Source organism: Dermacentor albipictus, unplaced genomic scaffold (genome assembly GCF_038994185.2).
Source record: "Dermacentor albipictus isolate Rhodes 1998 colony unplaced genomic scaffold, USDA_Dalb.pri_finalv2 scaffold_25, whole genome shotgun sequence".
Lineage (NCBI taxonomy): Eukaryota > Metazoa > Arthropoda > Arachnida > Ixodida > Ixodidae > Dermacentor > Dermacentor albipictus.
This window is the reverse complement of record NW_027225579.1, coordinates 4,456,651-4,528,739: the sequence shown is the minus strand read 5'-3', so window position 1 is coordinate 4,528,739 and position 72,089 is coordinate 4,456,651. Positions and strand designations below refer to the sequence as shown.

At 47.2% G+C, this 72,089-nt stretch overlaps 1 protein-coding gene and 1 pseudogene across 1 annotated transcript; both read left to right on the top strand.

Annotated features, from left to right (window-relative positions):
- The first annotated feature begins 39,194 nt into the window (after positions 1 to 39,194).
- LOC139052499 (uncharacterized) lies at positions 39,195 to 49,005 on the top strand (annotated as a pseudogene).
- Positions 49,006 to 49,772: 767 nt separating this feature from the next.
- LOC135908434 (uncharacterized) lies at positions 49,773 to 54,150 on the top strand. Its single transcript, XM_065440213.1, has 2 exons — positions 49,773 to 49,921; positions 51,439 to 54,150. The coding sequence occupies exon 2, from the start codon at positions 51,520 to 51,522 to the stop codon at positions 52,981 to 52,983; it is 1,464 nt and encodes a 487-aa protein (XP_065296285.1). The 5' UTR covers positions 49,773 to 49,921; positions 51,439 to 51,519; the 3' UTR covers positions 52,984 to 54,150.
- The last annotated feature ends 17,939 nt before the right edge of the window (positions 54,151 to 72,089 follow it).

The window sequence follows — 72,089 nt, the reverse complement described above, 5'->3', positions numbered from 1 at the left end:
TTACAGGGTGAAATAATGTCCAGGAGGAAGCCACAGGCAAGGCCCAGCCGGCACAGAGTACCACCGACATAACGCGCGCGCCCTCTACTTATGTGTCTGCTTCAGTCGGGCAGTGCTGCGACATTTTCCCCGGGGGAAGAGGAAGCTCCCTGAGAGAGCTAAAGGGACCTGTGATGGTACTGCATAAGTCTGGCCAAGTGAACAAGTTGCGTCGCGCGTGAACGCCGATTACTTGCCGTCACCTTGGCGACGACATAGTTCACATCACTCAAGCGACTGAGTGTAACGAATGGTCGCGTGTAAGTGGCGAGAAACTCGCAGTACAATCCTTCTTTTGGAACAGGTGTCCACAACCTAACATAGCCACCGGGAGTAAAGCTGACGCGGATATACCGCACGTCATAGCGAATCTTGCTGTTGCCTTGTGAGGACAAAGTCCTAAGATGCGCCTGGCGACATGCTTCTTTATCACGACACAGAGTTTGGGCGATGGAACAATCTTGACATGATAAAGGTAGAATAGTGTCCAGAAAGCTCTGGGGAGCGCGTGCGTACAGGGAAAGGAACGGCGCATATCCAGTAACTTCGTGCTTGGCACTATTGTAAGCGTACGTTACAAAAGGTAACACGGGGTCTCAACTTTTGTGGTCAGCAGCACATACATTGGTAACAAATTCGTAAGGGTTCAATTCGTCGGCTCCCGTGAGGCCATTGGTTTGAGGGTGGTAACGAGTGGAATGACGATATGCAGAACCACAAAGCCGTAAATGTTCTTCAAAGACGTTGGCGGTGAATAGCTGTCTACGGTCAGTGATGATGACCCGTGGAGCGCCGTGATGGAGTATGACGTGATGCAGGATAAATGAAGAGACATCTGCTGCAGTGGCAGATGGAAGTGCCGCCGTTTTCGTGTAGCGAGTACGGTAATCTACGCATACTGTAATCTAGCGGTAGCCAGCTGACGTCATTGGGAGTGGGCCGAGCAAGTCGATGCCGGCTTTTTCGAACGATAAGGTCGATGGTCTAACTTGTTGCAAATAGCTGCTGGAGCCGTCGTCGTTTGCTTGTGGTGCTGGCGAACACTACACCTTGTGACATACCGTTCCGTTGTTTTCCAGAGCCTGGGCCAGAAAAATCTCTGGCAAAGTCGGTGTAGTGTGCGTGCGAAGCCAAGGTGCCGGGACATGATATTGTCATGCAGGAACGAAGGACAACAGGGCGCAGGTTTTCGGGCACAACTAGAAGCAATGGAGGACCATCAGCCGAGTAATTTTTTCGTACAGCAAACCATTACGAAAAGTAAACGGCCTTGTTTGTAAACCGTACCTTGAAATCCCTATGTGATTTCAATGTAGGTTCGCAACGTTACTCGCTCTCGAAGGTACTCAGGTCTGAAAAGTCGGAAGAGATAGGAACTATGTAGTCATTGAAGTCATCATCGTTTGCTTTAGTGTGCGGTGAAGGGAGACGGGATAGGCAATCGGTATCCATGTGTCATCGTCCGCTCTTGTAGTTAACGCAAAAGCTGTATTCTTGAAGGCGCAAAGCCCAGCGGGCCCACTGGCCAGACGGGTTACGCAGCCCAACTAGCCAACAAAGTAAATGATTGTCAGCTACTGTCGTGAATGTGCGGCCGTGTAGATACAGACGGAACTTTTGAATGGCGAAGACGACTGCTAGGCACTCAAGTTCAGTAACGTAGTAGTTTCTTTCCGCTTTGTAAGCGTCCGACTAGGATAAGCAACGACATGCTGACGGCCACTGCAGATGTGAACACACACACCGCTGGCGTGAGTATGCAGCTCAGTTGACGCCACCGGATCAAAATGCCGCAGAACCGGTCCAGAAGTCACCAACATTTCAGCTGTTGAAACGCCGACTCGCAGTCAGCAGTCCACAAGTATGGGGTGTCTTTGTGAAGGAGAGACGTGAGGGGAGAGGCAAGCTGTGCAAAATTCTTAATAAAGTGCCAGAAAATGCTTCGCAGATTTTTCACCGTGTGTAGCTGTAGGAAGTCGCGAACCGCTGCTATCTTGCCATGGTCTGGCCTTATGCCATCTTTGTCAGCCTGAAAGCCTAGTACGAAGGCTTGACGCTCACTGAAATGATATTTCTTCGAGCTTAAAATAAGGCCAGCTTGCTGGATACAGTCAAGAACGACCGAAAGGCGCTGATTGTGCTGGTGAAATAGTCGACAGTAGATAATGACGTTGTCTAAATAGCACATGCAAGTTTACCATTCCGTGGAGCACGGTATCCATAAATCGCGCGAATGTGTATGGAGCGCTGCATAAGCCAAAGGGCATAACGTTGAACTCAAAGAGACCGTCAGGTGTCACGAAGGCCATCTTCTCCTTGTCTGAGGAGTTCATAGGAATTAGCCAATATCCTGACCGTAAATCAACAGAAGAGAAATACGACGCGGAGTGAAGGCAGTCGACGGTGTCGTCTATGAGTGGTAGGGGGTAGCGAAAGGTAGCGTTCTGATCCCAAGAAAACATACCTTTTTTTCCCAAGACGATTTTAAAACGACAAGCTTACAGCAGAAACTGCAGCCCCGGTATCAACTAAGGCAAAATAACTCACATTGGCAACTGAAACATACTTTGTTTTCAAACAATTTTGCCAAAGGAGGTCATGATGAAGATGAATATATTGCGGCCTCACCCCCGTTGGTCGAAACTGCTAGTTTCCCACCGGGGGTGGTGACGAGAGACGACGAGGTAACGCAGACCGCCATTGTCGGGTCGGTGGTGGTGTACGGCTGTGCTCAGAAACGGGGGAGTCTCTGCGGTTCGCGCATCCCTGCTGCAGCAGTTAGAAAGAACTGGGATAAGGCCAGGGCTCGTAAGCGGGCACGCGGGTTTATAGGAATTAAACAGTGGAGCACGCTGATGGTGGTCGTGGCAATGCCTGACAATGTGTCCCGGTACACCGCACCTATAGCAAATGCGGGAGTCGCTGCTTCTCGCTGGTGGCACCGATGACATGGGTGTCACCGGTAGAAACGAACTTTTAGGCTGCTTGTAGGAGGGACGAGACCGCGGAACAAATCGTTGGGGTACACCTTGATGGCGTCCCGGACTTGTCGGTTGCGGTGGCAAGTTGCTGCTCAACGGACCACCAGCATAGGTCCTACGAGGCTCTCGGTAACTCTGACGTGCCCACGTGACCGGTGGCACAGGATAGAGATCGTCAAATGCACACTGATGGCATGCATGAGTGTCGTCAACAAGTTTAGGGCGTTAAAGCTGTTCTTTCGTTCGCCGAGGAGATGGCGTCAAGGGTTTGGACGGAAACACCTGCAATAGCAATGTCATTGTCGAAGCAACCGAACTTTGGGCCAATGCTTGTCATTTTCAGCGCATCAAACGCCCGGCAGTGTTTCTTCAAATCAAACTGAGTAGTACTAAGATTTTCCTTCGTTAAAAGATAATCATAAACATCTTCAACGATTTCTTTCAGCAAATGTACTACTTTGTTTTCATCTTTCATGGTGGCGCTGACGATTCCGCATAATTTCAAAACAGTCTCTATGTACGTTGTACAAGTTTCGCCAGGTAACTGAGCTCGTCGGGAAAGCGTCTGGTCAGCCTTCTTTTTCTTGGAGATGGGGCCCCCGAAGCGCTTGGTGAATTCTAAAAAAATATTCCAGCTTGTCAGAACGTTCTAGTAGTTTTCAAACCTGTGTTGCGCGGTTCCAACGAGAACAAGACCAACGTTATCGCGCTGCTTCGTAGTGCTCCAGTAATTCTGGTGACGTACTCTGTTGTGCTTCCGCCAGTCGCCGACGTCTTCGTTCGCCTTCCCCGAAAAGGTGGGTGGCTCTCGTAGCGGTGTCCTGTAGCCAGCCTGCCTTGCATGGTTGCTGTCTGGCTCCCCGCAGATGGGGTCGTCTTTGCATTCTTTGGAATCGGCCATGTACGCTGCTTGTGGTCGTAAACCGGCCAAGCGTCTAATCCGTCGTCCAGCATTATCCAGGATTTGTCCCACACGTTCACTTAAGGTGTCACGAAAGATGTGTATTTGCAAGGTGAAACGATGTCCAGGAGGAAGCCGCAGGCACGGCCCAGCCGGCGCTAAATACCCCGAATAACGCGCGCGCACTCCACTTCTGTCTGCGCATCAGTCGCGCAGCGCTACAACAATAAATTAACGCGATGACGTTATGGGCCGCATGTCATAGATTTTGCGGCGTGGGCGTGCGCCATCAGACGTCGTCACGGCAAAACTATTTTCGAAGCACCCATAACCAGGCCCTCCATTTGGAGCAAGCAAGTTACAGAACTAATTGATTCTCTCAAGGTAAAATACGCAGACAAATTGTAAAGTACGTCTTACACATAACCTACAGACATGATAACGTCGGACCGTAATTTCAATATACGGGAGACATAATTTTGTTGTGCGAAATCTCAAAGAAACCTTTGTTCCAACGTTTCTACGAAACAGAGAAGGACCACGGAGTCCGCCATTTGCGGGTGCCGCAGCGCGACTATCTTGGAGGCCACGGAGTCGCGTGCCCACTTTCGTGCAATACCTCCAGATGGCGCTCGCCTCCACCGCATCGCGACCCACGCAAGTTACCGCTTTTCTACGAGAAAGCCCGCTTTCATGCGTAGCGTTCGCGGCCAGTGTTTCCCTGTGAACATTATGGTTACATAGGCTGCAGTTGCCGGGAAGCGCGAAAAGCAGACATGGAACTTGGAATCCTATTGCGTTGCAGTCTTAAAGGGGACGCTCAAGAATGCGCCACATTTTTCTCGCTTCTAACTGTTCCGTCAAACAGCCAAACGCGCGCGGCACGCCGACGCCAGCCACAAGCGATACGGCGCTGCGTAAGTTTGCCGATCAAAACAATGAATTTAGCGCACAAGCGGCAAACCGCAGGAGCGAATCTATGTCTATAATGATGATTCTGCAAACTTAACTGCGCGCACTCCTGTTCCCATTCCATGTGACGCCGACAGCGCTTGTGGTTTCGGCGGACTGTGCGAAAATAGAGGTTATAGCATAAGACACCTATATAAACTTGGAACAGGGAAACTGTACCTTTCGCAGTGCAACGGAAGTAAGAGCAGCGGTGGCGTTGTGAGCTAAAGTATGCGAAAGAGAGATGGCGCTAGCCATATCAAAACCAACATCATTATGACGTAAGGAGCAATATTGTCCTCGAGCTCCACCACTGGAAAAGCTGGCGCCACCATCGGCGTGACGTGTAATTAGGGATCACGTGGACATAGCGGCCGCGTCGGCTGCTTCGGGAGTGCCGAAGCGAGCTCAAAACGAGAGCTCAAATTCCCTCGTACGCTGCGATCCTCATTTAGTGGCGAGATTTTCCCGCTTCGAGTGTCTCCTTACAACGATTGAAAGCACTACAACAGGTAGTGGCTGCCTTAGAAGGCGCGCAACATGGTAGGGTACTGCTCGGTGCCGCAGTGCCGGACGTACGCAACGGAGCCCGGTGTCAGCCTTATTTACACGTAGCCGCAAGACAAGCTGCGTGAAGCTTGGCTCGCGAAACATAAAACCGGCAAACAGTCATCGGCTACAACTCGGGTATGCAGCAAGCACGGACGCGAGGAAGATTTCTGTTATTACGCCGGGTCTGCAATGTTCGGAAAACGCGCACTGAGACGCTCGCCTGAGTCCACTGCCCGACTAATGTCATGACGGTTTGGTCTATGAACTTGTCGATGCTATTGATACTGGCAAGTTCACTGGAGTGGAAAGGGAGCGGTAAGAAGCACATTAAAGAAAGCATGGCATATGGTCATGTTCGTGTTATGAATTAATGCACTGGATTACAATAAACATAAGCAGCGGGAAATCGCACACTGAGAACACCGATAAACACACAGCGCGACGCAACTCGAGGAATAATATTGAAACGTCTAAAAATTTAGAAGACAAAAAAGATTGAATCGTCGTGACGGCACATCACAGTCCCCGTAGGCGTCGAAGTCCCTACAATGAAATTATTTTTGAACAGCTCTGTTAGCGCCCACGCAACAATGGTTGCTTGTACACTGTCAAATGCTCATATTCTGCGGCCTAAAGCTCATGGCACGGTGCGAAAACGCGCACGCGGCGAAAGCGAAACAGTGCGCGGACAAGCATGCAGAATCGCAGTCCGTCGCTGCGAATCTGTGCGATCGCTGCATTGAGGCTTCGGTATATTACGCTCCATGTAGTTATACAAACACTATAAGAACATATTTCACATAGTTTGCTCTCAGCGTTTACCTACCTTTCACGCAAGAAGCCAGTTCGGGAGACTCTATCGCGGCGACCGCGCGCAGTAGCGTTCACTGTACGTATTCGGTAAAGAGATAGCGTCTGTAAAAGATTCTGTGCTTTCAGTTTGCCCAAGATTATTATTTTGACAGTAAAAAAAAACTTCTCGTTTCGAAAGTACTGACAGAAATGTCTGGGAGAGCTCGCGCGTGGTGTTTTTAGTGAGCGTCGACAGCAAAACCTATGAGGAGCGCGCCGCGTGATCCCTCATACTACGCCAGTGAGTCGCTTCCGATAGATGGCGACTCCGTAACCCCTCGCCGCCAATAGCCGCTAAAGTAGCGGCTGGTGGGGGTCATTGCGCTGCTCGCTCGCTGGTTTTGGGCGCTTTGATACCGCCTTTGGGGCAGTGTTCGTGTGTGCGGTACTGTAACATAACTACAAATATATTTATTATGTCGCCAAGTCACCAAGAGGCCTCAACTGGCAAAAAACGCTTCAAGGAAGCAAGCGTACGTTGTTTATCGTCTATGGTGAATGAAGCAATACATGCCACAGCTTTCGTACAAGTCAGGTAGAGTTAATGCTGTAAGTCACTGAGTTTACAATATAGAGAAACACAGATAGCCATCTATTTAATGAAATTGAAAGCAGAAATTCAGTTTTCGCATCGTGTTCCGCCAAAGTAGGTTGAATTTATGCTCGGCGGCCCTCGTACTTGTATTGCGTACGCTGCTGCTTGTTGTGTTTTATAGTATATTGTCTGCACTCAAAGATTTTAGCTACATTAAAAAAGAAACATATAAAGTGTTCGGCAAAGATGTTCTGTCGGCAAGATAAGCTCGAGCTGCAATGCTCCACTGTTTTCATGACACATTGGCGAGAGGCACGAAGTGTCGGCGGGAAAAAAAAAAAAACGTTATGCTACATTTTACATCACACATTGGCTGCTTTTGATATTTCTGCGTCACGTTTAATGTTCAGGTGAGGCTGTAAAGGCTTCGACACAAGTGGGTTACTCGTAGAAAAGCGAGAAACGTTGTGAAAACAAGAGTGCTTACAAGGAGCTCTCCAAATATTGTGTGAATAAACAAGGACATCATATAAACATATAAATAAGGCCAATTGTTGCTCACGGATCCATGGAAAACGCAATTTACGGCAGTTTCATGATGAAAGGACATCTCTGTGTATTCAAACAAGTCAATAAAGTTGCAAGGAGATGAACATTTCAATGGAGTAACAGAGGTCAGCAAGGGAAGACTCAGCCTGCTAACCTCTGTTGCTCAATTGCTACTCTATTGTTACTCAATACTCAACCTAGAGAAAATTAGACGCGTTTCGGCAACTGTGGAGTGTGGGCGCCTTGTTTCTCTGCTCCTTCGACTACGGGGCGTACCGCCGCACCCACTTACCTGCGATATTACAAATCACCGCGTTCCTTCCAAGCTGACACCAACCTTGTATGTCGTGAGTTTACTTTTTGCGCTCCCCGCGTCTCTACAGTTCTGAAGCAGTTCCAACACGGCTGCCCCTGCCGGGGCAGTAGCTGCCTTGGCGTGTTTTCTACATCATGAACCAAGCGCGCTAAGCAACGAGGCTCTTCCGAGGCCCATGTTCTAAACGGGCGTGCAAAGGACCTTCGGCCTATTCACCGCTCTGTTTCCGTGGAGCATTTATCTACCGCAACGTCATTTTCCAATGAGCAGGAGGCGCAATCGGCGATGGAAAACGCCGCCGCGCGTTCTTCGGCCACAACGAAGACGCCCGAGGGGGATACCACGGGACTGGCCGCCAATCCCCTCGTCGCCGTTTTTTTTCTCCCAACCACGAGAGGCGGACACTCCGACCGGGGAAAGGATGGAGGAAGATGCTGCCCTGAACATTTACGACGACAAAACTGACGACGACTCAGGTGGCTGTTGGAAGACAATCATACATAGGTGGCGCGCCCGTCAAACGCACGCCAAGACGCAACCCTCCCAGAACATCTTGGGCATTACGGACGCCTCTCAGCTTACCGTATGCAAGCGCAGTCAGAATCAGAACCTGCCTCGACTTCCTTTGCACGATGAAAAGATAATTCTGCGCCCTCACGGAGGACTTATGTCTCGATAAGTGGACACCCCCGGTACTCGCCAGTGCTCTAGGAGTGCAGTCGGCTTGAACACCGAGGATCGTCAGGACATCGTTTTCCGATTGCGACTTCAGCAGAACTTGCCAATCATCAGCACACCCCAATCACACTTGGCCGACGCATTGTACAAGGTGAGGGAGCTGAGCCCTGATCAGCGGGTCCGTCCCATTACAAAATATTTTGCGGCAACAGACAACTTATGCAAGGGAGTTATTCCTGGTCTTTTGCCCGGTACACCGTCTTCCAAGCTAGTGGATGAACTTTTGGCTCCTGGAATTCAAATACTTCAAGCACGAATGATGGGTTAAACCAACGTTGCTTTGGTAACATTTGAAGGACTTAAATTGCCTCACTACGTGCGTTTCTATGGTGCAGAACTCCGCTGTTGCCCCCATCGCCCCTGCCAACTTCTTTGCAAGATAAGTCACAAGCTCGGCCATTGGGCTGATTACAGTGACCTACGCCACACGCGGTCATTTGCGCGACATGCGGGACTGACAACCCCACCTCGTCGCATCCGTGCACCCCACACTGCAGATCTTGTGACGGGACCCACTTACAACGCGTCCAAACGGCCCGCGGCGTGATAGGCAGACACTGAACAAGATTTAGGTACGGAAAGCTCTCGAGAAAGAGCAGCGTAAACTCCAATCCTCCAGTCACCTGACCACAACCACAGATACGGCGGAGACCCGAACGTCACGCGCCCCAACGAAGGAGACCAGACAACTACGGTCGAAGACCCGTTCCAGATCCCGTCGCAAGTGCCGGACCCGCTCCAAGTCTCGGTCCCAATGCCACGAGGCACCGGCCCACCTCCCGGAGAAGCGCCCTCCTTCCCCATCTTGCCAACTACCTTAGAAGAAGGCCCTGCAGGCCAATGCCCCAACCAAGGTGACCCTGGCCTCCTCAGGGGTGCAAGGGACCCCGGAGAGCAAAGCAGAAACGGAAGCGCCTCGGGAGGTAGGTCGGACAGAGGGTCCCCCACAGCTCGCTCCGCCTCGGAAATCTCTCCCTACCCGTTCCCCTATTACGAATTGGTTATCATCTCCTGATTCTCTGACAGAAATAGCCCGTCTACGTCGTGACAGGGAGGTGCGCTGTGGGCGCCTGCAAAAATAAACGCGCTGGTGGCCAACATGGCACTAGTATGCAGGCGGCCCTGGACAGGATAGAACGCCAAATGGAGGCCCTTCGAACAGGGAATACGGAGCATGTCAAATCGTGTATAGAGTGCACTTTCGCGCGCATGCAAGTTCCTGAGCTTAGCGGTTACAACGAAAACGGGCTTTCCGACCAAGACTCTCGACCACAACCTTGAAATGTGGGCACCCGGCGCCCGCATACTTATGCACGACCACCTGCTTCCCTTTTCGGTGATGATGGCGCCGCATAACACGGAGCAACTGGTGGTGTGGCAGTGGAATTATATGGGATTCTGCCAAAAACGAGGCTCCCTACAGCAGTTTATTGCCACATCCACGAACCCTCCCGATGTCATCCTCTTACAGGAACTCAATTGCAACCCTTCTTTATCCGGCTACAGCACGCTCTCGGGTGTCTCTCCTCTTGTGGGAGCCTTAGTTTCTAAACATGTTACATGCCGCGTGCATACAACTAGCATCAACATCCCTCATGAAATAGTGGAAATAATTACGCAAGGTAAACGCAGCGAGAGTCTGTTTATACTCAATGTATACAGTCCCCCCCCCCTTTGTGTACGCACTGTTTTCAGCACCTACTAACATAATTTGGTAGCTTTGGACGCGTTTGTGGGGGGGCCGGTGGCTTTAACGCTCCGCATACTGCATGGGGTTACGTTAAATCGTAGGCTAAAGGGACCCGCTTATGGAATGCCATCTGTAACATGAAATACACACTGCTTACCAACCCAGAGCACCCAACTCGGATAGGCAACAGCGTATCTCGTGACACCTGCCCTGAACTTACATTCGTGCGCAATTCTGGCCCAGTCGTTGCGCACGGGCCTTTAGAGGACCACCTTGGTAGTGACCACTACATTGTGGCGACCACCTTGTCATTACGGTGTGCGCGCAGGCCCGAGCGAAATGTGCGTAAACGGATGGGGCGAAATTCAGGGTACGCCGCAAGGACCCACCTGAGGGCCAGGAGTACGAACGCTGGCTTGACTCTCTCACACAAGATTTAAAGATCACCACGTGCACATTGAGTACCACAACCGAGACACTAGACATAGACCCGCATTTACTTCATCTTTGGAAAGCCCGCAGAGGGTTGACACGACGATGGAAACTACAACGCCTCTACCGCAAAATTACGAAACGTATAGATCAAATTACATGGGAATCCCAGGAGTATGCAGTTACCATTACGAGGAATAACTGGCAAGGATTTTGCGATCGCCACTCAGGCACATTGTGCACAGCAAAAACGGGGTCGATTCTTCACTCACTCACAGACCCCACCACAACAAAGGGAAAAACATTTCAACAGCTGCGCATCTTTCTGCACGAGTACAGGGACGATGTGTCGACACTCGTCAGGGAGCTAGAGAAGCATTTCATCAGGCCCGCAGCCGCAGTACCCTGACTATACGAATGTAGGGGAGGCTAAGAAATTTCTGGATGCAGGCATCACATCTGAAGAGGTGCGGGTGGTCTTACAGAACCTACGCCGCAACACGGCACCGGGAGCCGACCACATCCGGTTCGCCACCCTTCGTAAGCTCAGTGACCCGGATAATAACCACCTCACCCAGATCTTCAATGATTGCTGGCGCAAGGGCACGCTTCCCCAATCATGGCAACACGTCAACATTACACTGATCTCCAAACCGGGCGTACCTGTAAAGGTTGAAAACTTACGGCCCATCTCCATAACATCCTGCATTGGCAAGCTCATGGAGAATGTACTCTTGCCGCGTCTGCAGCCCCTTCTTCGAAGAAAAATAATTGTTTTCTCACTTCCAATTCGGATATGGAGCTCATCTGTCTGCCAAAGATGTGCTTTTACAATTGCAGGATGAAGACATAGGACCTTCGTAGCGCGTCCAAACGAGAGCACTCATCGCCTTAGACATAAAGGGGCATTCGATAATGTTGAACATGACCTCATCCTTCGCAATGTTGCACATTCGCACGGTGGAAGTCGTATATACAACTATATCCGCGCATTTCTTCGAGATCACACACCCACCGTAGGAATGGGACTGCATCGATCTAGTACGATTCCCCTTGCAGGACATGGGACACCCCAGGGCTCAGTTCTTTTCCCTACTCTTTTCAATATTGCGCTCGCAGGGCTATTCTATAAGTCGCCCACGCTATTCGTGCGTACGACATTACTATCTGGTCGACACGGGCTTCCGATGGAGCCATCCAGAACCGACTACAGCAAGCAGTCGACACAGTCTCCGAGTACGCGAGAAAATGCGGTTTAAGATGTGGTGCGCAAAAGTCGGAGCTCATAATCATTCGCCCCCGTAGCCGTTTTTCTACTCTCCCTATCACAGTGCACCCGGATGGCATACGCATACCACAGGTTAATCGTGCTCGCCTCCTCGGTCTACACGACCAAGTGGATGGCAGGTCGAACTATACTGTTGCCCTTCTATCCAGACAGATTGAGCCAATTCTGGCCATGATTCAGAGGGTTTCTAACAGGTGTTCGAGCCTTCGAGAAAAGGACCTGCTGCGCTTGGTGGGGGCATGCGTGATCAGCCGGCTTACATACCATGACCCCTTTAGCCAGTTTACCCAAGCGCAAAAACTGTGCATAGACGCAATGATTCGCAAAGTGACGAAGCTGGCCCATGGCCTCCCGAACTATACTTCCACACACCATCTCCTTAATTTAGGGACATATGACACACTAGGCGAGCTGCTAGAGGCACATTGGGTCAGCCATCGCCAGGGCCTCCTACTCATCGCTACTGGTCGCAATCTTCTCAGATGGCTAGGATTCTCTATTCCACCCGTTGAGACTGAAACTGCTCCAACGACCTTGTCATACGTGATACGCCAAGCACTAAGTATTCATGCGTTGCCACGTAACATTCACCCTGAGCATGAAAAATTACGGCGCAAAACCAGTGTACGATACCTTGGCCGCATGGTTGCAAACGTCCCGGAAACACATACTTTATACACGGACACATCATGCAATCAAGAAGGCTGTACCTCGGTAGTTTTGTATGGCACCGAAATTCTCAATGACTCTGCTGCAATAAGCGGAACAAATACCGCTTATGGAGAAATTCTCGGCGTTGCTCTTGCGATTCGATACGCCGCCCGCGTTCCTGAGGAATTGTATATATTGACGGACTAGCAACGTATAGGCATGCGGGGTGTTCCTATCAGGACATGGCATCGCGAGAGCAGCACAATAAATTCTCAAACAGATGCCGCAAAATGCACGAACCCCACATGTCCGCATCCACTTACTCTGGACCCTTGATCTTACCTCGCTGCCGGTTAAAGAATGGCCACACGCGGTTGCCCGAGAAATTTCCCTACGGGTGCTTTGGCATGATGAGGTGACTAATTCATGGTGGGGGATCCCTTGCTCCGTTACAAAGATATCTTCCGTCATTATATATACATTCGTTGCACTCACGGCCCACCACCGCCGTGCCTCTTGCGAGAGGAAGTAGTGGCGTCACGCCAGTTACGAACCGCAGCTTTTCCATGTCTCGTCTCTCTCAATAAATTCTGGCCACACGGTTATGCAGACCGTTGGCCTGGCTGTGGCAGGGCAATGGTCTGCATAACAAGATAACATAACAGTCATAATAACGGTCTGCATAACAGGATTGAGTGCACAGCAAAGCTCTTTCCTCCCTTGCCAACTCTTCTTTACCCCTCCGCAACAAAGAACAGTGGGACGATGCCCTCCGCGATGGACCTGCCGAAGTCCTCCGAACTATGACACAACTGGCTGAAAACATCGCCTGAATCATCTTAGGGACCCTGGACTGAGGGTTGCTCCCATGCTTCGCTCTCTGTTCAAATATTAATAGTAAATATGTTTTACTCTATCTCAGCCTAAACCTAACGTTTCAACAAGCAAACATATTAGTGAGGGCCGCGGTGAAGAAAAGTTCTTACTCTGAAGCTTTCCTTGCTCGTCCACTGTTGATTGGCGTAATGATAAGCGAAAGTTACTCGGAGTGTATTTCAAGAAGTTTTTGCGGACGCATCACTCAGATTTGTCACCACCTGTTCCAAGAGAAAGAAAAATTGTGTTTAGCAATTTGCCATGATTGAGAAGTGTTGAGTAGGCCAGTTGTGTGGATTTGCCTTTTCTAGCTATGTCTAACGGTGCAGGGCTAGTCTGGTTATTGCTTTCATGCAAACTGTACACGTGCCTTTTGTAATTAACAAATGCAAAATATAGCGCGTATCCAGATCTAATACTAATCCTAGCGCTTACCATCTGAACGACGTTTTCTTAGATTTCATTATGTCATATAAATATATTGGTGCACACATTACAAATAACGTATATTGGACGATTAGTATAAAATACGTCATTAACAATGCTAATCACATGGTCGGGTACTTATGGGGCAATTTTTCTAAAGCACCATCTACTTCAAAACTACAGCTTTATAAGACTCTAATACGTTCGATACTTGAATATGCTGCTGCAATATGGGATCCTAGTAGCGTTGATCTTATTACTTCGCTCTATTCATTTCATTCTTTCTCATTATAACCGTGCCACGAGTACCTCAATGAAAACTAACTTAGCACTTATTCCACTAGCTAACCGCCGCAAGGTCGCCAGTCCCCCCCTCTCCAATTCGCGATTTCATAAATGTTTCCATCACCCCACACCTCACGACAGCTTCATACTGCGGCCTCAGTGCATTTCAAAGCGCGTTGATCATAGAAGTAAGGTAGGAATTGATTCATGTAACACGAAGTATTTATTTCAATCTTTCATGCCCCGTACATCTCAAGAATGGAATCACCTTCCTTCTAGTATGGTAGCCATCACCAATAGCAAACTTTTGCAAAACATTAGCTAATATTGTATACACAGGAGAATCAATACATTACCAGAACTCACTGCACTTGCACGTGTGTTTCCTTTGCTCTACTACTTTGTAACCAGTCCCCTTTTTAATGCCATAAGGCTCTGAAGGTATATTAAATAAAAGATAGAATAATAAATTGAAGAGTGACTGCCAAGGTTTCAGTCAACATGTCTTATAATTTCCTCAAATTGCATTGAGCATTGTTTAAGATGTTAAAATTATTTGCATTTTCATGTACGAAATTAACGTTGTGAGGAAGAATGTGATACTTCGTCATAATGCCCGTCAGGCTAATTTGCAAAGAGCAGATGAAGTTGTTTGTGCATTAGCAAGTACGAGTTTGCTACATTGTTTCTCTTCTGGTCGTCATAGCTGTAACAGACTTGAAAGGAAACAAGTTGACACTCAACATGTTACTTGTGCGGTTGTCACAAAACGCTCTTAAACGCGAGTAAGCTTGTATATAACATTTTACCATTCCGCTTGGTACCATACAACCCTGTAGACTTCTACTTTCCTGATGCTCACATTCCTCTCCCTCAACAGAGAAATGATGAAGTCATGACAAAGATGCAAGCAAAAAAATGGTGAAACAAAAGTTATTAAAATAAATAAACAAATCGCGGTTCTAGGCGAAGTGTTGAGAAACATACCTTGCAATGACTCTGGCCCCGCGGTAATACGTTCGCTTTTGACTTGTACGTCCAGAGACAATGTAGTCCAATGGGCGAACAAATATGAGCAGCATCTTGGAGGCTGCAGTAGAAAGAAAAAAGAGCCTCAGTTATTGCGGAGGAAGTTTGGGTGATTTTGTGATTCATGTATGACAAAGAACATTGCAGAAAACACTCCATGACAGAAAAGCACACACACACACATGCACACACACGCACGCACGCACATACACACGCACACACACACAACACACACACACACACACGCAACTCTGTTTTGAATATGCATTTATTTCAATGGTGTCCTTGTGTGGGCTGTGCTTAGAGCAGCCTCGAATAGGTTATTTTTTTGCCAGAGAGTAGGTAATAAACACAGTAATTCTGGTACGTACCAATGCAACTATTCCAATTGTATCACCGGAAGTACATTTGCACTAATGTGCAGTGAATTTATCGCAGCGTATCATTTATGTAGAAACAGCCAAAACGATTTATTATTTATGCTGTACGCCATGTGGGGAGTTTTAGCAACGCGGCAAAATACCAGGAGCCTAGTTTGAATTCCCCTTGAAGAGGAACAACTTCATAATTACTATTTTCCACTTTTAAGAAATGAGTATAGCGGCATCGGTTTTATCCGCAGTGAAGAAATTCTTAAAGTGAAGAACTTTGGAAGCAATTCAAAGTTGAAAAAGGGAAGCAGTGCTTTTTTACTCACAGTGCCCACACCCAGAGGCGGCAACGGTTAATCCGTTTTCGTAGGTAGCTGCCAAACGGACTGCGCTCGGTTCCAGCGGCGAAGTTTCACGCTAGCTAGCACATTTTTTTAAAGCAACACGTCATTACGCAGCCAGACGCAGCAGATCACTAACGACAGAAGCCGTGCATGCAACTGTTATGCCAGTGAAACGGCGCATCAGATTGAATTCATTTTCTTTAAACCAACTTTGTTTTTTGGTGGCTATCGAATGTTGGATGCATAAACTCACTGAGATATTATTGTTATCTAATTAAAACGAACCTGCGTGATGCTGCTCAACGAACATTACCGCCATAAAATTTGATTCTGTAAGCGGCCCGTACTGCAATCGATATCAGTGGGCTACGGCATATTACACATCGATGTGGGCGCAAAACCTTTATTCAAGTAATAAAACAGACTTTAGTAACAGAAGTTAAGTAAGAAATATTGTCTACATATTTTGCAACAAAATGACATGTTAACTGTGTTTGTCGGTTACTTTATGTACATTTATAGCTGAAATATTCAGCCGCGTTGGACGCCCCTGGCAGAAACAATGTAACTAAAAGTATACGGCCACATTACACTAGCTCCACTTTCGGGCTTATTGCTGCAGCGCGCCGTGGCTGATTTTTCGCCCTCTGTGGCGATCGCTGGAACTCGACAAGCATGGCGGCTGCACGGCCACAATTATCCGCCACTTTGACTCTCTGATTGGCTGTCGAGAGGTTACGAGCCTTGAAATTTGTGTCCGGGAAGGGAGTTTTGCAAAATGCAAGTTTGCGCTTTGACCAAGGTGGTGAAACGTAACGAGGAGCTGCAAATTTTATCAACTAATACTTTTTTATGGTCCTTGGCAGCTATATTGCGAGGCTAACGCTTTAAAAGGAAGTGAGCGGTAGCGTGCAGAAGCCTTTGAAATGCATCTGAAATTTCGCGAATATGTGGTGGTGGTTCACGACAGCCGCCACATCAGCTTACTGATTGGCTGAAGGAATATCCCGTGAGGAGCGTCACAGGAAGGGCCGTTTCGTAAAGGTAAATTTGACGTTGCATGACGTTGCACTGGGCCAGCATTCCAGAGATTTTCCGCCATAATTTGGAATGAAATGAGCAGCGCGAATTATGCTAATGAGCGTCGTCATCCAATGGCCACTGAGGGGCATGCGTATCACATCACTTTCCCCGTCGTTTGGGACCATGAAAATCTTTTGTTCATAACGCATGCGCACAGCATTTACATCGCTCTCGGGTGGTGTTTGCATTTGCATTTTGGGCCATCATTCTTTAAAGGAACGCGTTTATTTGTAATAATATTGGTTGAACATTACAAATCTTCTGCGAGATTTTGCATTTTTCGCTGTTGTGTTTTTATTGTAGTCAAGATTAATGACTTTTCACATCATCAGAGGTTATGACAACAGCGGCTTTTCAATTTATAAAAAGAAATGTACGCAAGGCGGCGCCTTGAAGTTTCCTCACGTGGTGCGGGTAAACAGTGAAGTGAACAAGAGATGGCAGTGCCGGCGCAGGCGTCGCGCAAACGGATGCCTCTGGTGCGTGCAACGCTATCGGTGATATTCGGCCGTTTCTCAGCCAGCAGAGTCTGGCTGAGTCACTTGCGTTTCACGAGATTGCGATAACGCGGCCTAGAACGTGCGCCATCACCACTAGTAGGTCGGGTATGTTGCTTCAAGATAGAAAACTTGCATGTTGGTGCCAATATACGAGATGACTGATTCCGTTCCCCGGGTACACGCATCCTAGTTAATGAAGCAGACACGGCTTGTACGCAGCAGACGACGGAAGCGAGAAGCATTTTGGCCGGAGTAATCGTAGGCTTTGAGCTAGCTGCATTATTTCTTACTGAGGATGAAAAATGTTTCGCTTTGCCGAGAATTATCGGTTCGGTGCCTTCATTTTAGTTTCTTAGCCAAGACGTCAAGTTTGCGTCACGTTATGAAAGCAAAACGGGGCCATAAGCACCATGTTGTTCACGTCACGCCTACGTCACACATCCAAGAAAGTGGCGGAATGTCCAGAATAGAGCCTGCGCTCCGCTATTCACGTTCCATTGGACGCTGATATATTCGCTGACAACTTTTCTTGCTTTGAAGCGAAAGCTACGAGGGTGGGGCATCTGCACATGACCGCATTCCTACGGAATGGTCCGGGTGCGCTCGGCACTGGTTTCGGTCTCGCCAACCACGCACAATCTCTTTAATTTATTCAAGGTAGATAGAATTGTCTCTGCGTGAATCAATGTCTAGTCACATCCCATATGTACCAAGTTCAGAAAAGCGGGTATCGCAGCCTGCGTCAAAGTTCCGAAGCAGCCGTATGGCGCCGGCTCTACCAACGCTGGCACCAATTACTAATTATGCGGCGCGGAAGTCAGCTCGCTTACTCGTCTGTACATGCCGATGGCTGCGGTTTCCAGATGGGTTCGGTTGATTTCCACGGAGACGCTGGAAAAACTTTTTCTGTGTGCTTCAACAGTCTTTTGTTGCTAAAGTTGGTCAACAACCTCTTAGGGGAGTTGACTGGCGGGACGGCAAGCGATGAACATTCGCCAGAAGACACGGACGTCATATTGCGCTTGGTGAATCTGCAAAACGTGCGATGTTCTCGGGTGTGCGAAATCTCGAAAGAGTAAACCAAATATACAGTTGATACCAATACCCCACTGGTGAATGCTACATATTGTTTCAAATTTGGGTGCTGTAAAATACAAAAAATGTTGTTTTCTATTTCGCTCGTAAGAAAACACGAACAAATCTGCGGGACTACTTCCAGCAGCGGTGAAAGAGGCGCGCTTAGTATCCGTAAATTTAGCTTCATAGCCAAGAAAAGCTTTCCGCGAGTTTAGTACATGCAGCAGACCATGGAGAAAGGCCATACGGCAGTCAGAACCCGTAGCCATGGCCCGTAGCAACTGCCAGAGCATGTCAACCCAGTGCGTCTCCACCTGCCCTCCTCCTCTGCAACGCTTCGCTCAGCGCCGCCTAGACCTTCCTCTAGATGGCCTTGCTTTGCCATGCGTCCAGCGGGCTCCTACCAGGGTTGCGAGATCGGGCATTTAATAGCCAAGCTGGGCTACTCTTTATGCTTGTTGGCGTCCAAAATTCTGAGCTGGCTACATGGGTATATTTGGACTATTGTTGTCTTAAGGACTTCCGAGTCCCAAGGACACGTCAACACTGACAACATTCGGGAAGGCCGGTTTATGAAAACCAAAAGCTCATTGCTGCTACGAAAATACGTAGGCAATCTCGAAGGCTGTGTTTTTACGCAATGTCGGCGCTGGAAGGATGGCGTTAAGCCATGGCTGCCATGTTTACACCTATTCCAGCGCTAAGCTCCTTTCTTTCTGGTTTGGTTTCAGCGCCATCTGCTGCGGGTTCATGCGTAGTTCAGCAAGAAAAACGGTGGGGTTGACAGCTGTCGAGTACTTGTTCCGTGGCGGCTGCTATATAGCAAAATATTGTGGACTTATTCAACAGCTCAAGTATTCGCACGCATGTCGTGGTGAGTCACTTTCGCCCGTCGTCCTTCAATGTTTATGAACGGTTCCTCGAAGGCTTATGCTTGGTTCCCCTGCAAATTACCGCGTTATTTATTTGCCTAGTAAATATATATAAAAAACGCAAGCAGCTCAAAACGAGAAACCAACGGTTTAAGTCTTTATGTACATGCTAAGCGAAGCGTCACTTAAAACGGAATTTTCTGCTCTAGTATCACCAAGCATCACCAAGTGCCAGTAATGCAAAAAAAAAAACAGTTCCGGAAATTCCATGTTCCCTCTGCTATCTGAGTTTGCTTTGTCCCTACTTGCGCTGCCTGTTGCGAACGCACCCGTCCAACGCTCATTCAGCCAGGTTTCGTTGAGAAAGAATGATTTGAGAAACCCTATGTCGATTGAGACAGTGCAAGCTCTCCTTCATGTGAAGTTTGGTCTGCTAGAGAACTGCTGCAAAGACTTTCAGTCGGAAGAACATTTCTGTCGCCTTTCAACTCTGCATTTCTATATGGGCCATGTGGCAGTGGAAGTTAATTCGAATGTGTCTTGCTTGTATATTTAATCTATTTGCGCAAATCCCCAATATGACAAGTATCAGCTGGTACTTTACACAACGTAGCTTCTTACCGTTGCATGTTTGAGTCAAGGAGTTAGGTATTACGTGAAAGTTGTGATTGTTTCATGGTACGTCTTGAACGTTTCATAATATTACTTTGATAAGCTCTGTAATTTTATGAAAAACGATGTTCGCCCTGAGTGAAAAAGGAGAGACAATTGCTCACCGGAGGTCGGTCAGTGATTGTATTGCCAATTATTAGTATGAGCCGATTATTACGAGGCGATTGGAAGAATGGTGAAAGAAAAGTGGGGAAACGACAAAAACGGAGAGGTGCAAAAGCAATGTTCGCAATAGAGGGTCATAAAATGTGGTTGTGGGAGTTCATAGTGGTTCTGTTTCTTCTATAGCTTGGGTAGGACATTAGGAAGTATAATAGCAAGAGCTTGGCGGTGCAACCCATCGCCCTATTCCAAAGTGACACTTATAATATCCATCCAGCCAACGTCAGGATGATTACTCGCTGGTTTTCATACCGTACTCATGCGACAATTTTCTTCCCTTTAAACTTTGTGCACACGAGCCCAGATGAAAAATACACCAGACCGGTTTGGTGTGTTCTGGCGTTTCCTAGTGTAAACATCAGCACAGTCTGGTGCTACATGGTGCGCATACCAGAGCGGCCTGGTGTATTCTCGTATGCACACCAGAGTGGCCTGGTCTGTTCTGGTGTGCTCACTAGAGTGGCTTGGTGTGTTTTGGTGTGCACACCAGAGTGGCTTGGTGTGTTCTGGTGTGCATGACACAATGATTTGGTGTGTTCTGGCGTGCATAGCAGAGTGGCTTGCTGTGTTCTGGTATGCACATCAGAGTGGTCTGGTGTCACCTAGTGTGCACAACAGACAACCCTGGTGTGCACACTAGAGTATAGTCTAGTGTTACTTGGTGTGCACACCATGGTAGGGTGGTGGTGTCTGGCGTACATGCTAGTATGTTTTGATGTAAACTTAGCTTTTCCATACCTGGCTCGGTTTATACAGTTTTTTGTGGTTCGTGTGTGATTAAGGTTTTCTAAATCCTAAATTGGCTGCTTTCAATATATATATATCACAGCCATCAGAAAAAAATTATTTTCTTTATTTATTTGAACATGCTGTAGCCCCCAACGGCCATTGCAGGAATGGGGAGTACAGAATAGAAATTTAGCAAACAAAAAAGGGAAAACAAAAAGAAAGCCAGATGCAATGCGTGATCAGTGGTTAACATATACAAGATCGAATATTTCAGTATGCGGACAAAGAGCAAACATTACTGGGTAAAGCCTCCCACAGTTCTATCCTGAAGAAAAAAAAAATATTATTTAAATGTCTCGGTGTGGTGACGAGAAGACACATTCAGTCAGGATGGTGTAAAGTGGTGTTACGTTTCGCCTACGACGCGCGGTGTAGCCGGCGCGGATGCAACGGACGCCGGGGCTTCGTTCAAAGCGGCAGACATTTTGGCCCGTTCGGAGCGGCCGCGACGCATCCCCGCCAAGCGCGTCCCGGCATGTTCAGTGCCACGTGTCTTTTATGTGTGCGTGTGTGTGTGTGTGCCCACGCTTGTCAAAGCGCGGCAGCCGGGGAGAGGAGCTCCCCAAGTGTGAAGCGAGGAGGTCTGACCGGCGCCGGCCCGGCTGATGCGTCACTACACGCGTCTCTACATGTCTCTCAGTCCGTCCGTGCCTCGCTGTCACGTGATGCCGTCCCGTGACCTTCCTTCTTGCCCGCGACGCCAAGAGCATAAAAGCAGCTGCTCCCGGACGCCAAGAGAGAGGCTCCGAATTCTTCCGTCGAGAAGCGTGCTCTCCCGTCTCTCCACTTCGGTCGACCTGACCGGCCGCTCTTTTGCGATGCTAGAATAAACAAGTTGTTCTGTTAGCAGTCGACTCATGCTTTGCCGGGCCCTTCGGATGCTTCCAGTGTGCCCCAGGCCGCCAGGCCAACGCTACCCTTGGGGCTTGCGACCCATTTGCAACAACGGGTGCCAGCGGTCCGATTGCAATAACGGGTGTCAGCACTGAGGTTCCAACAGCCGGTGCCATCGGTTGGATTCCAACAGCTGGTTGCCAGCGGTGAGATCGCGACAACGGAGGCCAGCAGCGAAGATATGCGGTTGACTGTATGCTGAGCAGCACAACGACCATCCGGGAGCAGTGCAACGAGCCCTGTGTGATGACTGGTTGACTGCAGCGGAACGACTGCGCTGAATTCTTGGCTGCGAGGTTTGGTGAGTGCGGGACTTTCTTCTTCTGAGTTTTGCCAGGCTTTTGTTAGTGTCAGAAACAGAGCTGGTAATTGTGGTTGTCGTTGCTGCCGGGTTAGTTTGCGGCAAGACAATAGTAGGCAGTAGAGAAAGCAGCATTCAGAGCAGCCATGGATTTGAAGTCGTTGCGCAAACCGAAATTGTTGGAGCTTGCAAGAGAGTTGGGTCTGGATGTCTCAGACAAACTCAGAAAACCAGAACTGCTAAGGGCTATTCTTGAGTTAGAAGCTGAGGATGAAGGAAGGAAGGAAAACTTTATTTGGTCCTGCAAGTAGTGATAGTTCATCACTAAGCGGGCCGCTCCCACGTCGGGACCGGAAGGCCAAGCCTCACGGCCACATCGTGAGCCTGCTGGACAGCCCAGAATTGTTCATCCAGGTCCGGGCTGCGAAGTGCAGCCTCCCACCTGGACGCATCCTTGATCGCCGAGTCTTCAATTCTTTCGCAAGACCAGAGCATGTGTTCGAGCGTGGCTAAAGCACCACACTCTTGGCAATAAGGCTCTGTATACGTCTCTGGATAAAACATGTTCAGTCTCCGTGGGCAAGGATAAGTACCAGCCTGTAGTAAGCGTAATGTAAGTGCCTGAGCCCTGTTTAGTTTTGGATGCGGCAAACTGTAAACCCTGCGATTAAGAAGGTAATACTTCGTGATTTCATTGTATGTGGAAGGGGAGTCTCTATTCTCGGGGAGTACCGCCACGCCATTGCGCGGGGCAGAGCGGAGGGTAAGATCTCGCGCTGCCTCATGAGCGGACTCATTGAGATTCGGAGGGGCTCCCTCGATCATCCCAAGGTGAGCAGGGAACCAACATAAGTAGTGTTGAGAGATCTCACATGTCTGCATAATTTTAAAAGCAACCTTAGCCACCAAGCCCTTCTCAAAGGCCCTAACAGCCGACTTTGAATCGCTATATACAAAAGGCCTGCGCCTGTCAACCAAGGCGAGCGCAATAGCCACTTGCTCTGCGACCTCTGAAGCTGTCGGAATGCCTTGAGACCATTGAGGAGAGGGAGACGGCAAAAAGACAGGAACGCGAACTTAAAGAACAGCAACAGCGAGAGCAACAAGAGAAAGATGAGCGTGAACGAAAAGAGCAAAAAGATGAGCGCGAACGAAAAGAGCAGAAAGAAAAAGAACAGCGCCATCACGCTTTGGATATGAAGCGTCTCGGGGTAGAGATGGAACGCGCTCGTAATGGAAGTCAGGCACACAGTGCAGGAGAACGAGTATTGTTCAAAATGACTGACCTAATGCGGCCGTTTAAGCTTGGAGAGGACATTGGTTTGTTCCTGGTTAACTTTGAGCGAACGGGCGAGAAGCAGGGGTTCTCTCGGGAAACGTGGCCACAGCGCTTGCTCACTTTGTTACCCGGCGAGGCGGCCAACGTAGTCGCTCGCTTGGAGAGAGAGGAGGCAGAGGATTTCGACAAAGTGAAATCGAGTCTGCTAAAAAAGTACAGGCTGTCAGCGGAGGCGTTCCGTCGGAAGTTTCGGGAAAATGAGAAAGGCAGAAGTGAGTCATATACAGAGTTTGCCTACAGGCTAATGTCAAACATGCAGGAGTGGCTCAAAGAAGAGAAAGCGTTTGGTGACCACGAGAAAGTTCTGCAGTGTTTCGGGCTGGAACAGTTTTATAGTCGGTTACCTGAGAACGTGCGGTACTGGGTCTTGGGTAGGCCAGACGTTAGTACGGTGGCTAGAGCCGCTGAGCTAGCCGAAGAGTTTGTGACGCGTCGGGCTCGCGGAGCTAAGGACGGTCAAAAGGGTGAATTTGGCTCCAAGTTTGAGAGGCCGAAGTTCACGCCCATGAGAGCAAAGGGGGACACACGTATTGCGGATGCGAGTGAAAGCAGTCCGACCGAACGTAAGGAGACGGCGGCAGCCGAAGCCGAACGCAGAAAGCGGTTCGAGACGAGGCAAGTGCGCGTGTGTTATACGTGCCAAAAGCCGGGTCACTTTTCGGCGCAGTGTCCGGAAACAAAAACAAAAGTCGTGTTTTTGTCATTATGTAGCACTGACGAGAACATGAAGCTTCTCGAGCCTTACATGCGAGACCTCCTCGTAAACGGGAAAGAGTGCTGAGTGCTTCGCGATTCCGCAGCTACGATGGATGTAGTTCACCCCTCTTACGTAGAACCCGATATGTTCACGGGCGAGTGCGCATGGATCAAGCAAGCCGTGGAAGCTCATAGCGTGTGCCTGCCCGTAGCAAAAGTGCTTATTGAAGGACCTTTCGGAGCACTTGAGACGGAGGCGGCAGTGTCATCTATGCTGCCCCCCCCCCCCCCGGTACCCGCACCTATTTTTGAACAGGTCCGATCATTTCCTGCGCGAGAAGGGGCTTTTGTTTGGTGAGGCTAGCGTTCAGGCCTTAACCAGATCGAAGGTTCGGGAGCTCGCTGCAAAGGCGGTAGTTGCGGGGCCGACGTTGTCGAACGATGAGAAAGGGTGAGAGGCTCAGCAAGCTGATATTCAGAGCACGCCCGAACTGAATAAAATTGAGCCTGTAGCGTTAAAGGCACCAGATACTGCAGAGGAAATTCCCGATGCGGGAAAGTTAGAAGAGCTATCTGCAGATTTGCTCATCGCGCCTACGTCAGACGGACTTAATAGGTTGCTAAAAGTCAGCCGGTCGGCTTTGATAGCCGAGCAAAAGAAGGATGGCAGCCTAGAAAACATACGCTGCAATGTCAAAGAACGTATCGCCAAGAAAAATGCTCGCTTTGTGGAAAGAGGTGGGGTCCTGTACCGGAAGTATCTAGACCGCAGGGGAGTGGAGTTCGATCAGCTGATCGTGCCTCAATGCTATCGTGAGGATCTGTTGCGCTTGTCGCATGGGGGTTCGTGGTCCGGACACCTAGGAGTTAAGAAAACCAAGGACCGTCTCTTCCAAGAGTACTATTGGCCAGGGTGTTTTCGGGACGCGAGCCACTTTGTGAGGACATGTGACACCTGTCAGCGGGTGGGCAAACCAGGGGACAAATCGAGGGCGCCGTTGAAGTTGGTACCTATCATTACGGAGCCTTTTAGACGGCTCGTTATTGATACAGTGGGACCTCTGCCGGTAACAGCCACGGGGTACAGACACATTTTTACTGTGATCTGCCCAGCGACAAAGTTCCCTGAAGCAGTGCCGCTTAAAGAACTCAGCTCAGTTGAGATAGTCAATGCAGTACTGTCCATATTTGCGCGAGTTGGTTTTCCTGCGGAAATCCAATCAGATCAGGGCACAGTGTTTACTAGCGCTTTGACGACAGCCTTTCTCGAAAGGTGTGGGGTAAAGCTGTTACACAGCTCAGTGTATCACCCCCAGTCGAATTCCGTTGAGAAGCTCCACTCCGTCATGAAGCGCGTGTGGAGAGCATTGTGGTTTGAACAACAAACTGACTGGAAGCTGTTTCTGCCTGGAGTGATGTTTGCATTGAGGACCGCGCCGCATGCGGCTACGGGGTTTTCGCCAGCTGAGGTAGTGTACGGTCACTCGCTGCGATCTCCGCTTCGCATGTTTCGAGACGGATCACTGCCCTCTCCAATGGCTGCAGACCATCTGATCCGCAAATGGCCGCCTCCTGCGCTGGAGCCTCGCTTTGCAACAATATTCCTATGATGTGCGTTACAAAAAGGGGAGTCTCAACGGTAACGCCGATGGCTTAATTCGGAGCCCCTAACGTGGGAATCAGCCTCAAAATTGTTTGTTATTGATGTTTTTCTTCCTGAGGCAGGATTTTTAACATATTGCTTTTGTGTAGTGTTTCAAAGTGATGATGTGCTTTCTAGTGCAATTTTCCGATTGGTGGACGCGTTCTCGGTGCTGCTAGACTACTGTAAGGAACTAGGCAGTAGTATAAAAGGGGAAAGAGCCTGGCATGGATTAGTGAGGGTTGTGCCGTGCTTGCTGACTGAGCGGCTGAGTTTCGGCGTAGTTCTAACGCTTGCTGGGAACGACAGAAAAATGACATCTCTCCCGAAGTCACTTTGCAGTGTCCTGTGTGAACCTGAACGTGAGAACGAGGCCTTCTCCGTGCGCTGCGCTCAAGAAACGCCGAGGGACGACCGACTTCGGTTATGAGCATCATCGAGCGACATCCCTCCGGACCGCGGATGCAGTCCCCTGACCATCGGGATCTCCTTCCCCCGGCGGGGCGGTCTGTTACGTTTCGCCTACGACGCGCGGTGTAGCCGGCGCGGATGCAACGGATGCCGGGGCTTCGTTCAAAGCGGCGGACATTTTGGCCCGTTCGGAGCGGCCGCGACGCATCCCCGCCGAGCGCGTCCCGGCATGTTCAGTGCCACGTGTCTTTTCTGTGTGCGTGTGTGTGTGTGTGCCCACGCTTGTCAAAGCGCGGCAGCCGGGGAGAGGAGCTCCCCAAGTATGAAGCGAGGAGGTCTGACCGGTGCCGGCCCGGCTGATGCGTCACTACACTCGTCTCTACATGTCTCTCAGTCCGTCCGTGCCTCGCTGTCATGTGGTGTCGTCCCGTCACCTTCCTTCTTGCCCGTGATGGCAAGAGCATAAAAGCAGCTGCTCCCGTACGCCAAGAGAGAGGCTCCGAATTCTTCCGTCGAGAAGCGTGCTCTCCCGGCTCTCCACTTCGGTCGACCTGACCGGCCGCTCTTTTGCGATGGTAGAATAAACAAGTTGTTCTGTTAGCAGTCGACTGATGCTTTGCCGGGACCTTCGGATGCTTCCAGTGTGTCCCAGGCCGCCAGGCCAACGCTACCCTTGGGGCTTGCGACCCATTTGCAACAACGGGCGCCAGCGGTCCGATTGCAATAACGCGTGTCAGCACTGAGGTTCCAACAGTGGATGTAAGTCCACCAGTTGTGATGAAGCTGCTAGGTAAAGGAAATTGTAGAGAGGTAATCATAGCATGGAAAAACTTCAATGCCTCAGGGTAGCATTAGTAAGACATAGTGCAAAGCTGAACATTTCAAAGATGGGAACAATTACAATGGAAACCATTGCATGAGAACTCCGCCTCCAACTTATGACAGTAAACATTCGCTGAATTATGGCATTGCATCATCACCGCCATCATCAGACTGGTCACGCCCACTGCAGGGCAAAGGCCTCTCCCATACTTCTCCAACTACCCCGGTGATGTAATAATTGTGGCCATGTCGTCCCTGCAAACTTCTTAATCTCATCCACCCACCTAACTTTCTGCCGCCCCCTGGTACGCTTCCCTTCCCTTGGAATCCAGTCTGTAACCTTTAATGACCATCGGTTAGCGTCCCTCCTCATTACATGTCCTGCCCATGCCCATTTCTTTTTCTCGATTTAAACTAAAATGTCGTTAACTCGCGTTTGTTCCCTCACCCAATCTGCTCTTTTCTTATCCCTTAACGTTACACCGATCATTCTTCTTTCCATAGCTCATTGCGTCGTCCTCAATTTACGTAGCACCCTTACAAAATTTAATTATGGAGTTTACGTGCCAAAACCACTATCTGATAATGAAGCACGCCGTAGTGGAGGACTCCGGAAATTTCGACCACCTGTGGTTCTTTAACGTGCACCTAAATCAAAGTACATGGGCGTTTTCGCATTTCGCCCCCATCGAAATGGGGCCGCCGTAGCCAGGATTCGATCCCGCGACCTCGTGCTCACCAGCCTAACACCACAGCCACTGAGCAACCATTGCGGTTAAGTAGAACCCTTTTCGTAAGCCTCCAGGTTTCTGCCCCTTACGCGAATACGGGTGAGAGGCTTTCATACACTGGCTTTCATACACTCCTTAATGATGCCCGTAAGATTGTCGTTCATTGTTCCAACACTAAGGTCCTGTTCCTGAGTTAAAGCCGAATACCTGTTCTGTAGCTTGATCCAGAATTCCTCTATGTTCCCTCGTACTGCTAATTCAGTGATCGGCTTCTTATGTAGCAGTTTCTTCCGTTCCCTCCTCAAGTCTAGGCTAATTTGAGTTCTTACCATCCTATGGTCACTGCAGCGCACCTTGCCGAGCACGTCCACATCCTGTATGATGCCAGGATTAGCGCAGAGTATAAAGTCGATTTCATTTCTATGCTCATCATTCGGGCTCCTCCACGCCCACTTTCGGCTGTCCCGCTAACGGAAGAAGTTATTAATTATCCGCATAATATTCTGTTCTGCCAAGTCTACGAATAACTGTCCCCTGCGTGCCTATGCTCTAGTTTCTATGCCATATTCCCCCACTGACTTCTCTCCAGCCTGCTTCTTGCCTACCTTGGCATTGAAGTCGCCCATCAGTACAGTGTACTTTGGTTTGACTATATCCATCGCCGATGCCACGTCTTCATACAAGCTTTCGACTTCTTCGTCGTCATGACTGGATGTAGGGGCGTAGACCTATACGACCTTCAATTTGTACCTCTTTTTAAGTTGCACTACAAGACTTGCCGCCCTCTCGTTAATGCAACAGAACTCCTGTATGTTACGAGCTATATCTTTATTAATCAGGAATGCGACTCCTAGTTCTCATCTATCCGCGAAGCCCCGGTAGCAAAGGACGTGCCCGCTTTTCTGCACTGTATATGCTTCTTGTTCTCCTAACTTCACTGAGCAGTACTATATCCTATTTGCTACCCTCTAATTCCTCCAATAGCACTGTTAGACTCGCCTCACTAGATAACGTTCTAGCCCTAAACGTTGCCAGGTTCAGATTCCAATGGCGGCCTGTCCGGATGCAGGGATTTTTATCACCCCCTGCTGCGTCACAGCACATGTCTGACCGCCGCCGTGGTCAGTTTCTTCGCAGCTGCTGGGGACTGAGGGCAGGGGTTTGATTGTTGTGGTTATATAGGAGGTTGTGGCCAAGTACATCACCAGGGTGGCTAATCCTGCTCTGGTGAGGCAGTGTGTTACCGGTTCTGGTCACCGGGATCAGGCCGCACCCCTGACCTGTTCATGCAATTTTGTCAACACGCGGATTTTTTTTAATGCGCTGGAAAATTGCGCGGCACCGGGATTCGAACCACGGTCCTCTTGTACGTGAGGCGGATGCCCTACCTCTATGCCGGCGCTGCACTTGTGATTGCATATATATGAACCGAAAGTGTCAATGACCGCGATGTTACGAATCTGTTTGCAAAACTGCAGGATACATGACCCAGCTGCTTTGCAAAATGATGATACATTGTGTGTGTGCGTGCGCGTGTATACATATATATATATATATATATATATATATATATATATATATATATATATATATATATAGGGTGCGTCAACGTATCATTCAACTTTGTTGCTTAGATCCCCTACAATTAACCTATTACGACAAGATCGACACGCTTGTAAACTTCGATGGTGAATGGTTTCGCTGGCACAAGCAGCAATTCCATCATGGGAAATAACTAAATAGTGACGGAAAAACAGCGCCATGTATATTATGTTTCCTTTATCCCAGTGTCCCTCTTCGACGTGGTTGCCTAATATGAAGCTTTGCAAAATAAGCAGCTTCAAAATATTTTAGCGTTATTTTTTAACTTTTAAATTTTTTAACTAATGATTGCGTACGAATCCTGCACTTCGTAATAAGGCATGAAAGAAAGCGGCTATGAAAAATGAAAGTCTCTGATTGTAGCTTTTATGAAATTAGTATCCAGTAATATGCTCTAAGCCGGTACTCATACCTAACAATTGTGCTTCACAATGATGCATATAGTTTCTTGACGCAAGGGCCAGTAATGGCGAAAGAGCACCGTGACAATTGGTGATGAATGGCAATGAGTATCGATTCATATGGCGGTAATCGAGTGGCTGTATGTTGGCCTAAAATATTCGCTGTAAATGGTGTAAAATATGTATATAATAAAGTAATGTCGATGAAGAGTGAGTCCTATGGTTGTAAAAGTACGTTGTGAAGGATTAGATACTAAGACATGTTAATTTATAGCAGCACCAGTGCCTCACACACAATGCTTGCTTTAACTTTCATTATATTATATTAAACATTATCTGAGAACAAGATAATAACTCTGCAAAGTGAACGGAACAAAGGACTCATGTTTACTAAACACTTGCTACTAAACTGTGCTTATAGATGGCTTCGCAAATGTGTAACTCAGAAAACCAGGCATGTTCGCTCATCAAATCTGTCATTTTAGTAGTAGTGCGACAAAGGACGTTATTTTCTAGTGAGCAGAGAATGGACGTTGTATGCCATTGTCCAGATGAATGCGTAAAAACGCCGCACATACACAATAATTTAGTGGCAAAGCCAACTGCCAAACCAACAAGATTGTGTAGAATCATATTCGTTCATCAGAGCTTAAATCATTTTTTTTTGGCTTCGTGACTTAAAAACTAGATGCGATGGAAGAATCAGATTTTGTGTACTCATATATAAACTCGTACGGAGTAAGTATGCATGGCACAACATATAATACTCGTGATTTCATGCCAAAACATTACAACGCACACTGTGCAATAGTATCTCAAAGTGTGTTTTAACTGGAAAAGCCAGCAGTGCACCCGGGAAAATATTTTACTTGGAACAATAGGTATCAAGAAATGGCATCCACTACTTCAGATGAGTAGACAATTACATTTCCCTTTAACATACTGCAAGGCCATCAGCAGTGAGAACATGCTGAGATACTGATATATCAGCAAGATTTACGTACTGGAACAAGTTTATAAATAGGTTGCTTTAAAGCTCGATGTGCAAAGCTGGATTGCTAAGCAGCGAAGATGAATTCGCTACATTGGACGGTGCGTTCCTCCGTCAAATTTGGCAGGCAGTATGGCAACATTGACTCGCAAAGCTGGCAACAGACTTCTACCACACCAGTCAGAAGTCGGCCGGTTTGTTCAACAGTCCATGATTCCGAGCCAATGCGGAGTGTGCTTAGCGTGCATTTTGTGTGTTCGAATTTATTCAAGTTGGCAGTCTATTGTGTACGCAAAGCTGTTGAAATAAAGAGTCCCATAACAGAAGGCGTCATTTTGCTGGCGGCATGCTTTCGTTATCATAGGCCGCGTGCTTGACGGTGTCTTTCGCCCATGGGTAATCTACGACCCTGAAGTTACGTGCAGCGCCAGTGCTAGTTGGAAACTTTGCCGCAGGCATTCAGCTGCATGCTGCAAGATGTCAATTGGGCGCGTTATATTGAACTTATTGAAAGCGCATGATGAATTCTTATTTTATGCTGAATAAGCCTGAACTGTTTTTGCTCATGTACTGAAATTGTGTGATTATATGTCTGATTTTGTCTCATGTAGTGGTTTATAAGTGCGGTGTGAATATGATAGTGTGCTTACGTGCACGAATTCGGTGAATTGTCAAGCAGCGAGTTATGCATTGGAATCGAATATAACGGCTACTATGTGGCATCGCAGGGGCGTTTTGCATACGCTTAGTGGTTTCGAGATGCCTGTGGATTTGCTGATATGGGTTAGTGCTTCAGAGTTAAGTCGTATGAACAGTCATATCACCCTTAATCTGGGGGTCACAAGCGTAATCTGTGCATTTTGCTACTGCATGGCAGATCCAAAAGTGTTTATCGCTTTAATATATTTAGAGGAGAAATAAAGTATCAAAATAAAACGTTGCCTTAATTCCGTGTTACCAGTCGCCTGTCATACACAAAACAAAGAGTTGGTCTAATAAACTAATAACTGCGGTCCAACTGCAACTTTTACATGCCTTCAGGAATGTAAAATGCTAGATTTAAAACTGCAACAGTAGTCGAATCTGTCAAAAATAAACTCATTTGCGCACTTCATGAAAGAAAATAGGTTCATGCCTTTTACTAAGCTTAGATGCGGGCTGTAGTGAACTTTTTCTTGTCAGTATTGAAATATGGGCAAGCTTGCCATAACAAACCTTCCCTATTGAAAAATTTGTATGAGAAATTGAACGAGATGTATGGATGTCGCACAGGTTTGGCGAGAAATGAACGATATGCTATGCACATTGAACGCGCTTTCACGGAAAATGGGTGAGATCTGTATGATGTGCTACAAGTGCTACAAGTGCTGTAAGATGTGCTACAAGTGCTACAAAAAACAAGTTGCGTAAGAACAAAATTTAGGCACTAGTTAAGCAAAGATTGACTTTCGGTGGACGTACCGACAACGAAGGGCGATACTGAGGTCCACCTTACTTTAGGGAAATTAAAATCGCCTTAAAGAATAACGGCAAGTGTGAAAATACTGACACAAGAAAATTCAGAGTGTCATGCAGTTCATCGCAAAAAGTAGATGGTGTACTTGGGCGCCGATAACACGCACAAAGCAATGTGTTTTGTTGGTTTATAACAATACGAACACAAATCTATTCTAAGACGACGCAAGTGTAATCCTATAAGACACTATATTGTCAGCGACGGAAATTAAACACCACCGCCTGATTTTAGGTGACTGTCATGACGGTGAACAACGTAATTCTTGCCACAGTGGAACTGCTCTTCGCTAAGAATTTTATCGGTCAACCAAGTACAACCATGTCAGTACAACCGCTTCAGCAGCACGCGAATCAAAAATAGATGCTAGAACTTCACGTTTATTAACTGCTCTTCACGCATTCGACAATAAAAAATAGAAATCACGACAAGGTTGGCTGCGTGTCCGGTGCCTAATTTCTGTTAAGAAAAAGACGCGTCAGAATGGTGGTTAGAAGCAGTGGCCGATAATTCAGCAGCGCAGGGAACATTGCCCAATTGCAGTTCACATACACTGTCGTTGCCAGGGGAGTAATTATAACATTTTTTGTTGATATATAGCTTGTTCTACTTCACAGTGAAAAACTGACCGCTTTCTTTGCCAAATTCCTACAGTTTAGTTCTGACAGCTCTAGTTGCCTTACACAAATCTTCACTTACGAAAACACCAGTTGTCTTTAACTTATTTTTAGGTGAAAGAATTGTTTCCTTTAGCTTAGACTGTAAAAATCTGACAATAATAGGCCTGGACTTGTTGGGTACAAGACGGCCAAGTCTGTGTTCCCTGGAAATGCGGTCGTCGAGTTATTTAGGTTCATGCTTAACGCTGAATTTAAAACCGAGCAAATTTTCTCTTCTGATTGCGCTCAAGTATCCGCAGCGCTATCTGCTACCCCATAAAATAATAAATTTTCGCGAGGGGAACGGCCTTTAAATTCATTGAGCCGTTGGTTCAATAGGGCTACTTGCGGCACGAGGCTTCCACCCTGTTGGCCTTCAGATGATCGATTGCATTGTTCAACTGCCGAGAGCCTGTTGTTGATATCGGCTATATGTTGCTCCATTGAATATTGCGCGTATTAGACTTCACTCACGGCCATCATCGCCTCATTGTGTTTAGAATCAAATTTGCGTTTAGCGATGTAACAAGCTGTAGCAACTCCTTGTTAAACAGGTTAGGATCTTCTTTAAGGAGTCCAGGGTTTAGCTCTACGTTGCCGGTAATAAATAACAACTTGGAAACACGAACACATTCACGTGCTAATTGGAGCAATACTTGTGGGCCTGGAAGTAGTAGCAGACAAATATTGTTTAACTTTTTCCAGAAAAGTAATGGTTCTGTGTTCACCTGCATCCAAATACGAAAATGTGTTTGAAGCATGTTGGCGGCTGCAGTGCTTGCATTCCCACGGAAGAGGCGCCATTTATTCCAGCTACTTAAAGGCATGGTGGTGTTGATGCGTCTGTCGATTTGGCAGCCGGAAATGACAGCGCTTTGGTTAGGCATGACTCGCTTGCATGAAAGAAGGCTTCGGTAGCGTCACAGGGGAACGGGTCCTCGGTCGACCGGTCGGGCGAGCTGGTACCTCCACCATTTGCTGCCGGAATAGCCAGCACTTGCGCATGGGCGACGCCGATCAGGTTGTCCCACGCAGCGAATCCGGTAAAAATCTGCGTCCCAAAACGAAAATGGGTTTGAAGCACGTTGGCGGCTGCAGCGCTACCATTCCCACTCGGAAAATAGGAAAACATCAACGAATACAGAAGCGCTTAGCACGAGAAGCAATAGATATGTACTCAGATTGAGACGCTAAAAGGCGAACGCTGAGCTCTGAAACCAAAAGAGCATCGCTTGGAACTTGATGCTCGAAAAGAACGGTTAGCACATAAAGCAAAACAGAAGTGCTTAGCGCGTGAAGCAAGAGAGATGTGCTTAGAATGGGAAGCTAAAAACCGAACGCTTAGCACATAAACAAAAAAGTGCAATGCTCGGAACCTGAAGCAAAATACGAGCACTTAGCACATAAACCAAAGGGGTGTAACTAGAAAGTGCAGCTAAATGCCGACCGCATAGAACGTCAAGTAAAAGAGCTGCGCATGAAAACTGAAGCAAAGGAGGAGCGCTTAGCATATAAAGGAAAACAGCAGTGCTTAGCACGTAAAGCAAGATTGATGTGCTAAGAATGTGAAGCTAAAAGCCATACGCTCAGCACTTAAAGTAAAAAAGAAGCACATCGAACCTGATGCAACAGAGAAGCGCAAAAACGAGCACCAAACGGGAGTGCAAAGCAAATGAAAGAAAACACGAGCGCATAACACATGAAGCAAAACATGAGTTCTTTGAGCGTTAAGCAAAAGCAGTGCGCTCAGACAAATAGAACGCGAGCGCTAAACGACCCCGTAATGCAGAAGAGCAGCGCTTGGAACTTGAAGCAAAACAGTAGCGCTTAGCACGTGAAGCAAATAATGTGCATAGATTGCGAAGCTAGAAGCCATCCGCTTAACGCGTAATCAAAAGAGCATCGTACTGAACTTGAAGCAAAAGTGCAGCGCTTAGCACGTGAAGCAAGAGAGAAGTGCTTCGAACGTGAAGCTAAAAGCCGACCGCTTACCAGGTACAGCAAAAGAGGAGCGCTTGGAACCTGAAGGAAAACACGCGCATAGCACGTTAAGCAAAAGAGATGTGCTTAGAATACGAACCTAGAAGCCTACCTCATATCATGTAAAGGAAAAGAGCAGCGCTTGCAACCTGAAGAAAGATAGGAAATCTTAGCACGTTAAGCAAGAGATGTGCTTTGAAAGTGAAGCTACAGCTCAACTGCTTAGCAAGTTATGTGAAAGAGCAGCACTTGGAACATGAAGCAACATAGGAGCGCTTAGCACATAAAATAAAACAGAAGCGCTTAGCACGTTGAGCAAGAGAGGTTTGCTTAGAAGGTGAAGTTACAAGGCGAACGAACGCTTGGCACTTAAAGAAAAAGAGCAGCGCTTGGAACCTGAAGCAAAAGAGGAGCACTTAGCAGGTTAACCAAGAAATGCGCTTCGAATGTGAAAATAAAGCTCGACTGCGTAGCCAGTAAAGTGAAGGAGCCGCACTTGAATCCTGAAGCAAGATAGGTGCGCTTAGCATATAACGAAAAATAGATGTGCTTAGAATGTGAAGCTAGAAGCCGACAGCTTAGCACGTAAAGTAAAAGGACAGCGCTTGGAACATGAAGCAAAAGAGAAGCGCTTAGCACATTAAGTTGGAGACAGACAGACATACAAAGAACTTTACGAATGGTCCTGAGGAACCGCGTTAGAGTATCTCCCTTTTCAGGGAGTCCCCGTAGCCGTCGCGGGCCTCACCCACGTCGAGGTCGGAAGATCGTGGTCCTCCGCCCTGTCGCAGGCCTTCTGGACTGCCCGTAGTTGCTCTGAGAGGTCGCCGCTCTTGAGGGCTGCCTCCCAGTTGGTTAGAGTGGTTAGCGATGAGCTGCGTAACGCAGGGCATCTATCAGAGCGTATGGGATAAGGAGCAGTACGCCTCCCCACAGTCTGGACAGTGGGCTTCTACATTAGGCGCGAAGTGATTGAATCGGCCCCAGGAGGGGAATGACCCTGTTTGAAGCATGCGAGATGTGCTTAGATTGTTAAGCTGAAAGGCCTACTACTTTGCACGTGAAGTAAAAGAGAAGTTCCCAGAACCTGCAGCAAAAGAGAACCGCTTAACACATCAAGCAAAAGAGAAGCGGTTAGCACTTGAAGCTACCGAGATGGTCTTACCATGTGGAGCTAAAGCTCCACATGGTAAGCATAGGTAAGTAAGCTCCACATGGTAAGCTCCACATGGCTCCACAAGGTAATAAGCTCCACATGGTAAGCATAGGTTAGTAATAGCCGAGCACGGCTATTACGGCTATCACATTCTAAGCACATCATTTGCTTCCCGTTCTAAGCGTTCCTTATTTGCTTCAGATTTCGCGCGCTGCTCTTTTAATAACATGCTAAGCGGTCAGCTTTTACCTTAACATTGTAAGCAGATTTCTGTTGCTTCACGTGCTCTCCGCTTCTCTTTTGCTTCATGTCTTAAACGGCCCTCTTTTGCTTGAAGTTGCGAGCACTGTTCGTTTCCTTTACCTGCAAAGCAGTCGGCTTTTATATTCACATTCTAAGCACATCTCTCTTGCTTCAAGATCTAAGCATTTCTGTTTTGCTTTATATGCTAACCGCTCCTATTTTGCTTCCTATAGAAACGACGCCTCTCAAAACTGCTTTAATTCGATACTACAATACGCAGCCTGTTATGAAACTTTCTTTACAAAAGTACAGTCAGAAAGAGATGATTCAAAAGACTAATCGGAAAAACAAGCCGCTCTTGAAAGTTTATTCACGGAGGAAGATAAAAAATGGGGTTCCATGCGTTGAAGAGTTCCTCAATGGGATGAAAATTCACCGTCGACCGCGTTGACTTGGCCTACTCGCCTTGGCTATAGTTATTGCACCCACTGCTGGAGACAATGCCGCCAAAGTAATATCCACAGAGAACCCGCACCGGCTGCAGAGCTTGGCGCCTGTAAGTTATCGCGCCGGCGTGAAAGAGCGCGCATGGAGCGGCATTAAGGCACCGTAGCCGCCGTTGCGGCTCCTTGCTTTGTGTTGCCTAAAATCGAGCAGCGGTGGGCGCCAGCGAAATGTACTAATATGAGAGGTATGGAGAATATAAGCAAAACAACATTAAGAACCAGTCTTTGTTCCTTCTCAGTGGCGCGGATTGGTGCCCCGCGGCCGTCCACTACTGTTCGACAGCGCCATGTGCTAAACTACCGGCGATGCACAGTCCCCTTCGTCGCGACCATCAGGAGCAGAGTGACCGAACGGCGCACTAGAAATTTATCAAACGTGACAAGGCCCCGCGCGAGAGAGAGGGCGAAGTCTGGCGTCACTCGGGGCACTCTTGCCGTCAGCGCGCGGAGCGAGATAACAGCGCCCCGGTGTGGCCCCGCAGCCGCTCCGGCCACCTGTGCCGTGGTCCGTTAACTTTTTTGACTGATAGTACTTATCCCAAATGGTATCTATATATATTGCTGAAACGTTACCCAGTTGGACTGTCTGTACATTTTTGGGGGGCTGGTAGTTAAGTATGCCCGTGCAGAGGGATATTCTCAGAAGACGTGACTTGAGTATTCACAGTATCATGCCTAAGATTGCAATTTATTTTGCTTAAAACACATTTAAATGTCTCTCTCATACTTTTAAATGAATGGGCCATTTGCCATAACTTCAACAGAAGGCAGATGGATTGATTGGATTGATGTGGTCACTTAATTTCCTACTGGTAATGAGGCCTCTTGGGAATGCTGACAGGTTTCCAATTCAGGTATAGACCTTTTTCACGAAGGCTTGCCGCCAGGGCGCGCCAGCGTGCCGAAAACCGGATGTCCTCCCAAGAAACATCCGGCGTCCTTGGCTGTTGTGTGTTTTTCTTGCGGCAGTTATCGTTTGCTGCTGCTCGCGAAATGTTTTCGCCACAGTTATAATCCGCGCTTGGACAAACACAACGTGGTCCTTGCTGTGTTGTACCTGGATGCAGCCGGCGGTCTGGCACCAAACTATTTTCGAAAATGCGAACATTCAGGTTTCCTAGAGAAAGTGACAGACGCGACGCGTGGATCGCTGCAGTGCGAAGGGATAAATGGGTGCCTACAAACAGCTCTCAGATTTGTTCTGCACATTTCATTCAAGTTGAGTATTCTGTTTTTTCACTTACTGCGCATTTTGAAGGCAACTATGCAATCTCGCTTTGTTGTACGCCTTGCGAGAATCGTTCACGAGAACGTTGGTTCTGCGAATGCCGCGCGCAACGCTGAGCATGTTTACGTGAGCTCAGTACATCCGCTTATCGCGAGCGATACCTACTAAGATTTCAGGCGATGCGAGATCACTGCTTGTCAACTAATAATGTAGTGCTGAGTATTGGAAAAGCCCATTGTTCTTTTGTAATGCAGCTTGCGGCAGCGAAAAGCCAATCCATGCGTTTTCATCGTATTTTACATCGTGCCGTGCCAAGCACTGTGCGCGTACAAGCTTGCGCGACGGGGGTGCCTAATGTAGAAGGGCCATTTTGTAGTAAATGAAATGGAGCTAGGAGGAGTCTTGGCTGATTATTTTACGTTTCGAATATCTTTGTTGGCCTTTTGCATTTTGCACCGGTGTCACACGGCAACTGCCGCTCCAGCCCGATCCGGATCGAAATTCTCGACTTCGATCGACACCTTTCCGCAACTTGCGCAACGGAACCAATCTGAACTTAGAGATTTGATCGTTATCGAAAGTGCGCCGCGTGACACCCGTGTTACATGCTTGAAAAATCGAGTCGGCTGCAAAGGCTGCAGGCACGTAAAACGTGCTCGGTGCTGTCTACCTTCCGTTTTTCACTGCTTGCCGCCTTCTTGGCGCCGTTCAATACAAGCAAGCATGGTCAGTTGCAAAACAAATTCTGACAAAGTAGCTCTGTTGACTTTCATCTCTTCCTAGCTAAACTTTCAATATTGCGGTTGACCCTGAATGTTTTTAATAACTGACAATTTTATTTTCCAGGCCGGCCGTCGTCTGACCCTACCCATCCGGACTATGTCCCTACAATATTTCCATACCGTGTTCAAGGCAACACGGACCAGAAACTTCAGCGGTACCAGCGTGGCCAAAGCAGGCGCAGTGTGCTAGCGAGCAGACCTGCCGTGGGGAGCAAAAGCGCAGAGGTGCAAATATGTGTACATACTACAAGTGACCTTGCAACATCGTTAATAACTGACAGTAATGCCGGCCTCGAGGATTACACTAAAGATTCTTGTAAAGCTGAAATAGAGACAATGCCTACTACGGTTGACATATCTGCTCTTACTTTAGAGAATGCAGCACTGAAAGATAAGGTTGCTTGTTTAGAAGAACAGCTGGCATCTGCAAAGAGAAAAAAATGCAGAGCTTGAGATGAAAAATAAGCCAGTTCCGATTCGGAATATAACTAGGGACATTGTTATGAAGTCTCAGAAAGCTGTGAATTTCCACACAGGTGTCGTGTCTGCGGAAATGTTTGCTGCATTGCTTCAAATGGTTCTTTCTGTCTGGAGCCCAACAACTCGAACAACCCTGGATCCGGAGCAGCAGTTTATTTTAGTGCTTATGAGACTGCCTCTGGGACTTCTGACGGAAGATCTAGCATTTCGGTTTGGCATTTCTGTAACTTCTGTAAGCCGGATTTTTTATTCGTGGCTAGATGTCTTAGCTGAAAGCTTCAAGAAGCTCTTGATTTGGCCATCTCGTAGAACACTGCAATCTAGGTGCCCTGAAGCATTCAGAGATGCTGCATTCAAGAATGTCAAGGGCATAATTGATTGCACCGAGATATTTATCGAAAGACCCACTTCTATGACAGCAAGAAGCCAGACATATTCCAACTATAAACATCACAACATAGTCAAGCTTCTTGTGGTGATTTCCCCATCAGGATCAATCATGTTCGTTTCTAAAGCGTGGGGCGGGAGGGTCTCTCACAAAGAGCTGATGCAACATAGCGGACTGCTTGAATTGGTAGAACAAGGGGATGTGTTCCTTGTAGACAGAGGATTCAGATGTGAAGAAATGTTTGGTGCTCGAGGTGCAAGCCTGCTGATTCCTTCATTGACGAAGAAACGAGCACAACTTCCTGAGGCTGAGGTCACCACATCAAGAAAAATTTCCAGTGTCCGCATACACGTCGAGCGATCAATTCAGAGGCTGAAATCATTTAGGCTGTTTCACATGATCCTGTTGTGAATCAGCATGCGCCGCTGACACGTGTTTGTTTGGCTAAATTCACCGGCCATGCCTCTTGTGAATCGGCAGTGGCTGCGGCTGACGTCACAAGATAAGGAACATAAAAGCTGCACTAACCTTTAATAAAGCGTTCGTTCTTTGCCAACTGCTTCTCGAATTACTTCAGTGTCGACGAGGCTGCCCACCACCAGGCCGTGCCTTCTCCATGGCGGCCCACGCCGACCACCGGGCATAGAGAAAGGAATACAATAAGAGCGGACACTCCCATAGAGCCCAGCGGCCGAATTGACTGCAGCGCACCAAGCCGTCGATGTTAAAACCTGAATCACACTTCCGGTTTCGGTTTTGTGCGCGCGCGTTTTGAATTCTAGCAGGTGCGCGTCACGCCGGTTCCGTTCTTTTTTTTTGCTTTTGCAGCAAATATTTATTTACATATTTATTTCTTATTTATTAAATATTTATGTGCAAATTATTTTATAAAGTAAAATTGATTGCGAACGATCTTCACAAACCTCCATTGAATATGTGCCACGTGCAATTTCATAAAGACGCCAAGACACCTTGTGAAATATGGAAAAATTAACGTTTATTTTATTCTTTGTAAATGCTCGTCGCGGGCTTTTTGTGCATTCATCCAGCGTTGTGGCACCAGGTAAGCAGCAGTAGTTTCCGCAGGAAGCTCCACCAGACGACGTGAGCTGAAAAAAATTACAAGCGTTATTTTGGTATTAACATTTAAGAATAATGTTGTAGAGGCGAAGCGTGCGAAAGTGGTGAGTGGGTGGCATTACAAACAAAAGCAGTTCGTATTTACACACACGGCGTAGAAAATACCCGACTCATCCCAAGCAATACCGTACATACCACAAACACATTCTAATTCCAAACATTCCCCTCTTCCCAATACTTATTTCCTGCACTTTATCGGCACGAATGCGCGGGCAACGGCGCGTTTTCGCGAACTTGGCTACAACCGACGCGATAGTACGCTACGAATACACAGAGGTGGCCACAACACGGGCTGTCAACCAGAGCATGCTGGACGCTCGCAGAATTCCTTCTACTCGCACTCAAGACAAAATGCGTGGGTGCCGTTCATAAGACAGAATTTTCGAGTTACTAGTTCCTGGCGTTTGAGCTCCTTGGCTTATCACTTCTGCGTTCTGCAGGCGCAAGCAACGCACTCCCGTGTTATCACTCTTGACGATTGCTCGTCGCGTTTTCGACAAGCGTGGGTACCGAAAGAAGGCTTAAATTGTTGCGGGGACATAAAAATTGCGACAAATTTGTCGGAGTAAGATTCAGTACGCGCCAAACTAACTGTCACCACGACCGAGCTCCTTTTCGCTGCGTCACAACAGGCGCGGCGAGCGGGCCTCATAACCTAAAAGTATCGAAAATAATTTTCAACAATGTTGAGCGTCAGAGAAAGAAAAGCGCCATGAACTTGTCAGTGCATTAAAGCGCGAAACCGCGCACCACGGCCGAGCTGATTTTCGCTAACCGAGTCGCAGCGTCAGGCGCACCCACTGTGCTCGAAAGGTGGCCCAAAAAGTAATGAAATTAGTTTCAGTAATGTTGGCAGTCAGAGAAAGCGCCAAAACTTGTCGCGGTAAAATTCAGTACACGCGAAACTGCGTCACAGTACCGTGTGCGACTAGCGTGCCCAAAAACTACCGAAATTAGAACAATATTGGGGCTTACAGGAAGCGTCGCAAACATCTCCCAGTGCGATTCTTTAATTGAAATTAACTGCCCCACGACGGCCACGCTGTTTTTCGTTAACTGCGTCACAAGTCTAGCCTAGTTGCCGGGCAGTAAGCCTAATTGCTTGAAGTGCGTCGCAGACTGTCCAACAAAGTTTCTCACCTTGCCGTAGTCCAATAGTGCAGTGCTGCCTTGTCGAAGTTCCGAATGAACGCAATAATTCGCCGGGAGGCCACCAAACCAGGCTAAATCCCAAAATAGAAAAATAGGCAGACGGGTGCCCGAACAGTCCAACGCTCAGATGCGCGGCCGGCCGCTCTCGCTTCGGCGGTGAGTCTGACGAATGACGTAAACATTTGGCTCGTCATTCGCCAGTTCGCCTGTCGCTAGGCAACGAAAAAAATCCGCAAAGTTTAACTTAATTTATACGCAGATATTTTTAATTTTTCCGGGAAAGAATAAAAAAATAAAACAATTTCTGTTAATCTCATTTCACATTCTTCTTTTTCACGATGCTCGCGGCCCCAATTCGTCGATGTTAAAAGTATAGCGTGACGTGTTTCCTGTTTCCAATTTTCGCCGAGTGTCCGCTCTTGTTCAATCCCTTTCTCTATGAGCATAACAACACTAAGGCTGCAGAAGATGACGCTCGTGAGTATGTTCTTCTGACCGATCACCTCAATACCTGTCCTCTGTCGGCGAGTGACTTGGCTAAAATGACTGTTGACGACAGCGACCTCGCGCAAGTCCGCGATTACATTCAGAATGGCTGGCCATGGTACTTGCAACCGGCTCAGGAGCCGTTACGCGTGTACATGCACAGGAAAGACTAACTGACGTACAGCCATGGAATTGTGTACTGGGGCCATCGAGCGGTTATTCCAACAAGTGCGCGGCAGTCAATGCTGCGTATGCTGCATGATGCACATCAAGGGATAACGGCTATGAAAAACTTGGCACGTTCTGTTTTCTGGTACCCAGGGCTCGATCGGGACATTCAGAAGCTGGTCAACGCGTGTCCAACATGCATAGAATGGGGCAGCATGCCTCTTGCCCGACAACCCGTGCCTTGGCCGGACACAGATGAGCCATGGTCTAGGGTCCATGTCGATTTTGCGGGTCCTGTGGAAGGTAACATGTTGTTGATCGTGGTTGATTCCCATACAAAATGGATCGAGGTTACCGCCATGAAGACCGCGAGTTCGGCAAAGACAATTGAAGCACTGCAGACTATGTTCAGCCGGTTCGGTTTGCCGAGGACCCTGGTAACGGACAACGGGCCGCAGTTTACTAGTGAAGAGTTTAGGGCATTTATGAAGCGCAATGGCATCGCTCATTTACGGACAGCTTCCTACAAACCACAGTCTAATGGCCTGGCGGAAAGAGCAGTACGGACTGTCAAACAGGGGTTAATCAAAAACACACGCGGCAGTTTGCAAGCTCGGCTGGACCACATTCTTTCGCATTATCGGCGCACTCCCTTGCCAAATAGGCAAACCCCAGCTTCTGTGCTTCTCGGATATCAGCCACGTTATTTATTGCACAACATCGTGTCACGACCATTCCCTTCTGCAGGTGCGTGCAACAGTGGCCCACCGCTGAGCAAAGACGTCTGGTTCAAGAACTACGGAGTGGGTGACAAATGAAAACCAGGCGCGGTAGAGTCCACCGAAGGCTCGCGAACGGCAACGGTAAAGACAGCAGATGGGGAGCAACATCGCAGCCACCTCGACCAGCTAAAAACCAGGAGGACCAGCGTGGGAGGAGAAGCGGTGGAACCCGAGACCCCCATGCAATTACCAACGGCTAAAGGTAGCCAGAACGCAGCGGCAGACTCGCAGTCTCAAGGACACGACAGAAGTCACAGTCAGGCTCGAGTAGGCACCGACATTCGAACGCCGTCAGATGGACGGGCCGAAGCCGAGGTCGCTACCAGCGAGCCGCAAGTGACTGACCGGGCTGAAGTGACACTGCGTAGGTCGAAGCGGAAGCCCCGGCCCCCGGACCGCTTCACTCCTTAAGGGGGAAGAATTGTTGTGAATCAGCATGCACCGCTGACACGTGTTTGTTTGGTTAGATTCACCGGCCATGCCTCTTGTGAATCGGCAGTGGCTGTGGCTGACGTCACAAGATAAGGACCATAAAAGCTGCACTAACCTTTAATAAAGCGTTCGCTCTTTGCCAACTGCTTCTCGAGTTACTTCAGATCCTTCCTGTGAACTTTATAAAAAGAGCTGGGGAGGTAGGCTATGCCACCATTGACAAGTTGGCAATTGTGTGTAGTGGCCTGGTGAATCTCCAAACACCTATCATCAACACAAACCATGAAGACCTCGCTGTATGTGAATAACTGAAAAATAAGCTGTCTTGCTTGCCAAATAAAAAGTGAAGGAGTCAGTGGTGTTCAAAGCATATATATTCAATATTTATTGCCTTTACTACTGGGTTACATATTGCATCCACTTTGGTACAGTGTCGCTGCAGTAGAAGAATGGCCATAATATTTTCATTACTGCATCAGCAAGTCAAATGTCTGGAGAGTGTTGTAGGCTGTGAATTTGCTAAACTCCAATGGTTTAGTTTTATGGAAAAAAGACGGCTGCTCTGTTTTAGCTTGCTTTTTACTGTTCTGAACTTGGTGCGCTTACATCAGCTGGCCCTAGTTCCACTTGACATTTAGTACACATCCATGATTTTGGTGTCCGTTTAAGGTTAACACATTTCAAAAGAAAGTTTGCTTTACACAGTGAACATTGAACAGTGCGGCCAGGCTTCTTGCCGTGACAGTAACATGTTTCTTTGGCACGTTCTATTTGCTGCAGAATTTGTTTAGTCTGCAGTTCAGGAAAAATATGGGTAAAAAAAAGCTTGCTCCTTTAAGTTCTGCATGCGACCAAAATGATTCATTAAAGCTGATAAGCTCAATTGTAAGGGACTGCCCTGTACACACTAAAAAGCAGGCTCGGCGAAGCTTCGTGGCAGCCATTTAGGCTTGTACTTGTGTATAATATGCGTGATCATGCTTTAACTGCAAATTATTATTCAAATATTGCAGATGCTTTGAAGCATTATTGAGTGGAGCACCTTTTAGAGATGCAGGGCAATTAATCTCTACCAGATTTCCCACAACATTAACACGAGGCAATTCCGTGGGGAGAGGCAACGAGAAAAGGGAGTCTTTCATTAACAAATAGACCACATTCAGTGAACTGAAACCCTTTGTGCTTTTTTGACTCCTGCGATATGAATGCCTCTTTGGCCTTTAGCTCCATTGACACACCCCCAACAGATGTTTGAAACCCTAGGTGCCTTTACATAGCCCATGATTTCATCCACAATGCCATTGACGCCACTTCGACAAACTAGCACACGATGTAAAACTGAGGCCGTTATTCTATCTTTGCGTTCGTGGGTCCATCTAAATGCCCGTGATTGCCCACGGGTTGACTGCTCAATTTCTTCACAGCATTCATTACTGAGCTCAACATTCTTTGCAGTATTCAAGTCAATATTGCTGTAAATGTCATCTATTGCTGATTGCGATGAACAGTGCTGGTGGTTGGTCTTCCTTTCTTCTGCAGCAGTCTCGGGAGAAGAATCCGTACTTTCACTGTCTGTCACGGAACTCAACACAAGTGTGCTGGGGGCGAATGTCTGTGAAAGAGACCAATAATAAAGATTCACTCTTGTAGCCAGACCACAGTCTGTCATATATGTATCATAGAAAACAGATAGCCACTACATCCAATAACACTGCATGATTGTATGAAAGCAATAAATGATTTCATAAGATAAGGTGTTGGAAATGGAGTGAGTATGCAGCATGTGACCTTTTGATTATGTTTTGGTGTACTAAAGTATGCTGATGCTGAATATGCAGCTTATGAAAGCTTGAATAGTGCGTGAACTTTCACTAGAAGTAATGTAAGTCTCGTAGTTTACCTTGACGTGCTGCAAAAAGCTGTGCATTTGATCAGAGCTCCATGTTGGAATAGACCCTTGTTGCCTCGGGGAACTTGTTGTCCAAGCTTTGCCTTGAAAACGTTTATTTCGCTGACTGGTGCTGCCTGAAAATACACATTGTTGCAATTTTATGAAAGCAAAATTGTTATGGAGGGGTATGAACATTGATTAGTGCGGTGTTCTCCAAATTGATGGAAGACGACGAATATGTGTGAAATGTCTGTCTACTGAAATACGCTTGTAAATATTCATCCCATTTACTCTCGCCTCCTTCACAATTTTATCCACCATGATTATATCAAGAAGCTACAAAGGAAACCAATTGCGTAAACCAAACATCCATAAATTTATTAAAAACAGGTGCAGGTGCAGGTGGTCTGGATACCTCAGACCACCTGCACGCTGTCTCAGTTGGAGAAGGGTCGTTCAGCCCGTATTTTATGGCTGCTTCTATGTTGAATAATAGGGCAGCCACATGTGTGCAGCATTCTCCAAGTCTGAAACAAGGGCAAGTGCGCTTTAAGTGTTAGCGACAACTCTCTAGTAAACCACTGCATTAACTGCAGTGTGACTTGCACGATAAATGTGCAAGGTATTGAACATCCAGCCCACAATGCATAAAGTGTGCATTACCATAGCTTGTCTCGCGTTAACTGGCATTAAGTTTTATTCCGCCATGGTGAGAGAGAGAGAGACACCTTCATGTAGTCGCCTGCAGAACGACACCATGACTAAATGGCGCCGTGACGCAGGCCCAGACGTCTTCTCAGCGGGTGGTCTCTACTCAACTCCAGCGCGTGTTACTCCCGCGGTCGGTCGCCCTGAGGGGCAACGTTCCGTCGGTTTCGCTCGGCCTTTGTCTTTCAAGAGCCGCCGAGATCTGCTGGACGGCCCAGGTTTGGCTTTCGTGGTCGTAGCATTCCGCCGCAGCCGCGAGTCGCGGCGGAATCGTTGTACTTGTCGAAGCCTCACGGGGGAACTTGGTGCAATCCCATAGGATGTGCGTCAGGGTGGCCCTCTCCCGCTGGCACACGTGGCACACATCACTCACCTATACCCTAAATTATATATTCCGCCGTGGTAGCATAGCAGGTAACGTGTCGCGGTGCTAAGCTCGAGGACAGAGGTTCGATTCACGGCCACGGCGGCCACCTTTTCATGGGGGTGAAATGCAAAGACACCCTTGTGCTTAAATTTAGGTGCACGCTAAAGAAACGCACCAAATTATTCCGTAGTCCAATCATTACGGCGTGCCTCATAATCATATCGTGGGCCTAATGCGAAGGCACAGCGATCGGGAACGGCGAGGCAGCCCGAAGCACTGTCCAAACGGACGCCAGCAATCAACAGTGCGAGCCGAGACGAGCCGCGCGTTGGCGATGCGGCTGTGCCGTGAGGCGCGTCTTCTTCTTCACAATCGTAATATCGTACACTAGAGAGTGCCGGTTTGAAGCTATAGCATGCTATTAGGAACGTAAACCACATCTTAACGCATAAAATTTGCGATAGACAGTGACCAGTTACAGCGCAGCGAAGGCTTGCGAAACGGTTATAAGAATCGTTCCACACCTGGAGACATTCTAATAAATTTGAGAGCAGCGTAGACGCGCTCGCGGAGCTCGTTTAGCCCCTTCTCCTATTCTAGCACCGTGTTTGATACCATACCATACACAGACAAATGGTCTCATTGAGCGCACCAAACGGAAAATCACCAGCATGCTGTCAGTATACGTTCTGTCCAACCACAAGAAATTAGACAAGAATACGCCGTTGATACCGCAAACTCTCTAATACGGCGAAGCGAAAAAGCGCAGGCTACAGTCCTTTCTTTCGAATATATGCGCCCACCCACCTCGCTATACCTTAGACATAATCCTTCCGTTTTTTACTAATGACGAGCACTCCCTAGCTGAGACTATTTGCTTTCCCTGGATGGATTGCCCTCCAGAACTTTCTGAAGCGCGTGAGTTGTGGTCTGGATAGGGGACAAGGATACGGGAAATCACAAAGAATGCATATATGGTAGCCTCTTGAACACTATCTTCGCAAGACAAAGCGAAGGCACGATACGACCGACTTCACCGCCCTGACACGAACATTCCCGGTGGTTTGGTGCGGCAGTGATCAACAGTGAAAAATGGGGTTTGTGTGAAAAACTACTGGCACACTATGCTGGGCCATTCGTACACATCGAGTGCCTAAGTGAAGTTACACACTATTGCACGCCTCGCGACCAATAACCGCCGCTCTGCACAAAGGCAACTGACCTGGCTGATGTGGTCTACCTGAAACCCTAGACTGACGAAGGAGCTCCTTCACTCGTCCAGCGGGTCTTCTCTGCGCGAGGAGAAAAGTACAGGCACGTTTGTTGAAGAATAGGTAGTGCAATAGGCTACGAATGAAATGATGAAATATTGCAGTGATCCCACCCCCACCATGTGCTCTCTACCGTAACTTTCAAAACGTAAACGCCTTTCGCAAGCAGAACAATATAAATGTGTTGTTTAATTCCTCCTTCATTATTTGTTAGTAGTTTCCTATTGCGATTTCTCTGCCAAATATCACAATTTTGTAGGGACCGTCCGTCCCTTCGTTTTCCCCGCCGCGGGAGTCATTGCCCTCTGCTCTTTCTTGGAAGCGAAGCAGCTGCACGACTGGGGCGCCACCACTGCCGTTCGGCAAAGCTACTTTTACTTTTGAATAAACCTAGTCAACTCTCCGTTCTCAACCTGTAAAAACATGTATTCCTTGCCTCCGCTAAACAGAGCTCTCAACAAATGCCCCAGAAAATTTAATTTTTCTCGAAGACTAGCCATGAAAGACACTGCTGCTGCTCCTGCAGACGGAGACGGTGTCACGATTACGTCTCCTGTCATCGCCGCAGAGCTTCAGCTTCCCAGTTTTTGGCCTAAGAATCCTCGAGTTTCGTTTATAGATGTAGGGGCCCGTTTTAAACCCTGGCACATCACTTCACACGCAGCAAAGTACCTGCACGTTGTCACCGCCCTACCATGCGACATTTCCGTTGCCATGGACGACTTGCTGGCGGGCACGTCTTTGGCCACAGCATACGACGACTTGAAACGCATGGTCCCGCAGAGCCTCGAGCAATCGCAACAGAATAGGCTCCAACAGCTCCTCTCCGATGAACTCGACGACCAACGAGCGTTACAACTCCTGCACCAGTTACGTCAGTGACTGGGTGAGCCCTCCGCAAACACGCGAGCTTTTCTCGCGAGCGCTCCTCGCCCGCATATCGTACAATGGAAGAACGTTCGCTCGCTGAATCTAAAGAACACCAACGCCAAGGTGTGAGTACCACTAAGAGACACTTAAGTCAAAGATTAGGGTTGCCTACCATTTTATTTGTAGAGAAAATCGATGACATAGTCAGAGGTTCATTACAAAACTAACAAAGAGAGGACTGCGTCAGACCTGCCCTGTGCAAATAAAAATTTTACTTCGGAATGTGGCACCGCATTCTTCAAGTGCGACTTGGCAGTAATTTGATAGAATCTACTGAGAATCCAAGGGGAACTACAGCTGCTGGAAGTCACAACTTAATAATCGTGATTGTTTTTTAGAAGCTTCATTCAGGCATAGCTTTCTGTACCTTGATGAAGATGCGTACATAGTAACACACAAAAGGGTAATACAGGGCCATCTAGGGAAGCTTTGGCAAGTGAATCTGCCAGTTCATATAGACATAGTCTTGTCTTGTATCATAAACAGTGGCGCATACCTAATATGGGAGATTGGCCAAGAAGCAGGTCGTTTTCCGTATGCTTAGAAGTAAAGCGAAACTAGATTTCTTGACCTAGCGGTATTTTGGTTCTTCGCCCTTTTTTAATTTCTGCTTTTTACAAACGATGATGCAGCGCCGGTAGTGTTTCTAGAACTGGTTAAAATCTCGCGTGCCCTGAAGCAAAGCTCGCGAGAGCGCGCCACGAGCAAGGCGCGCCCGCGAAATTGCCCAGAGGCTGGCTGGAACAGCAACCAGCTCGGCTTCGTTCCAGGGATTTCGACTAGCACTGCGTCCGAACCTGGAGGTGATCGGGCTCCGCGGTCAATGATGCCGATGATCCTGAGGTGACCGCGACGTCCCAAAGAAACCGTGAGGTCCTTTCTTTATTCTCAGCTTCATCGCTCGCTGCGATAAATGAAAAATTCTTCGCACGCGGCAGCCGTTCAGTACGCACACATGACGCTCTATTGCTGAGCAAAAGATTGCGGGTGCGATTCTCACACGAGATAGTCGTATTTCGATGGTAGCAGCGTTATCATCGTCCCAGACACCGGAGACGTTGCCCCGAAATTCTAACTCATAGTTCAAGAGCATTGTTCAGTCAGCATATATTGAAACGCAAACAAGAACAACCTAATCGGCACACTCGTTTCTTGTAACCACGATGGAGGGTTATGTGCTATTGTTCCGCAGCACTTCGAGAATTGTGTGTACTCAGGTGGCACATAGTGGAGCTTGAATTAGGCCACTGTCACATATATAGAAAATGTCGGAAATGTATTAACGCAGCCCAGCTGGAATCGATTTATTTGCGTTTGGATTTATGCTGACCGTACCTAAGAATGGCCATGGCTTAGACGATGGTAAATACACGCCACAGCAGGACAGATGCATAAAGGGACATATTTAACAGGGATAGACGGGCTAGTTGGTGGTTGATATTGGAATGAATCATGTAACCTCACAAAAACAAGGGACAAAAAAGGAACAAAGAAGGGCAACGTGAACTAGATCTATTAGGTAGTCATTATTTCTTTCTGTATTGCCCTACCGTAAGTGCTTGTATACGTGAATGTGCAATACAGCGCTATGTATGGTTCTAGGTGCTTTATGTTACGAGGTGGGACTCATCCCCTACACACTAGGAATAATCACAGCTGGTGTCTCAGCGGGCTTCTTTACTAACTAGTATTTTATCTGTGTTCATTATATTCAGATTCAAAGACAGACACAGCTATTATTTTTTTATTGAAAATGAATATTTCTGACGTCCTACACGAAGTTTCACAATTCTCTTGCAGCGTATTGGAGAATATAAGGCGTTCTGAGGCGTTCCTGAGACAACGCGCATGAGTGGCTGATGCCAGCGGTAGCTGCAATCGCAATGACTCATTACGTTTAAACACAGTATTTAAGTAAAGAATCGGCACATTGCGCCGTCAGAAAGATGACCACGCTATGTCAATTTCAGCTAGGCAAGAGATTTTCGACAAATTATAAAGACGTGAACTTCATCTAAAGATGAAATGAATACTTCTGAGCAAATTTGTGAGCGGTAATTGGCACTTAACATTTTACTACGAGGGAAATGGCGAAGAAGCGGAGAGTCGACGTATTTAGGTGCTATTTTTCTTTGCATGGGCTATTCAATGCCAGGCCTCTTTGCATACATACATACATTTTGTTCGGTAGGGCATTCAAAGAGAGCACATTGGAGATATCATCGCTCGACTGATTCCAACACACGTAACTGTCTGCTCGGATGCACAAGAAGTTATAGCCATCGAAAATGCTACTTGCTATGCTCACTTATAACACGTACTGCAGAAAACGGGCATTGTCGCTGTGCGATGAGGAGAGTCGTGCAAAAGGTGTTTTTTTCCCAGGTCTGCGAGATTGAAAGCTGTAATGGCCGCCTGCTCGAGTACGCCACGTACCTGGTCAACAGCTATCCCAGCCTGTGTCTGATGTTCAACCAGGTCTTCACCAACCTTCGCCACCTGGTGAACATCTTGAGCCATTGTCGGTTGGATAACGACAAGTCAGGCGCAGCAAGCATGGCTGACGGTTGCATCCTCCTTGATGAGCTGTCCGTCTGGAACGGATTCCGTTCCATCGTCAACATCGAGTTACGCGAACTGAGGCCAAGTCGGCCATCCCTGGTTTCCCTGTGCGGACGCGTGCTTGGCGTGTCTTCCAATGTACGACGCAGGTGCTCGTTGGTGTTGGTCTACTGGCTACCAATGGAACACCCCTCCACTGACTTATTTGAGCTGTGCGCATCGGGCATCTTGCCAAACCAGCTATCCATGCGGGACGGCGTTGAGCTGAGCGGTAACCTCAGGCACGACCAGATCAGTTACTGCCAGTGGGTCGACTACCCACCCAGGGAACTGATAGACGCACTCCGCTCCACGGTGACCCCACTCTACATGCTGGAGATCTTGAGCGTGTACTTCTCGAGCGTTGGCGTGCACATGCTTTGTGAGCTGTTCGTCACGTGTGAGGCCCTATACACGCTCGCCTTCCTCGAAAACCGGATCGACGTGCCCAAGGCTAAGGTTCTCATGCGCTGCTGCGCCACGCACAATGGCATGCGGAAGGTTTACATCAACGAGCTATTCGCGACAGTCGACTCTTGCTACGTGCCGGACGACCTGGTGAGACGCACCGCAGTCATCGATCAGCTCGTGGTAAGCCACCGTGTGCGTTGCACGTACGGGAAGCCGCACGCATTCGCTGCGTTCTTCGTCGCCGTCGCCGATCGGTGCGCGCTGATCAAGACGTTCCAGATTTACAACCTCAAATTGTACCAGGTGGACCTCCGGGACGTCTCCAGGGTGCTGAAAGGCAGCGCGACTATGGAGAGACCGAATTTCACGTGCACTGCCGCTGCGGCAGGACTTCAATGTTCACTGGCACTTGTTATTTTGCGCAAAGTAACACCCGCCGAAATTCACGTGAGCAGCTGTCTGGCTCCTCTTGACAACTTGGGTGAAATCACGAAAGTGATCGGGGGTGATGAGATGCTGAAGAAGCTGTCATTCAGCCAGACTTATCGTAGCGGCTACGCCACCTGGCGGCTGGTAGGCACCCTGAAGGTGAACTTGACGCAGGGTTTCGTGAGCCTCGGCACGATAAAACAGCCGGTTGTGGTGAATTTCTCGAAGCAAGTCTGCGTCAGAGACAATACAAGAAGGGCAGAGTTCGAAGGATTCTGCGCTTTCATTGACAGCCTGGTCGCCTATTACCAGAAGACCTGGCAAGCGACATTCGAAACGTCCGTTCCACTTTACTGGCCTCAGTTCAAGAAACACACCCGCCGACTTTGTGGCAACGGCTGCCTCACGCGTTTTCGCCAACTGTGGCTACCAGCGGGGCACGCTGCTGGCGCTCGCCCCGGAGACGTCGCCGTTTATGATGGTGCTTAGAGACATTGGCGAGAGCCGCCGCCTATGCTCCTTCATCTTTAATGGCTGGACGTTCGATTACCACGCGGCGACCACCTTAAATTACATGCTATGAACTACGAGAACACTTAACCAGCTCATGTCTACCGCTGTGTTACCGCAATCTGACGTCTTCCTGTTGATAAAACTGTTCGGCAGCCTAGAAAGCCACTGCACGCTCTTGAGCAGGATCGATTACAAACAGCGGGACTGTGAACAGAATGTGTTCGACTTACGTGACGCGCTGCAAATTAACGTGTCCCTGCTGCAGGACGCGAGGCGGCTCGTTGTGCCTCCCAGCTGCAGCTCCAAGACGACGGCCCCGGCTTTCTAAGACTTGCTAAGTAGGCGCTCGCTACTCGCCCACGTGTCGGCACTGGTGGGCCTGACCAAAACACAAGCGTGTGAGACAACAACACGCCAGTGGCGATACGTGGGCCCGAACTTCTTGGTCCTCGCTCGTATCGTGAGGGTTAGTCGAGCGCTGTCGTGACCCAACACATAGCGTCCACCCTCGTCAGCTGGATAACACTGACTTCGACTACTGCATGAACATAAGGTCGCACCTGATCCTCGAGGATATCATGTAGAGGAGCGGATTCGACGTTGTGGACTTTTGCGTAGCGTGTATCAGGTCGCATTGTGCGTCTCTCCCCACTGCATATCGTTGCGCACCGGACTGCAGTTCTTCAGGGCAAGCCCTTACGACAGTGCGAGAGATAGACATGCGCCGGACTAGCTGCTACAGTGAACAGAACCGGGACCTGAAGCTTGATTTCTTAGTTACAATCGGAGAAACCATTTTTGCTGCAGTGTAGGATAATGAAGTTTCGTAGGGCACAAGGTCTGTGGCAGCAGGTTTCGTCTGAAATGTGGACATGCTTGGCTCGGTGCAAATGACACGGGCAGAGGGAGGTCAATACCTGCTATACTGTGTTCTTCGGAGCTTTCCTTTTAACTTGCATGTACATGCGTCTTGGCACATTTACTTAAGATCAAGTTAGAAACAGCGTTACGTTGTGATGATCATGCCACATTTTTAATAGAAGTGCTTTCTGTATTCTTTTCTGTCGCTAGCGTATGCTTGCTTATATTGTATTTTGAAGCTTACATTTGTATTTTAACTGGACATAAAGAATTAATGCTGAATTTTCGTGGGTTTGAGCGGATGTTTCTCAGCCCGTGAACATTAAGGCGACATGATGGTTTCAGGGAAGCTTTCTTTTTTTTTCTATTCGAATTTCTTGCGAACTCTGAAACCCGCATTCGTATTATTCACAACGTCTCCCAGATCTATTCAGGCCTTAACGCGTCGTGGTAGATTGGCTGTCCAGATAAATTTTTCAGCAATATTTGTAGGCCGATCAGTCACACTTCAGCTCAGGCACGTACCCCGTGGTGCCTTGGGTGTATAGGGGAGTGGGGCGTCCTCACCTCCCCCCCCCCCCCCCACGAAATTAAGCGGCATACCCCTTCTCCCGCCTGCCTCTCCACCCAAGGCACCACGCCTCACACACATTCCTAAGGCGTCGACAAATAAATCTACTCGGCGGTCAACATTTCGCTTCCTATTACAGCGAAAGCAGTGTATGACTAACTTTCGTAGTTTTCTTCGGCGTCCGTTAAGAGAAAGCTTTAGCGTGGGTGCTCCTATCTAAATACGTGTAAAAGGAGAATTCGTTTTTCTCGGCAACCACAGCACCAAATCGGACGAGGTGTGTTGCCCTTCATAGAAAAGGTCAAAATCTAGTGACTCTTGGTTTGACATGTTTTTTATTTAAGTGGTAAATGTTTCATTAAAAATTTTTAAATATCGACAATTTTCAAAAAACAAGACTATGAAGTTTACAACTCTGCACCTCGTCAACGAAAAATGATAGCGCAATTCTGTGAATCGCATCTAATAGCACATCTGAAGCGGACAAAATTGATATGTTACACATGAATCTAAAAAAATTTAGTATTATTGAAATACACCTTTTGCAGAACCCTTGTAAATAACGTAATGAATTCGCGTAAGATATAGAATGACATATCGAATTAGTTATCTTTCTATGATCTAATGGATGCTGTTTACAGAACCGCAATATCTTTTCTTGATGCAGAGCTATGAACTTGTAAACCTCGTGCTTCTATTTTTTTCAAACTTTCAATTTTTTGAAAAACTTTTTCACAAAATTCAGGCCCTAAATCGCAATTACGCTTCCAATATTCAGTAGAATTTAACTTTCTCTCTCAAATGCAAGAAAACCTGCCGTGGTTGCTCAGTGGCTATAGTGTTGGGCTGCTGAGCACGAGGTCGCGGGATCAAATCCCGCCCACAGCGGCCGAATTTCGATGGGGGCGAAATGCGAAAACACCCGTGTACTTAGATTTAGGTGCACGTTATAGAACCCCAGGTGGTCGAAATTTCCGGAGTCCTCCACTACGGTGTGCCTCATAATCAGAAAGTGGTTTTGGCACGTAAAACCCCATAATTGGTTTTTTTAAATGCAAGAAATTTCATTAAAATCGGCCCAGGGGTTATCTCAGAAAATCGCCTTTGCGTTTTACATGTTTTTGAATAGGCCACGTTGGAGTTGGGCCCTAGCAAAAGCTTTCTGTTAACAGAAAAAAATCATCATATGGGCCAATCCTGGTGATAGTGCAAAAAGGGTCCGAGATCATTGGCACATACCCCTGTGGACTCGGGAACCTATAACGCGCCCTTCGGAATCTTCGGGATGGGCCCACATATGGGGCGTCCTTAACGCCTGCTTCAGCTCAACCGCGAGTCGGCGCGGCATTGCAATATCTTCGGGATCGACCCACATGAGGGGAGCGCTTAACGCCTGCTTCACGCCCGCTGCGGGTGGGCTCGGTATTGGAATATCTTCGGGATCGGCCTCCGTATTGGGGGTACTTAATGCCTGCTTCACCTCCAGCGCGGGTCGGCCCGGCATTGCACTACTTTCGGGATTGGCGCATGTATGCGGTGTGCTTAACGCCTGCTTCACCTCCGCCACGGATCGGCCTGATATTGCGCTATCTTCTGGCCGACGCGCAATGGATGTGAAACAATTTGCTTTCACTTTGAGAGCTTTGACTGTCGTCAGCTTTCGCTGCCATTCCATCTACACAGAGTGGAATAGTTGCCAATTTTTTCATTCCTTTTGGATGGTGGTAGTTATCGGCATCTCCTGGGGTGTTGAGGCCAGTTTTGTTATCTATTCGGTGCCCGTACGGTTAACTCAAGATTAGTTTAGTTGTCGCCATCTATTTCAGCAGGCAGGACGTAGTTTAGTGTTTTTATTATAATATTTATTTTATTTATAATGTCCAACACAATTCTTATGACACCATTCATTCAACGATCACGCGCATCCCTGTTGCTTCGTTAGATCAACCTTTCTTGTTTAGAGTGATCCAGGGGCCAGGAAAGGAATTCGGTTCATAGTCGGCTGGTCTTTATGCTCGTGGAACGAGTTATGGCCGGGAAAAACGCCAGTTGCGTTTAACTTTTCCTTTTGCTTCAATATTTCCTCGAGTGACAGCTCGCCACGACGCTGGCAGATCTTCGGAACCATATATCCGCCATATGGGTTAGGTAAGGTGGAAAACGAAATATTGCGAAACAACGTCGATCATCAGACCCTGCAATAACCCTCACACCCATAAGCAATATGATTGTCACCCGTTACTTAGCCTGATTTTTCTCCTATTGTACAGCACTTTTCGTGCAAAAATGGCAACTGGAAAAAAGAGTCGCAAGGTGAGAAATTAAGCGATCTACTAAGCGAGAAAGCTAAGGCAATAGCCAAACAGGGAGGAAAAGCGAAATTTGTTTGTGAAAATATTTACGGATGAACATCTTTTTCGTTAAAAACAAAGTTGAGAAAATGCCGCCGGAACTGGAGAATAATTCCGTGTGTTTCAAATGACGATTCTACAGTTATCAATCGAGACGCCTGACATAGCCACTTCCCTGCTGTGGTAATGGGGGCGGGGGGTCCTAACCTTCCGCGGTGGCCGCAGTACTTCTAGAACCGCAGCGTCCTGCGCTCTACGCGGTTCTACGGGACTGGCGACCCCGCATCGTTGCGCAACTTCCCAAATAACAACACGAGTCGGTTTTGCTACTTCGTAGAGCAGTAAACGAGAGATGCAAAGGAACTGTGACTGTACCGCAAATATACATTTCTCTAAAATTATTCCAGAGCTAATTCAAGAACCCTCACTCGAAATCTTTATTTTGCCCTTTCGCTTGTGAACTTGTTCGTGGCAAGGTTCTTCCTGCGCATCTTTCATGTGCGAGTCCATTTCATGTGGTTCTTTGTTTGCCAAGTTAAGAAGGTTTGTATCTCACAGGCGTACCTTTGAGATACACGTTATTTCAATTCTCTTTTGCGGCTTTACGCGTCTTTAAGGCATTATTCTCATCTGTACTAGTAGTAGTACCCTCCACCTCATACGCATAGAAAAGTTACCTTGGGTAGGCCCCCTCCTCCCCCCCCCCAAAAAAAAAATTATGCGTACATGCCTGCTTCAGTTGCTGTGTGCTCCACCCTGAAGCAAAATAAAACGACTTCAAAGAGGGTATCTTACAGTAGGGTGAAAGCGTTTTAGTCGAATGAATTGCGTGTGGTGGATTTTTCGGGGCCTTCACTCCACGACCTTGCTACCAACATCGCTAAGAGCCTGCTAAGTGAAGTCAGCCAGTTGCGCTTAATCGAGATAATAGCGGTTGTCGAGCACTAAGGAGTGCATGCTTTGAGAGCATTGTGTCGAACCTCACACAAATGCTAATCAAAAACCGTACCCGAACCGCAATTTTGGGTGGAACTGAACCCGAACCGAAACTGGTATTAAAGAGAAGCTGGTAGACTCTAGTAGATCATTATTTTTTTGTACGCGTCCGTTAGCAAAAAAACTTGGAGGACGCTTAAACTCTGCCTTTAAGGGCCCCTAAACCACTTCCAATATTTTTGCAGCATTTCGAGTAAACACGTGCATTGAGGTCAAGATTCCGTCACGATCAACTATGCCAAACGCTGTAGCGCTAGGCGCCACCGGCGCATCCCACAATTAAAAACCAATCCCGTGCACCTGTCCGGGCATTTTCGGTATCCCCAGCACTCGTCGTGACGCAACCAGGGTGCATCAGATGATAGCACAAGGAGCAGATGATGTCGATTGGTCGAACAAAGACCTACAACCTCCGGTTACTCTGTAAGCAGGTAGGTGTGCTCTCTGCTCGCCCTCGTCTTGTTACCACAGAGAAAGAAATTCTGCAAGAGGGGACGCTCGGCAAAAACTTGCAACAGGAAACACATCACGGCTAGTGTTAATACCATCCGTTAGTTGACGCGCGCATCGGAAAAGAAAGAATGTCGAATAAACTTACAGACAACGTTTTATTTTTTTTTATTTCCTGCTAAAACTGCTAAAGGTCACGTGAGGTATTTCGCGCCTGAAGTTTATCATTTCACTGCCATTGGCAAATGATGGTATACGCCGATTGCCGTACCTGGTGTATCCTCGGATCGTCCTGCCATTTGGGAGACCAGCCTCTCAGAGGGCTAGGATTGGTGTAGGGATGTCTCGAAGGAAAAGGCTAAATTCGCTCAGGCGCTGCAGAATACCGGCGCAGTTTATTCGCTGTATTAAGCGCATTTTTGAAATGCGCAATGGATCAGTTGGGTGAGAAATTGCCTGTATGCGACTAAGGGTATGTGGAAGAAGAGCAGAGTACTTCTGACTCCAGAGCCAGCACTGCTTCCAGCATATCCTTTGTTGAACTCGCCAGCATCTTCGCAACGTGCGAGCGTAGTGCTGTGAACAAAGCGCGTATCACACGCTGGCAGTTTTCCTGCTGAGTGGTTCTAAGTGGTACTTGAGGTCGATTTACTGCGGTACATAGGTGCGCTTTACGGACTCTTCTGGAGCATGTGCTTTTGCGGCATTCACCAGTTGCGTTGGTTCAATAACTTCTTTTGTCGGTGGGAGACGCGGGAAATTAGATGCGTATACTGGTTCCAAACTATGTAGTTGTGGCGCGCTGGAGGTCTTCTTCTTCGATAGCGCGCTTGCATCCTTTGGACCCAAGACAAATATCTTATTCCTTCCCTGAGCAGCTGTCCGTGTGGAACATCGGCAGTAGCTAGCTGGGTAATGGCTGCCGCATTTTTCGCATACAAAAGTGCCTTTACTTGCACACGTCTTGAAGCTATGAGGTCCCCCGCAGCGTTTGCATCTCTGCTCCCCACAGCAGAACTTAGCTACATGCCCGAAGCACTGACCCTTAAAACAGCATGGTGGGGTCTCCACGCAGTCGAAAAGCTCATATGTCTCGTAAAATTGAGGTTAAGCTGCTCCGTGCGCTCGGAGGTTGGAGAAAATGTGAAAACCACAAAGTCAGTGCGCCTTGACTCCCATACAGATGACGAGGTTTGGACCCCACGGATGATTTTTCTCGCATGAAATACTTCCTGAGGTCTCAAGTAGGTGAGCAGCTCTTCACGCGACTACCGTTTTGGTACTCCTCTAACAATGCACGTGTTTTTCATATCACTGTGTGGGACACGGGTAGATATGATTATGCCACAGATATTCTTGGTCTCTAGGAGGTCATTAGCTTGTCAACCTGTCTCTACATCCAAGAGCCGTGCTCCCTACGCAGTGAAATGGTCCTTGACTGGTGTTCCATTGAGAATCGTTTCAATTTCAGAATATTGGTGGACACGGGGACAGTAGCCTTGACAGAGCGCTGAACTGCTTTCCGTTTGCTATGCAGGCCCTGCTTGCATTCTTCCTGCCCTGGCTATCGGCCCCGTAATGTGACCTGATATGCCAGCTTCCGTCACCCGTAACCATGGATCATCGCTACGCCTGCGCGATTGACGAGGTGCTTTCATCGCATCTTGCTTTCGCACCCTTCGTCGACTCATTCTGCCCGGTACAACTCGACCTTAAAACATCCCTCGGATCGACAGCAACACCATCCTCGGCCCAGTACTTAAGAACCCGGCCCTGCAACAGCTGCTTCAGTGGACACGGGGACAGTAGCCTTGACAGAGCGCTGAACTGCTTTCCGTTTGCTATGCAGGCCCTCCTTGCATTCTTCATGCCCTGGCTATCGGCCCCGTAATGTGACCTGATATGCCAGCTTCCGTCACCCGTAACCATGGATCATCGCTACGCCTGCGCGATTGACGAGGTGCTTTCATCGCATCTTGCTTTCGCACCCTTCGTCGACTCATTCTGCCCGGTACAACTTGACCTTAAAACATCCCTCGGATCGACAGCAACACCATCCTCGGCCCAGTACTTAAGAACCCGGCCCTGCAACAGCTGCTTCAGTGGACACGGGGACAGTAGCCTTGACCGAGCGCTGAACTGCTTTCCGTTTGCTATGCAGGCCCTGCTTGCATTCTTCATGCCCTGGCTATCGGCCCCGTAATGTGACCTGATATGCCAGCTTCCGTCACCCGTAACCATGGATCATCGCTACGCCTGCGCGATTGACGAGGTGCTTTCATCGCATCTTGCTTTCGCATCCTTCGTCGACTCATTCTGCCCGGTACAACTCGAGCTTAAAATATCCCTCGGATCGACAGCAACACCATCCTTGGCCCAGTACTTAAGAACCCGGCCCTGCAACAGCTGCTTCAGTGGACACGGGGACAGTAGCCTTGACAGAGCGCTGAACTGCTTTTCGTTTGCTATGCAGGTGCGTACAAACCTTCCCTTGTATGCTAAGAAGAGCAATAACATCTGCTTATTGCTGTTCCCGTGTCCACAAGTGTTGAGCGAAATTTGTTGTGAATGTTTCTCTATGACGCTTTTATTGTTGCGCGCGGGTGATGTTGAGAGCAACCCTGGGCCCAAAAGCACCCGCTCGGAAGCTATTTTAGACATAGAATCTTTACCTTCGGATCCCACTGAACAGATGAATGTTATTTTTCAATTGCTAAAGGACGTAAACACCCGTTCGCTGCATAGTTCTAAAACACAAACGGAATTGGCAGCTGACAATAAAGCTATTAAAAGGGGACAGAAATTATTGAAACCAAAATCACAGCGATTCAAAACCGTTTAGATGATCTAGAGGAAAATTATAAAAGGTTAGATGAACTCAGCCAGGATATTGCCACCATTCACACTCAAACAGATGAACTTTCTGCACTGGCCACCACTTTGCAATCACGGCAGGATGATCTTGACGACCGGTCACGGCGTAACAATTTAATTTTCTATGACATCCCAGATTCCGATGAAACCTGGCAGGCGACTGAGGAAAAACGGACTTCTATCCTTAGTGAGTGCCTAACTGACCCCCTTTCCCATCACGAAATTGAACGCGCACACCGTTTAGGAAGATTCGCACCCAACAAATGTCGCCCTATCATTGCAAAATTTTTGAACTTCAAAACTAAAGACCTAATACTCGCCAAACGCAACAGCCTGAAGGAAAGTAAGGTCACCATTAGGGAAGATTACTCGGTCGCAACACGTGTAGCACGAAAAAAGTTGCTCGACTTTGCGAAAATCCAACCTGGATCCCCAACCCATAAGTTGCGCCACAACAAGTTACTTATGAACAAGAAATCTTACATGTACGACCCTATCACTGCCACTGTCATTTCCACTGATACGAAAAGCGCACATGCCAGCTCGCCCTCTGCTACTATCTCTGCTAATACTTCCTAGGGACGAGTGTGGGGTAGTGGCCAGACATCCTCGGCTTCAGTATCGCTTCTTTTTACTAATATCAGAAGCGTCCTTACCAAGTACAACTCACTCACATCAGCAATCGATACATGATCTGCTAAAATAATCGCGCTAACCGAAACGTGGCTCACTGCGCATGTCTGCGACGCTGATATCTTCGTCAATGCTCACCGCTTCTCATTCTATCACTGTGATCGTAGCACGCAGAGAGGCGGCGGTGTGCTTCTCGCAATTTTCAATGATATACCATCATCATGTATACGCGTGCAGACTGAACTAGAATTAGTATGGTAGCAATAACACTTAATCATCCAAAAGTTATAATAGGGGTATGCTACCGTCCACCTTCGTCATCACCAAGCTTTAGTAACGAACTTTATGTCGCCGTTAACACCGTTGCAACACGCTTTCCTTCATCACCGCTGTTCCTATTTAGCCATTTTATATTCACCAAACATCACATGGAATACCGGCCCCCCTTTAATATCCCCACCCTCATCTCAAGCTCGTGACTTTTTAGATGTGTGTTCAGTATTCTCACTCCTGCAGATCTGCGTTCAGGCAACTAGAATAACAGCTACCACGGCGAATACACTAGACTTAATCTTCACTAATCAACCCGATATAGTATCGCCTGTAACGTACCTGCCAGGAATTAGCGACCACTTACTTCTACAGTTCAATATTAAACTAGACCGTCCGAAAACTAAAAAGAAGAAAGTAAAAAGAAGAAAAAGAAGAAAGAAAAGAAGAAAGAAAGAAAAAGAAGAAAGAAACGAAGAAGTTCTTTGTTTATTGGCATTTTCCTTAATGGCTTTGAACACCGTAGTGTACAAACTAACTGGAACATGTTCACAGCTATCGTCAACCATCTAACTGAACAGTACATTCCTCAACGCACCATTACAACTCGCACAAACTCTCCCTGGTACAATAATTACATTAAGCGTGTATCAAATAAAAAGAAGCGTCTCTACCACATTGCAAAGCTTTCACCCGCAATTGAACGCTGGGCATCGTATACTGCGGCGTCAAACACATATGTGCAAGCGCTCAAAGACGCCAAAAAGCACTTCGAATCACAGGTTCTCCCTTCAATGCTTACCACAAATGTTAAAAAATGTTGGCGCGCAATTATTCCTTCGACTGACAACAGCCTTGCCTTAACAGACTCTTCCGGTGTTCCGATTCCTTCTGACCTGTCTGCCACCATACTAAACCATACATTTTCAGAAAATTTCACAGCCACATCCAGCACATATATGCCAAGTACACAGCACCGTAATTATGTTACCATGCCCTCCATAATTGTTGCTCCATCCGGTGTCGTTAAGCTTATTGATGGACTAAGCATTCATTCTGCTCCCGGATATGACTGCATTACCTCGAAATTCTTAAAAAACACTTCATATTATTCTTCCAGTATACTATCCAAACTTTTCCAGCAATCCCTTGATCATAGTGCGCTACCTAATGAGTGGAAAATAGGCAAAGTGATTCCAGTGTATAAATCGGACGCAAAGCATCCCCTAATAATTATCGTCCCATCTCTGTCACCAGTACAAGCTGTAAAATGCTCGAACATATTATTTTTACTAACCTAGTTAATTTCCTTGAATTGAACGCATTTTTTACGTCAGCACAGCACGGTTTTCGGAAATCTTACTCCTGTGAAACCCAATTAATATCATTTACACACGCACTACACCATGTTCTTGACAAACCATCACTAGCTGATTGTATATTCTTAGATTTTTCAAAAGCATTCGACAAGGTGTGTCACAAACTATTACTTCATAAACTACAACAACTTAACATAGACGGTAACCTTTTGAAATGGATTGAATGTTTTCTTCTCAACCGCTCACAATTTGTTTGTGCTAACGGCATTAACTCCGGTTTTACAGAGGTCCGTTCAGGTGTTCCACAGGGTTCCGTCCTTGGACCTCTACTGTTCCTAATCTACATTAATGATCTTCCCTCGCTTATCAACTCCCATATCCATCTATTCGCTGATGATTGCGTCATCTTCAGAGAAGTTACCAATGCAAACGATACTGAATTACTTCAACCAGACCTTACCACGATAGGGAACTGGTGCAATGAATGGTTAATGGAGCTCAATAATAACAAATGCAAAGTCATGCGTGTTTCTAGGAAAACATCTACAATACCTTCGTAATACATTAACAACATGTCGTTGGAATCAGTTTCTTCATATAAATATCTCGATGTTTACATCACTTCTAACTTAAACTGGTCTCTTCATACTGAAAACATAATCAAAAACGCTAATCGCATGCTTGGCTACCTACGTCGCAACTTTTTCAACGTACCTACTAATTTGAAACTTTTCTTATATAAAACATTAATACGACCCAAACTCGAATACGTGACTCCGGTATGGGACCCTGCTCATGAAGACCTAATCGCTGACCTCGAGATGGTTCAACATAACTCTGTACGTTTTATTCTTGCTAACTACAACCGCACAGCGAGTATAACTAACATGAAATCTAATCTTTGGCTCCCATCGCTGGCATCTCGCAGAAGAGTGCCTCGCATTGCCCTCTTCCACAAGTTGTACCATCACCATACTCTACGAGATCACCTCATCCCCCATCCAATTTATGTATCCCGTCGCATTGATCATCAGTACAAAGTTGGTATTTTGTCATGCAACACCAAAAGTTTTTCACTATCATTCTTGCCGCGAACCTCGCGTGACTGGAACCATCTTCCCGCCGAAGTTGTAGGCCTTATTAATTATGAACAGTTCCGTGAAGCCTTAGCTAATATTGTATATACAGGTACCATTTAAACACTCATGTAACCAACTGTGTTTGTCTTCTTTTTGTAATTACCGCTCCCCCTGTGTAATGCCCTTGGCCCTGAGTGGTATAATAAATGACATGAAAAAATGAAATGAAAAAATTTGACTGCAGAGTTCATTTTCATTAAATCAGCCCTTTTGGATGCTGTAGCGATGAACACAGAAAGACTCACCGTCCTGTGTTTACGATGGCACTCGATTCGGATGCCGGCCTCATTCATATCTAGGTCTGAAAGGTTCGCCTCGTCGTGGTCCCCGATGATTGTTGACTCGTCCTCAGATTCCCCAGTGTCTTGTCGCTTTCAATTAGGCAGGCTTGTACAAGCCACCAGTGGTGTTTCTGACCAGGTGCCACGTGGTCTTGATACCTTCATATGCATGGATTAAAAAGAACTTGATATGGGCTAAAAAAAGATTACTATTTAACTGAAATCAACAGAAATAATTTCACCAGACGGCACTCGAGAGCTAGCCACAACGAGCATGGGTTAGGTCAGGAGTATTCTGAACTTGTCTGTGACTAATTTTGGAAGAACTAGCGTTCTTTTGTTCTTGAAGGTAGCCTTTAGCATAAAAGTGTCTTTTCACAAAACAACATTCATGTAAGTAAGCGTCGTTAGCAAAGTTTTAACCTCTATAAACCCAAAGGAAGCTCGCACATCAAGCGACCATTACTACTTACGCATTAACAGTACATACTTGCACAATATTGCGGCTGAGGTACGTAAATAGCATTTCTGGCTACTTATTCCAGTGAGAGTCATGTTACCATTTCAAAGGCGACGCACGTTACAAGGAAGTGTTAGCGTTTCGTTCACCCATGCCTAGCTTTCGTATTTCCCAATGCTGGAGGGACCCTCTTTCAAATTAAAGGAGTCAGAGCCCTCGCACGTTCTAGTGTAGCTTTGAAAGCTAAGCTATACTTTCCTCCTTCGATGTTGCGTGTGCTCCGGGACGAGCATTCACCTCTTTCTTTCTTAATGGCGAGCGTCGCGTGCTCGGAAATGTGACACTAGCGACTACTTGCACTCTCTTCCTGCGGGTCTTCACAACACTTAGAAGAGGTTCTTTGCACTTCGAAACGTTCCTCGCCTTTAATTTAGCCTGCGTTGTAATCCGAGCTTGCGACGAAGCCAATTCGAGCGTGGCAGGCGCCACCATGCGCGCGTATTTGCCATCCACGAGGCAAAAAGGAGTGAGTGCACCAGAACGAAAACGACTTTCGATCCAGCGAAACAGTTTGTTCTGCTTCAATCAGCGCCGCGTGGCTAAGAGCCCTAATCAATGGGCACGCAAGCGCGTCACTCCTAGGGAGGGGTGCTTATAAGATGGCGTGCAACCTTCGAAGTGTATTTAAGATAGGTGTGCTAGGCTACTACTGGCGAAGCACTTGCGCTGTTTAACTCGTTCTACCTGATAAAAAATTGTTTCAAACCAGAGGGCGGGAAAATCGCACGTTGCCCATTAGCTGGGAGAACAGCTGGGCTGCACCGATAGCGGCGAGGGAGCGTGAGGGCGCTATTGAAACTTCTGAGGTGCATTTCAGGTTTACGAGGACTTGAAACTTTAAGACGAATGAGTTATGTGCTCCCTCCTCCTTCCGCCTCCCTCCATTTCTACACTGTGCATGACCCATGTACATATATAGATGATGACAAATTCTCAGAGACGAAAGAAGTTAACCGAGCAGCATTCATGCGACCGAAACGAGTATAATTCGATCGGGTGATCGGCGTCAAAAGTACTAAACCACATTAGCGGTGTGAGGAAACAAATAAAACTAACTTCTGTGGTTCCGTTCTACTGGTGCATGATAAATTGCCGTCATCGAGTAAGAAATTGCCGTACCTGAAAAACTTTCCCCGTTATTTGGCGAAATGTTTATTAATGTCGAAACGTTAAACAGCATTTTATTATGTTGAAGCGCATACGCATTACAGAGGGTAGTGGTGCATAACATCCACAGAAAAAATAACAAACACAAGCAAGAGTAATCAAACAAAAGGTAATACAGGAAGTCAACTACGACAGAAAAATATAGAGCCAAATACACGTTAAAGTAGAAGCATATGATAAAGAGAATAAGCGGTGACAAGCAACTATGTTACACAGCAGCAAAATAAAGAAATCATAAGCAGAGCAACATATATACAAAGCACAACGTGCTCAAAACCTGATAACTGTCTACAAAAGTTTTTACAAATAGTATGTCAGGGATCAGCATCAAGATATCGCAGGAGAGATGAATGAAATGAGTCATGATCTGGTATTGATTCTACGTCGGGCGGAAGGCGATTCCACTCTGTCGATGCACGAGGTAGGAAACAATGGAAAAGGGCATTGGTTTTATAACTGCATGATGACGTTTACTTTGTTACGATGTTCGATGCGGGATGAGAGATGAAATGATTGCGAAACAAAAGCGTGCTTCAATTCGTCATTATGCTAAATTCGATGAAAATGTCAAATGATACTTTCTAACAAAGCTCAAGAGAAGGCAATGGCAACGTTAGTTTCATTGAAGTTATGCAGCTAGTACAGTTGTAATTGGAAAGAATAAAACACGCCGAAATATTCTGGACCATATCGAGTAAGGATGTTAAGCTCGTGAAATCGGCGTCCCAAATTGCAAAAGCATGTTCTAATTTTGAACTTACTAACGTCTTGTGCATAGTCAGTTTAGCAGAAACAGGTGTTTTGGAAAAACTTCGGCGCAGGTAACCAAGCATGCGATAACTGTTCGTAACTGTACAATCGTTATGATACTTCCAGCTAAGATCATTAGTTATATGGATACTTACGTATTTCTAAGAGGTAACGGGATTTAAACGAATACTATTTAGTTCATAGCAAGCAGGAATAGTGAGGTTACTGCGAAATACTCGCAAAATTTTTAAAAATTTTAACATTTAAACCCATGGCCCATGTATTACACCACTTAACTATACTATTTAAATCAATTTGTAAAGCAAAAGCATCAGTAGGGTAAGCCATTTCGCGATAAATAACGCAGCCATTGGTGAATAAGTGAATAGGGGAAGTCATGCAGTTAGGAAGGTAATTAACATAAATTAGGAAAAGAAGAGGGCCCAAGACGGACCCCTGTGGCACGCCTGACGCGACAGATGTTAATCATAAATTGTTATTGTTAGCGAACTCATATTGCGATCATTCCTTAAGAAAAAATTCCTCCCAATTGAGAAGATTTACATCGATATTGAGGAACCTCAGCTTCAGAAGAAAAAGGCTATGATTAATTTTGTCAAATGCTTTAGAGAAATTTAGGAAGATGCAATCAGCTAAAGAACGATTGTCGCTAAGAGTTAGCATGGAATGAGTCAAACTCAACAACCGAGTGTCGCAAGAGTACGACTTCCTAAAATCATGCTTTGCTGAATAAAAAAATGGCTGTGGCTTAGCTAAGGTTAAGCCCAGGATGCGAAGCATACTAGCCTTTATTTTAGTTGTTGAACCACTGTTTAGCCTGGTGAACTGCTGTTGCTTGGCTATATTTGGTTCGGCTAGACGAAGAAACAACTCATGCGTTTCTCTGCTTCGCCTTCAAGAGTGGAACGCGACAGCGCTCCCGTCGACCCGCCAAGGGGTGTAAGACAATGGGCTACGGCGCAGCGACTACGCGCCCCGCATTGGACGCAGTGAGCGTCGAGCAACGCAGCGTTCGGCGCAGCAACGAAATGTGCGCCTGAGCGAGCGACGCACGCCTGAGCCTTAGAAACAGCTCGTTTCTAAGGCAACACCGCATTCACTAGAGGCACTTTTGTACCGCTTTGAAGCATCGTACTCGTGGCTCAGTGGTAGCGTCTCCGTCTCACACTCCGGAGACCCTGGTTCGATTCCCACCCAGCCCATGTTGCAAGACTTGAGCCAAAGCCACCTAGAAAATCAGTCTCTGTAGCACGCCGCAACCTCCGCTTCTCATTCCAACGAGCAGCTCTGTCTCCAGGAGGCATCTCACCTCGTGAGTGTCTAGCAGAGGCAAGCGCAGCTGCTTATATACCGCCGCGACGCCGCGAGCGACGGCGCGAGTTGGAGCCCCGTTTCTCCTCTGTCGTGACGTCACGGTGTCACGTGGTATTGAAGGCGACACCGCCGCGCCTGAGGAGCTGAGTCGAGCTCTCGTAATATGCTTCGCATAAAAAAAAACTGTTCGAATCTAGGAAGTTAGCAAGGTGTGAGTATATGACATGCTCAAGAATTTAGCAAACAATGCTGGTAAATGAAATAGGGCGATAATGAAGGCGTGATTGCTAAAAAGCTGACTTGTGAAGTGGAATCATTTTCGCCTGCTTCCAATACTCGGGAGAATACCAATATTTTATAACTGTAAGTATTTTAGGTAAGAAAAATAAAGGATTATATCATGGCTTTTGATTTCTGAGGAATCTTACATTTATACAGTCAGCACCAGATGAACATGAGTGTTTCAGTGTGTCAATGAGCTTTAGAATTTTGTGCACATTTATTTACTATTGGCTGCATACTGATGAACACGGAGAAAAGATATGATGGTAATTAATATTGCTTGTGGATGAGAAACTCAACCCATGACACAAAAGGAATGCGTACACTTTACGAGGCACAGGTAAACCGTTCTGGTCAACTAAAGAGATACCGTTGTCGTTGTGGGTGTAAGTTACGATGTTCCAAAATTTCCGAGGTTTACTGATAAGCATGAAGGGAGTGTGTTTTTCATAAACAAAGATTTCGCAGGAACGACAGCTTGAGTCCAGATGTTAGACGTGATAGTGTATGCATGCCAACGCTCCACAATTTGTCGCAATTTGGCGGTCCGAAATTACCGCTTTTTTCCTATTAGAAACTCGATTTAAACATGAGGTAAACCACGGTCCGTTTGTATTTGTTGGTATTATTTTGGGGGAAATGTAAGGTTTAGTAAGATTTAAAATGAGTTTTTCCAACACGTCCCACTTCTCTTGGACAGAACGATAATCAAAACGATGAAGGTAGTTATCAAAAGAAAGCGAAACGTTCACTGTTGATCCTTTCAAAGTCTGCCTTATTGTAATCAGATATAACGTTTCGTTTTTTTTTGTAGCTGTGGATTAAATGAAGCATAGATCAAATCGCAGTATAGAGCGATTGCTTAGTCAAGGCGTGAAAGTTATCGAGTCTACCGTATCGGGGTTAGTAGTCAGAAATAGGTCAAGAAGGTTTGCAAAACTGCCGAGAACGAGTGAGGGACCATCAACGATTTGAGTAAAATTGAAAGGATAGCAATTATCAAGGAACGCATGGCAATGCGAATAATACGGTGTGGAACATGCAGGTACTGATGTGCAGTTTAGTGTCGGGTAGTTAAAGTCACCTAGAAGAGTTACTGGGGATGATGGGTGTCAAATCAGGGTAGAGCTACCAGCGCCATGCAATTCATTAACGAACGAACTGTCTACATGAGGTGAACGGTAAAACATACCGATTATGTGTGTTTTATAGCTCAAAATGACACCGTACGAGACAGATTCGATATCGCATGCGATAATAATGCGGAACGATGTCATACTGGCAGAAACAGTGAGCAATGTACCTCCCAATTGTCTTCCGTCACTGCCACAACGATAGACACTGAAAGGCTTGCTATGGGTAAAAATTTGGCCGTCACCGACACGAACATGTAACCATGGGTGCTTTGCAGGATGCGCCGAGTTTGGCGAAACTCGGGATCTTCACAAACTCTGGCGACACCCCAAGATGAAAGCACAAATGGTACCAAGACACAGTTTATCTGTCGACAAGCCTCCAGTTTCATTGGTTTATCTAGATTCACTCTGGGTGGCTATCATTTCTTGTGCGTTGCCTCCTGGGCGGTGGACAAACTGGGGCTCACGTGATCATACCGTCGGTGCATGATCGTGCCTTCTTTTACTTGTTTGTCGTTCCACCGAGTGCGTTACATGCACAAGCAAGTTATAAAACAAACGCATTTAGCACAATATTATTACTCAGTTTAACATGGTTTAAAATCATTTTAAAGCTTACAAGAGGTACACTGAATGTGTATTCGACTAATTTGTAATTTAGTACGCTTCGCATTATACCACGACGGAACGCTGTGGTGGCGTCATCACATACATTCATCGGGCGAGCATGGCAGATAAAGATCGAAGAGGCCCAGTGTAAACAAACTGGCACAACGAGCTTGCAGTCCGCGACGTAGTGATCAGGCTCGACGATGACCACTATTTCTTGGAAAGTTCTGTTCCTCCGTGAGTAATCTTTCCGTGCACCCTGAAAGACTGCCAATAGCTTCGGTGATTTTACAGATCGCAACGCGCACCTACTGCTCACGGCACAATCCTGAACAAAACCCTTATCCACGCTGTTCCTGTGAGTGCGCTGAGTTCCTCCACTCTGCGTGACTGTGAGCGTCACGAATATTGCATAGTGTGTTCAAAAGGAAGACAGCCTATATAGCTACGATGCGACAAGAAGGTGGTGCCGACGATGGATCTCGCAACCAACACAGTGAAGGAGACATCGAAAGACTGCAGATAAGTATATTTCTACTGTTTCATATTTAGCATAATAATAGTGTACGGATTAAGTCACTTTCGTAGAAATGAACCGAATGCCTAGCAGTTGAAAAAGGCATTGAGAACCAATGAGTGTTCGTGCTTTTACATGCACGTGGGCCCGCGAAAATATGGAAAAGATGAAGGTAACCTTCACTAAAGTCGTGAGCTAACAGAAATTCATGAGTGACATTAGGCCCGCTGAATCTATGGAAGAGTGTGTTTATCCAGGTGAAATATCAATAGCAGGTACAGATATAAAGCATGAAACTTATACAAAAAATTCATGGGTTGAACAGCACATGGGAGGCTTTACCAAATTGTGACCGCCACGTTACCGATATCCTTGAAGAATGTTTAGAATAATTGCATTCTACCGGTTATGCAATATGGAACATGAACCTGGAGGTTAACAAAGAAACTTAAGAAGTCGAGGACTGTGCAGAAAGCAAAGTAACAAAAATTGTTGGAGATAGCATTAAGGCAGGAAGACAGTGACGTAGTAAACCATGGCAGCTGATATGCTAGCTGATATTGAGAAATAAAATGGAATTGGCGGGCAGGCCATGCATGTCTTGAATCACTTGTTGCCAATGCATAACAGGTGATTACATAAGCGTGACAGAATGGATGTCAAGGAGAGAGAACTGCAGCCGAGGATGGTAGAAAATTGCGTAATGGGACAAAAATATTATGTTTGTAGGCATAGGATGCAATCAGCTCGCATAAGACGGGATTGTAGGGAGCGGCATTGGTTTTGCAGTGAACAAAAATAGGTTTCTGTTGCTGAAAGTAGAGACTCGAGAAGGTACACACTAATAAGCATTACAATTTACTATAAAGAAACAATCCATTATGAAAAATAAAGCAACGTTGTCCCGACAAATTCTTTTATTATGCATACACTAAAAGCTTCCACAGTTAAGGGGATATACTATCAATAGTGCAATGAACATTTTTCTTTGTAAATAAGAGTTTATATGGGGTTGATTCAT

Excerpts from the sequence above, each read along its gene's own strand:
- LOC135908434 (XM_065440213.1), top strand. The coding sequence starts at position 51,520 with ATGTTCAACCAGGTCTTCACCAACCTTCGCCACCTGGTGAACATCTTG.